General features: G+C 40.7%; 1 protein-coding gene across 1 annotated transcript; it reads right to left on the bottom strand.

Annotated features, from left to right (window-relative positions):
- Window positions 1-35,727: 35,727 nt before the first annotated feature.
- NTS (neurotensin) lies at window positions 35,728-53,576 on the bottom strand. The gene is made up of 4 exons (XM_032804638.2): window positions 53,356-53,576; window positions 49,279-49,340; window positions 38,098-38,322; window positions 35,728-36,087 (listed from the first exon to the last, which is right to left on the bottom strand). The coding sequence occupies exons 1-4, from the start codon at window positions 53,423-53,425 to the stop codon at window positions 35,947-35,949; spliced, it is 498 nt and encodes a 165-aa protein (XP_032660529.1). The 5' UTR covers window positions 53,426-53,576; the 3' UTR covers window positions 35,728-35,946.
- Between the last annotated feature and the right edge of the window lie 322 nt (window positions 53,577-53,898).

Genomic DNA, 53,898 nt, shown 5'->3' with positions numbered 1-53,898 from the left:
ACTGAATATGATTCCAACGTGTGCCCTAGTCAGCAGCAAGATAGGCTTAACGGCATTATTGTGGTCCTGCATTTAGTACTGTCCTATCCTGCCAGCAGATCGAGGCAGTGGGATTTCTCCTCTAGTTCGGCACTGCGTGAGGCCACATATGGAGTAACATTGCATCCAAGTTTTGGAGATGTAACACCTTTCTCACCTCCCAAACACACACAACTGGACGATATATGTGATTGTTGAGCAGAGTACATTGGGACGCTATAGACGATAAACAGCTGGAGAGGCTGAAATGCCAATAATGATTAGTGGGGCGGGGGAACATGAGTTAGTACAGGCGCCCCAGCTGAGAGGAGGAAACACCTGAACGTTATATTATGTGACGTTCTTCAGAACCTGAGAAGAGTTGAGCGCGGGCGTATCATGACTAGTCTAGCGGCCCTATCAACTGGCCCTAAGACCAGGGGTTCCATAAGCAAAGAGGATGGAGCTTGGCTGTTCTCAGTGGTACCAGATGACAGAACAAGAAGTAATGGTCTCAAGTTGCAGTGGGGAAGGTTTAGGTTGGATATTAGGAAACACTATTTCACTAGGAGGGTGGTGAAGCACTGGGCTGGGTTACCAAGGGAGGTGGTGGAATTTCCATCCTTAGAGGTTTTTAAGATCAGGCTTGACAAAGCCTTGGCTGGGATGATTTAGTTGGTGTTGGTCCTGCTTTGAGCAAAGAGTTAGACTAGATGATCTCCTGAGGTCTCTTCCAACCCTAATCTTCTATGATTCCCCTGCAGCCACTCTAGCCTGCTTGGAGGACCTCTCCACTGCTCCTTACCTGATATGAGTGTGGCAGAAGCCTGAGGCCTCCAGCAAGGGGCCTCTGGGCCTAGTCCACCCCATCACATTCATTTTTCAAGTATGATATTTCACAAATGTTTCAGGGCAGCCTTCTAAGGAAATGTCTTGAATTTGACATAGTTTTAAAAAACCTGAAATTCCAACTTAAGGCTAAAAAGGCCATGCCCTTCACTTTTATGGAAATTTAAATATAGTGCCATCCTATTACTGTTTGTATTACTCTAATCTCTAGAAGCCCCGACAGGGATCAGGGCCACATTGTGCTAGCTGCTGTACAAATATATAGTGAAATGAGCAAGAAAAAAAAAAGAATGGGAGAAAGAAGAGTTTAAACTTCATTGTGAAGGAACTGAGGCACAGAGATTAAGACACTTACCCAAGATAACACAGTAAGTCTGTGTCAGAGCCAGGTATTTAGGCCAGGACTCTTAGGTCCCCAGTCCAGTGCTTCCCAATTTGAGTATTGTGTTTTGTTTTTGATGACTCTTCTGGCATTTGGTAATTTTACAAATGGGTCTAATCTCATGGCCATAAATAGGGATTAGATGTCTTACATTTTAAGTAGGGCTGTCGATTAATTGCAGTTAACTCACGTGGTTAACTCAAAAAAATTAATCACGATTAAAAAATAATTGCAACTAATCACAGTTTTAATTGCACTGTGAAACAATCAAATACCAATCAAACTTTATTAAATATTTCTGGATGTTTTTTCTACCTTTTCAAATATATTGATTTCAATGACAACACATAATACAAAGTATATACTGCTCACTTTATATTATTATTGATTTCAAATTTTTGCACTGTACAAATGATAAAATAAATAGTATTTTTCATCAATTCACCTCATACAAGTACTGTAGTGCAATTTCTTTATCATGAAATGCAACTTACAAATGTAGATTTTTTTGTTACATAACTGCACTCAAAAACAAAACAATGCAAAACTTTAGCACCTACAAGTCCGCTCAGTCCTACTTCTTGTTCAGCCAATTGCTAAGACAAACAAGTCTGTTTACATTTGTAGGAGATAATGCTGCCCACTTCTTATTTACACTGCCACCAGAAAGTGAGAACAGACATTCACACGGCAGTGTCGTAGCCAGTGTTGCAAGATATTTACATGCCAGATATGCTAAACATTTCGTAGGACCTCTTCCCTGTCATGTTCAGTCCATCATTACAGATGGTTTCTTTCGCATGCTGATGAGCTCGTTAAAAAATGAATGTGTTAATTCCAATTTGTGACTGAACTCCTGTGGGAGAATTGTAATGTCTCTCGACTCTGTTTTACCTGCCAATTTTGCCATTATTTCATGTTACTGCAGTCTGGATGATGACTATGCACGTGTCATGTTTAAGAAATACACACCTCTCAGTGCTAGATTTTGACGGAAAATTCGCACAAGACAGTACACAATGCTGAGATTTCAAAGATAGCACAGCCCACGTGACCCAGAGAATTTATAGACCCTCTGAAGCTCTGCTTGTCCAAAATCTATAGACAGGGAGAGATGTGAAGCCAATGGGACTGCACTTCAAGAAATGGAGGAGAAAGCACTCCAATCAGAAAACAGAACCCAAACGCACACAATAAACCCCAGAAACAATCCACTGACGAAGCAGGTGAAGCATGCTAGCATTCACAGCAGAGAAATGAACCATGCCAGCGGTCCAACGATTCGCTATCTGGATTAATAGTCTAAGACCAGAATCCAAGGAGTCATCAGCGCATAGTTGCAGTTGGCCTCTTCTTAGAGAAGGGGACGAGAAGCAGTGAAAGGCGAGACACATGAAATCAATTTAGAATGCGCATCGCGCCATAGTATTATAGCTTTGTGAACACCGGCGAGAGGCTATCAACATGAGAGACTATATTGACTCGTCCTGTTTGAAGCTTTTCATGGCAACATTGCTGAGCAAAGAACAAGCACGCATTATCTCCTGAAAATGTAACAGAGAGTGTTGTCCTGAGTGGATACGGTTCAGATTGAAACAAAGAATAGGACTGAGTGGACTTGTAGGCTGTAAAAGTTTACATTGTTTTACTTGTTTACATAATTCGTATTTTTGTACATCAAGTTCTCAACATTTGTAATGTTCACTAATGATATGAGGAAATTGCACTACCAGTACTGTATGTGTAGAAACTGAAAAAATACTAATCTATATTGGTTTTATTAGTGCAAATTAATCTTTAATAAAAAATAATAATGATACTGGTGATAGCAAACTGCATGCCTATTTGTATCACGTATTGTAATTTGAGAAATCAAAGATATATTTGAGAATTGAAAAACAATCGCTACAACAATAGTTTAAATAAATGGTATTCTATAATTCTAATATGCAAATTAAATGCTGCCTTACTAATTCTTTAATCGCTTGGCAGCCCTGATATTTTTTAATTAGCTGTCGATACTACCAAAGTCTCTCATCTGAACATCCGGTCATCGGATAAGACTAATTTACTTACTCTGTGTGTGTATATTGGGAGCAGATGCTGCATTGGTGTTAGTCTGGCACAATAAGGTATGACACCCAGAGATACCCCAGAATGAGCAAGTTCTTAAACCCAGTTGTTCAGTCATAATTCGTAAGCAACCTAGTTCCATGGATACATGTCCCAAAGAGGCAAGTTAAGCAACTGCCTAAAACTTCCTGCCTTAGGATATATCATAACACAGCACTTTTGGCTGTAGGCTATAACATTTAACTCCTAGGATAATATGTGTGCATGGAAAACAGGAGTCTTCACACAGAAACATTCATGAGATGCCATATAGGACCATAAATTAAAGATTATAACTTGACAAACAAGAATATAATATGGCAGTGAGATTTGTTTCACACACTCATGAGATTAATTGAAGGTGTCTTCCTTCTTTAATAGAACCTGTAGCCCTCCTATAAACTCACATTGTCACAAGGCATAAATAAGAAATGTTATATGAAGATTCTCTAAATTTGCTCAATACCATGGGCGTAGGGGTGAGAAGAGAAGAAGAAACCAAAGCGACCTAGGGCTGAAAAGCGTTCTTAGTAGGTCTTGGTTATTATGTACCCCGCAGGAGTTTTTCAATAAGCCTTACATAGCGTCTGATCTACACTTATGTGATTTATCAAACGCGATTTTAGTGTCACAGCGTTAAACCGAATTTAATGCTGCACCTCGTCCTGCAGCAGCACGCGCGACCCCTTTATATCTGGCTTATGGAAAGGGCTCCCTTTAAATGTCGGTTCGTGTCAGATCTTCTCTCCCGTACGATGAGCATATGTACGGCTGCTGATTCATATGGTATTACATAATCGGATACATTGGGTACATAGTGTGGCCACAAGAAGTTGACGAGTTAGTAGAATCCCGAGGCAGAATGGAAATCTGGACGACTCAGCTGCATCAGAAACTGCTCTGGCAGGTGATAATACTGTAACTATTGGATTGCGGATCTGGGGAGGCTGTTTTACATACATAAGGTGGAGAAAAGGAGGGCCCTGCTAACGCGAACTTTATGCAATTTGACTTCGTTATTATCATGAGGTAATGCGCCCCAGCGTGGTCTCTAGAGATCGGAGCTCGAGCACAGATGGGGGCGACTGGCAGTCCCCAAATCCAAGATATAAGGAGCTCCAGCCAAGTGCGCCATAAGCGGCTGATTACTCGCGAGAGCTGACTGAGAGCGCTGCTATGAAGAAGAGACACAAGTTTACATTATTTTTCTATCAGGAGCTCCGTTACAGAAGTAATAGAAGAAGTCACAAAGCCTATTTGGAATGAATCTCCTAAGAATTATGATATTCATTTATGAGTACCATCTAGTCACAGTACTGTGATTGGATCCAGACTGATAACGGAATAGCCAGGAAGAATCTCAGACTGAGACACGTTTATTTGGAGGAGGGAGGTACTGAGGATCTCCAGCTGATCCACAGTCGCCCAGCCAGCTGCGAAAAGTATTTGCATGCTTGGCTGAGCTCAATGCCAGTAAAGGGTAAACACCATCAGTCCGAGGAGTGTCGTCTACTAGGGTATAGGGCTCTTTAGATTAACGCCTCACTTCACTACCCATTGAAAGAAAAATGGAAAATAGTATCTTACCTTTTATACAATGTGCTGGAGCCTGGTCACTCATCGACGTTACACTGCATGGCTGTCTGGTACAGACACAATGGCGAGAGCGCATCTGAGATATGCAGAACAGTTCCACACTACTTCCCTCGACCATCCCCGTGGCAGAAAAGCCTACAACAATGACTGCTACGTGTTGCTTGCATCATCAGCCTGAGAGTGAAGCTTCCTGGAGCTGGCCTCAGGGGAGCATCTCGCGCACGGGGAGTACTGATTTGTACATGATTGAAGTGGACTTTACGGTCCATGCATCCATTGGTATGGAATACAAGAAAGACTACGCTGGTTATATACATGTCTCAAACATAGCAGCTCAGCGGTGAGCCGCCAGAGAAGCCTCACATGCTACCTCCCTCTTCCCTTTCCTGTGTAAGAAAAGATTCTGTACTGCCTGGACTATTCATATGGACGAGTCTAGTCTATGATGACGTGGGTCGACCTATATCCCACCCACTGTTTAATGTCCTCCTGAAGCACTATGCACAGCAGCATCGGAGACTGCTCCACAACTCATATTTTCTTAATCTACACAAGTCATGGAGATATTCCTATTTATGCCTGACATGTCATAATATTAAGGGCATCAGACGAGACGACATGGCGCTGGACATGCGTCCGTCAACGGTAGCCCTGTGAGGGTTGGGGGAGACAAGGAAGGCAATGGTGAGTTGTGCAAGGCACACCAGATGGCATGTAGCTCATTCAATTCATTCGGGCGACCGAGGAACTACTGACAGACTTCCGGCTGTGCTCTCACGGTATGCGGGAGTGTTCTACCGCGTAAGCACTCAGGGCGAGCATACACTCTACGCAGACCTGGGAGCTTCGATATTATAGTCCCTCACAAGAGATTGACTTACGAGAGGTAGATATACTATTCCATATGTAGTCTTGCGCACTCCGGGCCCTGATCCCAGCACCAGGACACCACATATGGAGACGATATCATGCCAGAATACAGAATGACTGATAGCCATCATCTCTTTGCCAATTTACAATGGCACAGCAAGATGGTAAGCAGAACTGACTGATAACCATCTCTGCTATCGTGCAAAGACAAATGAATGCTGCCTGGTGTAGACGCTTGCAGTTACCTGTTTACTATCAGTGCTCTCTGTTGCACATTCTCAGTCAGACATATGGTGACAGTGAAAAAAGCTGAAGGGGCCTCCACAGTTGCCGTGCTATGGCGTCCATGCCAGGGCAATCCAGGGAAAAAAGGGCGCAATAATGAATTGTCTGCTGTTGCTTTTCACAGAGAAGGAAATGAGTCGACATTTATCCAGAATCACCCACGACACTGTTTTGCACCATCATGCAATTGGGGTCTCAACCCAAGATCCAATGGGCGGGGGAGACTGCGGGAACTATGGGATAGCTACGAGATAGCTACCCACAGTGCAATGCTCCAGAAATAGACGCTAGCCTCGGACCATGGACACACACCACCGAATTAATGTGCTTAGTGTGGCTGCGTGCACTCGACTTTATACAATCTGTTTTACAAAACCGGTTTATGTAAAATCAGAATAATCCCATAGTGTAGACATACGCATAGGTTCATATTTAAATACATCAAACTGAATTAAGGAGTAAATGGCTGCCCCTGCAGGCATGCAAAGCCTACCGATATTCAGCATAACAGGTATGGTTTCGCTGCATGGATGTTGCAGGATAGAGGATGCTAAGAATAGACTTTATTTAAAAGTATATAAAAGAAACAGGGATAGAGTATCCTAACCTACACTCATCTGAATGTAAAGATAAAATTTTGAGGTCCATTTGGGTTGAAACTTGGGCCATTTCCTATCTTTTTCAGATCCAATTGGGTTAATCCTTGGGCTATTTTCTAATTTTTTTCAGGAGTGATTCACCCATCCATTTTATATATTCAGAACTGAAAGGGAAATCTGAACTCTGTACAGTAGTCAATTTTGTAAAGGAGCTTCACTTTACTGTTTGCTATATATGATGAATAAGTCCTTTCATGCTTTAAAAATATGTGGCTGGAGGCCTCTGTTGTAAAGCTGGAGGGAAGCAGGAAGTTTGGAGAGGATAATGGTGCAGCAATCATTTCAGCTTCAGAAAGGCCTAGACAAAAAACATATAACCTTTAGTAAAGCAATTTAAAAAAATTTGAAAAGGTGTGGGAGGGGTGATTCAAGTGTAGCCTGGCCCACTGGGAGGCAGAGAGAGATTGGGAGATGACTTAGATCAGTGTCTGATAGACTTATGAAGACACCACAGAGAACAGAGAAAATTGGGATGAAGAATAAAGACTAATAGAATTATTCCCATTTACATGCACACCTGCACTATTTTCTGAGATAAGGGCTTAACTGTAACTTGGCCAAGGCAATACTTCAGACAAAAAAGGTGTCAAGGCTGATGGCACTTCGAGTGGAGAAGGTGGGAGCCTGCAAGGATTCTAAAAATTAATATGGGCCACTCCAGGCTTGTATTAAACTCCCAAGAGTACAGTTTCTCTCTAACCTTGGAAGGGTAGATGCTACCACCACCCAAATGCAAAAAACCCCTTTGAAACTGGAAAGGTGCACTTGAGAATTCCTTCCTGTGGGGAACCCTCAAGCCCTTTCACCACCTCCGCCCCCTCCGTGGAAGAGTTGAGCAAGAAAAACAAAGGAAATCAGCTGTTGCTACCAACTAATTTAACAACATTAAATTCGGACACCAAAAATCAATCCTGTTCTTAAAAAGGTAAATTTTATTAAAAACAAAAAGAAAGAAAATACACCTAGAATTTAGGCTTTTGCTAGATTTAAAAAACCCACTTACAAAATTTAAATATCAAGAATAACCTTCTTGAGATCCATCTTAAAGGTTACAAGCAAAACAAAAAGCATTTGGGGTTAACACAGAGGAGTCCACAAGCCTTACAAAAATAAAAGAAATAAACCTAATCACATCTTTCTAGGCATTTCTGATCTACTTACATATCTAGGTTTCCAAATAAGCAATTTCTAGGTATGATCTGATGGTTTTTCATATCCGGCTTAAGCTTCTCACAGCATAACTGCTCCCGGTTCCCCTCTTTCTCAGAGAACCACAACACACAGACAAAGGGAAGTTTTTTCCCGATTTTAAAAGTTTGAGCCTTCCCGTTGGTTCTTTTGGTCAGATGCCCACTCCCTTTCCTTTACCTGGAAACTTTTTTAACCCTTTACAGGTAAAGCAAGTAGAGAACAGCTATTCAGAGGAATTTTATAGCTAACTGGCTGTCTGGGTGTCCATAAAATGGAGCTACCCCTAGCCCATCATTTATCACAAAAATATTGTAAAATATACCTGACTATTATATTAAAAGATATGTGGGTTTTTTGTTTAGGTTTTGATGGGGCGGAGGGGTTGGTGCTAAGAGAAAGATGCTGAGGGGCAAAAGGAGATAGAGCGCTGGGTTTGGAGACTGTGGAAGAATAGGAAGTGTTATATGAGGATCTGGGGGGAAGAGCAGGGGATGCAGCCACATGAATTTCATTGTAGGATTGTGGCCTTCATGATAAATGAACTGGAAAGGGTGGACGTTAGGTTTCATTCAAATACTAATTTTAAAAATAACCAGTTTATCTAAATGTCATGAGTCTACTAAATTTAGTTGGAGACTGGTCTTGTTTTAATGTTCTGTACTTCCTGCTTTCAATGAGCCTGGAAATATGAGAAGGGCTGCCCTCGTGGTATTTTGACACTTCCAGTCGTGATTTAAAAAAGAATGCAAAAGGTAGCAGAAATTGAAACATAGTTGGGGGAGAAAACCTTCAAAGAAATTTGGTTTGGAATCCATCTGTTCTACAAATGGAAAAAAATTCTGAGTAGGATGGGCATTTAATTTTTCTCAGTCACTTCACCCATCCCTGTACAACTACATATCCTCATGAATGTTAATTTTAGATACTCGTATTTATATTTTTCCAAGTAAGAGAGCACTACTCGCTGTAGCGTGAAGTTTGCCAATCTACTGATCTCAGTGTCTTTTTTATGATGTGAAGCCTGGTGATCCCTTCAGAAGGTTGCTCTGTTTTGTAGTAACATCGTGGTCTTATCTTTGTGTAAAAGTCTAGTGAAATGTAAGGCAATCTCTCTGATGATTTGCTATGAGCATTCAGAAATTGTTTATCTTCAAGAACCAGCACATTGACTTGGTACTGTGCAGTGTTTTTAAGTGTCAAAGTTGGGCCACAGTTTATCAGAAGCCTTCCTGAAGAAGGAGAGACCTGCCATGCCTATGGGAAAGTTCATTTGTGTTAATTTCTTTGTCTGTTGCCAGCTCTGGAAAAGGTGAGCTCTCCGGGGTTCAGCCTCTTACCATGGTATTGGTGTGGCAGAACACCTGGAGGCACAAACTAACAGCTAGGTGAATGCAAAGGGCCTGTCCTGGCCCTTAGGGGGTGCCCTAGAGGAGAAAGCTGGTGACAGTATCTCTCAAATCTATTGTCTTTGCCATTTTAAATAATAATAAAAGTCCTCTATTAAGTTCAGCACATCTAACAGTAATATAACTTCTGGTCCATATTCTACACCTTATCTTATAATACTCCCTCTAGGTGAAATCCTGATGACACTGAAGTCAAGGAGAGTATAGCCTTGGAGATGGAGTCCCACTGAAAACACTGAGACAAGTGTTTTCAGTATCAATTAGAGTATTGGCAGCTAACCCTCCGACATTTCAGAATTCAAGTAAAATTGGATTTGTGCACAACCCTTATCACCCTCACCCTCTTGTAGTTAGCTTAGTGCTGGAGCCTACGAACTTATGGAGTAAATAATACTAGACAGAAAAAATTAATAGGAAAATGTACATGGTTTTAATTTTATTTGCCAGCTTTTATTTTTAGTCCCACACTTGATATTTGGGATCAGAGCACCACCTAGTGTCCACTAGTGGATTTGTTTGTAATGAGAATAACCTAAACAATTCTTCTTTTGGCTTTTTTTAACCCCTTTTCTCCCTCTCTCCTCTACCTTTTTGCAGCCAACAGTTTTGATGTTTGTGTATTGGAATATTTATGAAATTTTACATATAAATATCTATAAAGGCCAAAGAGTTTCAAATTTCTACCCACATGGGATCAAATCTTAGTATACTTATTGAAGCAAATAGTCTTATTTAAAGGAATGGAAATACATTTGTGAATGATTGCTGGATTTGTCCTAGGGAACACAGATATAGGAGCCACTCCTGCACAGATGGGCTGTGGAAACCCCACTAATCCCTCTTGAAGTCAGTGGAGCTCTGCATAGGCCCAACACTCTGCCTGAATGAGATGCAATGCATGGTTCATAGAATCATAGACTTTAAGGTCAGAAGAGACCATTATGATCATCTAGTCTGACCTCCTTCTGGAGGTATATGTGTTCACCTGCACAGAAGGAAAGGGAAACAGGTATAGGGCCTGATCTAAAGCCTATTGAAATCAATAGAAAGCACAAATGGGCTTTGGAATGGATCTATATAACAAAAACTTTACACATATTGCATCTCTTTTTTTAAAATAAGGTATCAAATAATTGCAAACCAGATACAAACACTGATAATCACCCTTCTGCAGGGTAATGAATTATTATAAGTTTAACAATACAAGATGCAGTGTTACAGCATTTAAGTATAGAATGGAGACTGAGATGAAGAGGGAGGAGGCAAAATATTCCCATAACACAAAAATATTTATTCAAGACAAGAGAAGACTGGGGGAACTCCAGAACAATCTAACAAAGCTAAATGAATAGGCAGCAGAAGGATGACATCTGAAATTCAGTGTTGACTAGTGTAAGGTAATGCACATTGGAAAGAATACCCACTGCTGTGTTCTAATGTAACTGGGAGATGTCTTTACCTTTGTATCTGGCATTGTTGAGAGTGAACTACTGCATCCATTTCTGGAGTCCAGCTTTTTAAAAAGTTGTTGAAAAATTGGAGAGGGTGCAAAAAAGAGCCACAAAAATGACTTCAGAGCTGGAAAAATGCCTTACGGTGAGAGACTTCAGGAGCTCAATCGATCTAGCTTATCAAAAAAAACCCAGAGGCATCTTGGTCATGGTTTAGAAGAACTTTCATGGGGAGAAAATACCAGGTACTAAAGGGTTCTTTAATCTAGAAGAGAAAGGCATAACAGTGGCTGGAAGTTAAAGCCAGCAAAATTCAGATTACAAGTAAAGCACATTATTTTTTAACAGGGAGGCTGATTAACAATTGGAACAAACTACCAAGGGAAGTGGTGGATTCTCCATCTCTTGAAGTCTTCAAATCAAGCCTAGGTGCCTTTCATGGAGATGCGCTTTAGTCATGCTAAAATTCTATGGACTGTGATATACAGGAAGTCAGAACTGATGAGCTAAAGTCCTTCTGCCCTTAAAATCTCTGAATCTCTGAACTGTAACCACTAAATAAATCCATAGGACTCACTCATTTGAAATACTGTGGCCTGTTCTGGTCACCATATTCAGAGATGGACAATGAAAATAATATGAGGCTTGAAAAGATGTTCGTATAAACAGAGATTGAAACAACTGGCTGTTTAGTTCAGAGAGGAAATGAATGTGGTGTCACAGTAGCTACTGAAATCTGTGACATTTGGTAACTTTGACCCAAGTTATGTGAATGGGAGCAGAAAATAAAAAGCAGTCTCTTACTAGCCCTCCTGGTAAGATGGAGGGTGTCAAGGTCTATCCCACTTTTATTACATGGTGCCGGAAGAAAATTGAATCTGTGGTAAAAAAAGATGAAATAAAACCACCCTCTTCACAATCTGGTTAAAATTTTTCTAACCAAACAGCTTCATTAGAAACTGCTGGTTTATCAAACCTGAAAGTTCTTGTGAAAGTGAGTTGTGTTTAGTGACCTTGCATTGAATCATAGGCAGGGTTCCATCAAAAAACAGTTCATCTGGCAGGTTGATGGGAAGCCCAGGCTTCTAGGGACCACGGCTCTGGGGCAACCCTGTCAGGCCAGGCTTCTAAGGTTTCCAGGCTTCCTGCCACAGACCTGGGAGCTGGCAGTCCTGGAAGCCCTGCCTCCAGCTGGGACTCCAATCCTGGCTGTTTAGCAGGTAGCCTGGAAGCGCTGAGAATCCCAGCTGCCGCCAGGGTAGGACAGACTCCCAGGTCTGTGGCTGCAGGTCACACTCTCCATGTGGACTGCCTGTGCTGGGGAGCCCAGAGCTTCCATACTTCTGGACCAGCTGGATCCTCAGGGATGCCCATTCATTGGAATGAAACCAAAGTTCAAAATATCCCACTTTCTCACAAATCAGAAATTCCAAGTTTCACCAGCTGTAGGGAACTCTGGCAGATAACAGGAGCAATTGATTGCAGCACTTGCAAATTTTCCTTATAGTAATTTGTATTGCAATAGACCCTGAGTGTGTAAAATTGTTGCCAGTGCTCTGGGTGGCCCAGATGCTTTGGAGCTCTAGCATATAGTCCAGTGGCATCATGTAGGAGACGGACCAAGACCATTCAAAAGTTTTAAGAATACTGTGAATCATGGAAGAATGTAACTTTACAAGAAGCCAGCTGCAAGCTGGGAACACTTGAGCATTAGTTAACAAAGCTATGTAATATTGCGAAGTCATGTTAATTTGAAGTGTTAACAGAGGGACTAATTAGAGACAAATTATTTGTGATATAACTGGTAAAAGTGTAGCTATTTACCTCTGATAAAAGAAAGAAGGGGTGACAATGATACTGAAAAACAACATATTTCAAACTGAGAAAAGTTAACATTTATTACATAGCACATAATTAACCTGTGGAACTCCTTGCCACGTGATAGAACTGAGACAAAGAACTGTCCACAAAGCTAACTCTGGGATTAAAAATAATACTGAGCCATCCTGCATGTTTATCCTGACAGTTATAAGTATGATAGTTAATGGCAAGAAATCCACCTATTAGTAGTCCATGTTAAAATAGTACAGTGTGCTTAGCAATTTCTGCTGAACTTTCCACATCATGTAGCCTTGTCCAACCCAGACAAAACAGAGCAGGTTAAGTGAGGGTTAAGCAGATAGACTGCACCTGGGGATGAATCAGGGCTTGAAAGGTTGATTGAAGATAGAACCCAGCGGAGAAGAAATAGGCTGAGCTGGTATAAAGCCAGGAAATTAGCAGCTGAAAGGTGCTATAAGGGAAGTAGTCTGAAGTCATTCCCTGAGAGAATGGAGGTGGGTTTGGGGATACAGCATTAGTTAGTCTGCCATCATGCCTTTGGAGGAGGGAGTTTGAGCTGGTAAAACCAGAGAGGGGGAAGGCCAAAGGATAAGAGCAGAGAAGGAGGAAGGAGCCCAGGGGAACAGCAACAGGGTCTGAGTGCAAACAGACCATAGTTGCTGCACACAGTGTCCCTGTAGTGGAACCTGGAACAGTGAGAGGGCCCTGGTTCCTCTACCAGCCACTGGGAAGTACCACAGACTGGGTAATGGAACAGAAGACTGCTTGAGACAGCTGATTCAGTGGGACTGTGCTACACTGGAAGGGGAGGACCGTACTGTGAGGTGCCAGAGGGATCAGCCATGAAGAGGGAGCATCCTGAGTCCCAGAGAGAGATACAGGGGCCCCAGTGTGAGAAGGGCATATGAGACCTGAGTGGAGCTAACTGCCAGGTCCAGCCACAAGGAGAAGCCCCAGTGGTGAGTGTACCCTGTGACATGGCCTCACAATTTCAATCCTACATTCCTTATGTGCATATAAATGGAAGTTTGGGTTAACAGAGCATGAAGGATTTGGACCGGTATGAGAGCATAGCCTGTTTTATTTATACACTTACAATATTCTAACTCTCTACAGTAAACATTAAATTTAAGTAACAAATGAAAAAATATTTCTTTGGGCTCTCCAGATTTAGAGACTGAGAATCTAACACAGAGATGGCTCTGACTTAAAAACCTAGATTGGTACTTCTAAACTTTGGGGGCCTAGAAGGGGTAGTTCAGAATCCAGAACCAAATTTCCCAACTTTGTATTTCTATAATGAATAGAATCCAGATCCAAGCATCAGCGACAGCTCCAGGCACTAGCGATACAAGCATGTGCCTGAGGCGGCAATCTTTGGGGGGGCACTCTGCTGGTCCCTGTGAGGGCGGCAGTCAGGCAGCCTTTGGCGCATGCCTGCAGGAGATCTGCCAGTCCCACGGATTCGGCGGCAATTCGGCGGTGGGTACACTGATCGGTGGACCTCCCGCAGGCAAGCTGCGAAATCTATGGGACCAGGGACTTCCCACAGGCATGCTGCCGAAGGCAGCCTGACTGCCATGCTTGGGGCGGCAAAAAAGCTAGAGCCACCCCTGCCAAGCATGCATACATTCTGGGTTCAGGTCTGAATTTTATATCTTAAACACATTTCTAGTTAAAAACATGAGAAAAAGAGTGTGTGACGAGTATTTACCCTGTATATGAGTGGGCAGTTTCTCCTTGAATCCAAGCATGGACCATACATCCCTGTTTCTGTATCAGGACAGCCTAGGCGATGCTCTAACTTGCTCAACTCTGGTAAGGTCCCTAAGGCAGTAACATAGCATAATGGAGCCCTGTCATGCTCTCACCATACTACTCCCACCACTACCAAGGCCCTTCTGTGATGCTAGCAAACCAGGTGCCAGCTGATGCCAAGGCCCCAGGGTTCACTAAATACTTACAGATGCATAACTGGAAACCAGTCTGGCTTGCCTGTATGTTAGTATTTTAGAGTTGTAAGAATATGTTTGGTGTTTAGATCTTATGAATTGCCTGTAGAATGCTGCATGTATTAGTCTGTGTTTTCTGTACCCCATGTAAAGCAATAGAAAACTTTTGTGATGTAAACCTCTAACTGTGTAATTCATCAAACAGAAGAGACGTCTTCTCCAAGGCAAATAATGGCTTCCTACAGATGATGATAGGTCCTGCCCAGTCAGAAGGCCTTTGAAACCATATGAACCATTGTGAAACATCAAAAGAACAAAGACTTTGTTAAGTGTACGCTTCATCCCCTCCAGGAAGTGACAACCTTTGCATGAAATCATCCCATCAGCTTGGGCTCCGGGGAGAAGCGGATAAAAATCCTTGACAAGGAGAAGCTAGGTTTCTTTTTTACTCAGGGCCGTCCTTAGGATTTATGGTGCCCTGGGCGGGATTATTAAACTGGTGCCCCTGTGCCTGACTTGCTTTGAGCAACACAAACATAAGCTTACAGTATTGGAAAACTTGCCACATGCATGTTATTAAAACCAGTTTAACTTAATTAAGCACACTGTACTGCTGATGGACTAGCACTAAAGAAGTAGCACTATAGAAAAAATTCTGATTTGACAGAATGATGCAAATAATATAATTTTTTAATTTGTCACCATTTTATTGGAAATTTATATGAAGCAGTATTGAAACAAGGATTTGTTTTTAATTAAAAGCAATCTTTCTGGCTTTTTTGGCTGCAAAATCAGTAATAATGTCATCGTATGACAAAGACAAAGTGATGTCTTGTTTGATTGCAAGAACAGCAAGACCGGTCAAGCGTTCCTGACTCATTGTAGAGCGGAGATAGTTTTTAATGAGCTTTAGTTTTGAGAAACTCTGTTCTCCTGATGCTATTGTTACAGGAATTGTCAGTAGAATACAAGTGGCAATGTATGCATTAGGATATATATATATCAACAAGTTTGCTGGTATGAATAAACTGTACAATGTCCATCATCGATTTTGCATGTGGCACTCAATGACAGTGTACTCAATTCTTCATACAGTTCAAGTCCATTTAAATCAAAACTCTCACTGTGCTTCAGGAGGCTCTCTAGGTTCTTGCACTTTGTCATTAGTTGCCCTTGTTTTCCTATTTCGTTGAATTTGATCCAGCTGAGTGAATGGAACCCCAGGCCGACAGTGGGTTGAGTGGCTCAGCTGAGGTCTCAGCTACCAGCCTGTTTAGCCTGCTGCCAGCCTGGGGTTCCTTGGGGGTCCCCAGAACAACAGTGGGTGCTGAGTGGGGCCGGCGGCTGGGACCTCGGCTGGCAATGAGGCAGCAGCCGGAACCTCAAAACATCAAAAATCAGCTGGCATGCCACCTTTGGCACGTGTGCCGTAGGTTGCTGACCCCTGCTCTATACCAGTGGTTCCCAAACTGGGGTTCGCGAACCCCTGGGGGTTTGCAGAACATTACAGGGGGTTCGCCAGAAAAATTTCACTAATGGTGGCCAGAGGACCCCGGGTATTGGAGACAGCAGGTCGGACCCAGTTGCAGGGTAGACACCCCGAGCCACAGGAAGAGCGGGGCTGGGCAGTTTGGGCTGGCAGCCCGAGTTCTGGTGGTCAATGCGGGAGCTGGCAGCCCAAACCCCAGCGCTCCGCACGGGGCTGGTAGCCCAAGCCCCAGGGAGAGTGGGGCCGGGCAGTTGGGGCTGGCAGCCCAAGTCCTGGCACTCCGCAAGGGAGCCAGCAGCCTGAACCCCAGTATTCTGTGCGGTGCTGGCAGCCTGAGTAACAGGAAGAGTGGGGCTGGCAGCCTGAGCCCTGCCCCCATCAGCAGGGGAGTTGGCAGCCCGAACCCCAGCCTGAGCCCCAGGAAAAGCAAGGCGGGCAGTTGAGGCATTCATCACACTGAGGAAATTAAAACTTAAATCCCTGAAAATATTCATTTTTAGGAGGGGGTTCATGACATTTCACAATTTAGTGAAAGGAGTTCGCGGGCTGTTAAAGTTTGGGAACCATTGCTCTATACACTAGTAAGGAGATGAGCATATTACAGTTGTTGGAGGGCTCTATTTAGCAGTAACAGGGCTATAGGAAAGTCAGTCAACATTTCTGTTTCTCTGATGAAAACTGGCCACTCCCTTCCCATACCAAACTTGTCACAAATAATTTCAACAACTTAGTTTCTGGTTTGGCTAAGATATTGATTTTTAAATAAAAAAATTGAAATTGAATTCAGAATTGTTAGCAAGATTTTTGGCAAACAAATTTGTTAAATGACAATCTAAATGGCAACACAGCACTGCTTTCATACTTGGCTCACCCTCCAGCCTGCTGGTCCAACAGCTGCAGTAGAGGAGGAGATAGGTGGAAAACTGCAGGACCCAAAATCCACCTCTTGGGTGCAGAGTGGCAACAGCAGTAGCAAACCCTCAGGTCTGATCACACGCCAATGGGCACACACGCCAGCCCAACGGACCATGATGAAGTTAAGCACAGCATCTGATCTCAGGGACAGGACACCCATGGAGCCACAGCAGCTCATCCTGTCCTGTGCAGCTCCGCCTGGGGAGAGACGTGCTCCCCAGCTAGGGTGACAGATCCAGATATCCTGATTTTAATAGGGCAGTCCGATATTGGGGCTTGACTTATATAGGCACCAGAGCCTATATAAGAAAAGACCCCAAAATTGGACTGTCCTTTAAAAGTGGACATCTGCTCAACCCCCTGTCCTGATTTTTTGCACATGCTATCTGGCTATCCCCAGCCCAGTTCTGTGCAACCATTCCAATCCTGGCTGCCTGCCAAGGAAGTGAGTTACTTTCACTGTCATTCCTCAGTAGGCAGCCAGGAAGGGGATGGGGGAGAGAGGGGTGCTCCATGGGGGGAGGGAGAAAGGTGGGGTGCTCTGTGGGGCAGGAAGGAGAAGAATGGATGTTATGGAGGACAACAAAGGATACTGCCAGAGCTGCTGAGCCTGCCTCACCTCATGCTGGGGGAAGGAGTCACACTCACAGGTGAGTTCCTTCCTCCACCCCTTCCCAGAGACCCCAGCAGCCAATCCCCTCCCTCAGACTGTGCTTCATTCCTCTCTCTAGGACCCAACAGCCCTGCTCTTACATGTTCCACTGCTTCCCGTCTGTCCAGGCTCCTGGCAAAGCGGTGCCCCCAGACCTAGTGGTGCCCTAGGTGGCTGCCTATTCTGCCTATGGCTAAGGACAGTGCTGTTTTTACTGCTTGGACTCTAAAGGGTAAGAATCAACAAGCATAAGCAAAACACCCCTCTGGCTGTTTTGCCTGAGTTAGCCCTAAAGGATATATGGAGTTTGCTTATTATAGAAGTTTCTATTATCTTTTGGAATCTAAAACTGTAACTCAATTGTGTGTGTTTGTTTAGTTGCTTTAACCTTGTAAATAATTCTCATTTTCTTTTCCTAGTTAATAAATCTTTAGTTAGTTAATTAGTGTTGGCTACAAGCATTGCGTTGGAGAGATCTAGAGCATAAGCAAGCTAGGGTGGGGGGAGAGGTAGTTCAGAGGTTTGAGCATTGGCAAACTAAACCCAGGGTTATGAGTTCAATCTTTGAGGAGGCCACTTAGGGAATCTGTGGCAAAAATCTGTCTGGGGATTGGCCCTGCTTTGAGCAGGGGGTTGGACTGGATGACCTCCTGAGGTCCCTTCCAACCCTGATATTCTATTATTGTTCTTTGGGGACTGGGAGTAACCTGAATATTCCTAGTATAAGGGACTCTCTATCACAGAAGGAGGCTTGCCTGGATGGTAGGATAGACCAGAGTTCCCAAGGGAACTGTCTGTGACTCCATGGGAAGGCTGTTATAGTGTTTGTGGCATTCACACTTGCTACTGGGCTGATGAAATCTATTTCCTGACAGTCTGCCTTGAGGTTGGCACCCACATTCATAAGCCACTCCAGACAGCGTGACATCTTCTTCTCCTGGTATGCTATCTACACTGGTGGGGAGGAGCAAGGTAGGGGAAGAGGGATCCTGGCACAGAAATTTGATCTGCTGGATTAATGTCAGTGGGGAGTTTCCCTCTGTCAGAGAAATTCCCCAGGGACCAGCTAAAGCTAGAGCTACCTCTTTGCATTGCCTCAGCAGCACAAAAGGAACAAAGTATAATAGAGAAGCTAACTCTCTGATGAATTCTTATAATTATAGAACTGTGTCACTCCATATTTATAATCAGAGCTGGTGAAACATTTTCCAACACAACCATTTTTTTGGTTCAATTGAACTGAAACATTCTACAGAAACAGGACCACTTCATTGTAACTTACAGCAGAAACTAGGAAGACATGCTGCCTGGTGTCTCTGCAGCCCACCTGGTGGACTGTCTGGCTCCTAGCAGCCCATCAGGAGTGTTCCCTAGCTCCCTGGTATCCCCAGGCAGCCCAATCACTGTTCTGTCAGGCTTCCTGCTAGTCATCTCCCTCTTGCCAAATTGGTGAGTGGGCTGTTAGGTGGCCTGTCTAGCCAGAGAGCCAAGTCCACCCCCTGACAAGCAGCTGGGGATCCAGGGATGCTGGGGAGTATATTTTGTTTTGAAAAGAGAATGTTTTAGTGTTTCCAAAATGAAACATTGTGGAATTTCCATTCATGAAAAATTTTGTTTCTAATATTTTGCCCCAATTTCTGAGTGTGGCGGGGGAATGTTTATGAAACCTCAATTTTTTCATCCAATAGAAACTCTATTTCTCAGTCAGCTCTACTTAAAGTATCTAGGACAAACATTTTTGACCAAAAGATAGAAAATACATACTGTTTATATGGTGTTTTCATGGATTAATCTTGTATATCTGCCTATTTGGGTACTATAAATGGGTATGTTTTCTGTATGGTACCTATGTGGACTTGTCTCCTCAATCTCTTGGATAATTATGGCAGTTATATGTAATACTTTTTTACCAGTTTACCATGATTATGGCACTATCAATCTGGTACTACAGAAACACAGATGCAGTCCTGCAGCCATGCCAGACACTAAAGCAACATAAAGTTTTTTTTATTGTTATATTACATGCAGCCCCTTGAGAGGCAGAAGCTAGGCTGACACACAAATTCTTCCCTTGACCTTGCTGCATCTACAGTGGGGATGAGGTCAACCTAACTAGGTCAGAGTGTGAAATTTTTCACAACCCGGAATGATGTGGCTAGTTCAACCTAAGTTTTAGGTGTAGACCAGGTCTAATCCTTTCAGAGAGACTGCATGATTTGATTTCTATCACACACAAAATACTAATATGATTTATAGGAGTGTGATTTGGTTTACAAGCAAAATCTTCAAAAACAACACACTCATCACCAGATGACAAATTCTCTAACAGCATCAGCACCAGTTATTCCTAGTGCCTAAGCTCCTACTTAACTTTAAACACCTCTTTAAGCCCCATTGAATTTGATTGCTTGAAGTGACTGGCTGAATAGCACTGGCATAAGTACATTGTAAAACTTACTGATGTGCTTAAGGGCTTTGCTGAAATGGAGCCTTAAAGCCTATACAACATGATCAATGCAAGTAGAGTTGTACCTTCTTACATCAGCAGTACATTTCTCTTGATTTTGAGAGGCAGCAAACTATTTCCTTGAACTTCATTTGTTGTTTCCTTTATTTCCACAAGATGATGCTATAACTCAAAAAATCATACAGATGCAGACTGATTACAGTTTTAACTTGTCCCTGCAAGGGGTGACTTAAGTTTTAAGTGTGATACAGCTGTTAGTTACAACATACTGCATATAAGAAATATACACATCTGTTTGAACTTACACATAGAAACATTCCAAAATCATGAATGTATATTGACCACCATTTTCAATCCTGGATGCCTAAAGTTAGGCACTTACATCATATTTAGGTACTGTGGCTTGATCTTGAAAGGCGCTGAGCATTCAGGCTTTGGTCCAGGAAAATGTTTAGTCATGTGCTTATCTTTGAACAAATGCAGAGTCCAACTGACTTCAGTAGGACTGCTTGTGCTGAAATGTAAGCATGTGCATAAATGCTTATGTGCTGCATTACACGGAGGCACACCCACAATAACTAACCATTTTTTAACGTTGAGGCCAAGAGCCATTTGCAAGATGTGGATTTGAATCTGGATTCAGAATCTCAGGGTGGGGGAGCGTTGTTCATCTCTGGCATTTTGATTCAGGCCCTTCTCGAGCTGCAAATAAAGGTTCCAGGTGTGGGTTGAGGGAGCACAGAATGTGTGTGCCTGCTGGTCTGATTGCATTCTTATTGTCTGGCCGATACCTCAACCCAGACTGCATGAACCCCATCCTCTCCTTAGATATGTCATGTTGCAACAAGTACAGAGTCTGCCATAGTATGTGCAATATAAATAAAACTAAGAAATAGAGAACAACACATCTGTTAGTAGATTTAGTCTGTAGCATAAAAGGCAAGGCTAGAAAGCCTTGAACTGTGTTCTATTATTAGTGATTTGCAATACATTGTAGCAGAGCTGTTGTCACTATATCTATATGCTATGTGTCTCCCATTTTTGTCTGAGCACGAAAACTCAAATCAAGTTCCTCCAGGTGAGTCTTTGGATCAACTCACTGGTATACACACACTTGTATCCTCTCCTGCCCTTTCCTTCCAGACAGTAGTATGCTGCAGGCGTTTATGCTGCAAATGAGCACCTAACTGGAAAGACTGATGTTTCAAAGCAGCACTTGCCAGTTTTTCCCCCTTTCAGAATATATTAGTAAAACTTACCTATGCTGCATTTGAATTTGTCCAAGACACTTCATATCTTTCTAGACATGAGCCTTCATTATTAAATTCACATCTGGCAGAAACGCTAAACACAAGAGAAAAAAATTAAAAATGGTGAGATGCTGTGCAAAGATAATTTCCTGTAGTTGCCTCAAAGGCGTCATTCCTCTTATGACTGAGCATTTTCCTCTTCAGGTCAATAAAAAAGACAAGTGCTGCATAATTACTCTGGAAAAAATCCACTTAGCTGAAATGAGTCTAGCGTAAATAATGGAATGTGTCCACATTAGATCACCTGCAAACTATCTGTTTCAGATTTGTGGGAATGTCATCTAGTGGTTAGCACATAGGACTAAATCAGGATTCTTAGGTTTTTTTTGAGGCTTGAGTCTGCCAAAACTGTGTATATATGACGTTGGGCAACTTACTTAACTTCTCCATTGTCCAATAGGGGATATAGATCTCTCTCCTGGAGGGTGTGAGGATTGATTAAATAATGCCAGTAAAACACTTTCAGGTTATTGGATGAAATAAATGATACAGTAATATATGGCCCTTATATTACAAATAAAAATGATGTTCTGCATAGGACTGGTTTAATTGTTTTTTGCAGAAAATGTGTTTCTGTAGAAAAATATTGTTAAGATGACAACACAATTTTGGGGGGTAATTCATTTTCAAACACTTTTTGTTTTTTTTTGGTTCAATGAAATTTCAAAATTATGGGACCTCCTCCCGCTCTCTGCCCCCCCCCCCAATCCATTGGACAACACTTTGGGACAAGTTAAAGTGTGTAAAGTTATGAATGTGCATAAATCTTTGTAGGATTGGGGACTCTATATTGAATTCTGAGGAGTAGTCTAACGTGTAGTTTTTAGTTTCACTGCTAGAGTATACTTCCAATCTTTCCTCTTATTTTTTCAAGAACAAAAGGTTCCAGTCTGACACATGTAAATACATATGTCCTTAATCTCTCTGTGGCAATGCTATTTTCACAGAATACAGTTCCTTTAGCATAAGCACCGTCTATAATCTTTTCTCCACTCCCACCAAAATATTTTTTCCATAGTTCTTTATGTAAATAATCATTGCAGCTTTCTCTAGTTACAAGGTCACAACAGGCATATAGTGTCTGGGATTTAGGATTCTTTTCTTTTGAACTCAAATAACTTTGAATGCACCGTCAATATTACTGCTGAGTTTACTCCATAAATCAGAACTTCCTTTTTGATTTTCAGAAATGTTTTCTATACCTTCAGTAACTTTCCCAACCAGGTGTTAGGAAAGAATTCCCCCTGTGGCAACTAGGAAATGTCCTTTTCAGGACCAGCCCTGGACATGTAAGAAAGGCAAATACAACTTTAAACTTCCTCCATTCTTTAATAGTTTGGCTTCACAGAGCAGGCATTCCCTTCTGGTGCACTCTGCCAAGTTGCTGACTGCTAGCAATGCTGGCTCCATGAGCTTGTCTGTATGTGCCTCTGGTTAACCTGACTTTTTCACCAGCTCTAGCTCAGTACAGAGATTCTCCCCTGTTCACTGGGGTGTAAAGACCTGTAATCTAGGGTGGGCCAAGTTTCAGCAGAAGAGGATGCATGGGAAACCCACACTCATAGGCACTAGAATTAGGGGTGCTGCTGCACACCCCCTGAACTGAAGTGGTTTCCATCATATACAGAGATTACAGTTTGGTTCAATGGCTCTCAGCAACCCATTGAATGCTTTCAGGCCACTCTCTGAAGGTTGAGATTAGGCCCTGACTGGCTCACTTGCACTTTGTATTGTGTGAATGGGGTCTTCTTCAGTTGGAAGCCTAGGGTATAGAATATCAGGGTTGGATGATCATCTAGTCCAATCCCATGCTTAAAGCAGGGCAAATCCCCAGACTGTTCATTTTTTTTTTTTTTTAGCCCCTGTTCCCTAAATGGCCCCCTCAAGGATTGAACTCACAACCCTGGGCTTAGCAAGCCAATCCTCAAACCACTGAGCTATGCCTCCCTTAAGTAATGGCTAGGGAAACATTCAGCATTACTGGTGGAGGTATAGGTGTCAACTTGACATCTGTACCACCAGGAAGGCAGGACGGACAGGTAAGAGCCTGGCATTTACTGTGCTGGGGTTTGTATATGTAAGGGAGGGGGCAGATGACAGCTTGTCATCCTCACTGTCAGAGAGGCTTTTCAGCCATTAGGCCGATAAATTCATTGTAAGGAAGATAGAAAGCTTGCTTTCTGCCAAATCTGAACCTGTTGTGGGGGACACATACATTCAATATACAACATCATACTCTGCCTTCTGGTCCTTTCTGTCTTTATCAACTATTTGTAACCCAATCCATTAGCTTAATTATATCTTCCTCTCACTGTCTCCCACCCGTGCTCCCCCTCACCCCATTGCTGCCCTCTGTCTTTCACTTCCAGCTCCCCATGTCATCCCTCTGTAGTTGGCTGTCCTCTCCTCCTCAACCTCTCTTTGCAATAGCTAGCTCTTCTCTTATGCCTACTGCTCAGACTTTGCAGGCAGGACATGACTGCAAGGCTAAAATGAAAGCTGTCAAATACTTTGCTACCCAAGTGCTTTGAATTCAGTTCAGATCCAAGTGTCAATACGTTTAAAAATTGAGCTCGCCTCCCCTGAGTTTTGGAACATGACAATTAAGCCTGAGTACTATCCAAACCAGGTCAAATTTGCAGCTAAGGTTCCATCAAGCCAAAATTACATGAGGGCTAGACCTGTTTCGTTGCTTCTGCCAATACACCAGTGTTCAAAGGGCAGAGGCTTACCACTAGTGAATTGATCAGCATACTTTGATAGTAATCAGTCACAGGCACTGACATTTTTGCCAGTAAATTGAGATTTTCATCTGAGATGATCTTGTGGTAGGTTTACCATAGATGCAACAAAAACAACGAGGAGTCCAGTGGCACCTTAAAGACAAACACATTTATTTGGGCATAAGCTTTCATGAGTAAAAACACACTTCTTCAGATGCATGGATACATCTTCAGGTACATGCATCTGAATAAGTGGGTTATCTGAAGATGTATCCATGCATCTGAAGAAGTGGGTTATCTGAAGCAGTGGGTTTTTACCCATGAAAGCTTATGTCCAAATAAATCTATTCATCTTTAAGGTTCCACCAGACTCCTCATTGTTTTTTGTGGATACAGACTAACACGTTACCCCTCTGGTAATAGATACAACAGAATATTTTACCTGTAGCATTTTTCTTTCTTTCTTTCTTTTAATAGTAGCCAGAATAGCACACCCTACTTGTATGCCTTTTTTTCTATTTCCCAGAACCTTTTCCGGTGTGTTGCACAAAACTGTACTGCTTCATTAGCTTTTACTTCTGCACATTAGCAATTCCAGTGAGCAACCTGTAATGCTTTGTTCAAACAGAATTCTCATCCACTGCAGCTGAAAACAGCTTTTCCTTGATAAAAGTGTAACCAAAATAGATGAATCAGAGCAGCTTTTTGTATCCAATAAGTGGCAGATGTATATCTACCAGAGAAGCACGGAACTGCTTAAGTGAACAGGAATCAGTTTTACAAGAACTGCACTGTGGATGTTTTAATACTCAATATATATAAATAAAGCCCTTTCCTTCCAAAGTAAATGTCACATCTCCCTCTTACATTAAGTTGTCTTTGTAAGTGGTGCATTATGTTTCTTTGCACTCTGTTGAAAGCTGCTAATAACAAGAGGCGTGAGAAATGTTTGTGTTTTTTGCCTTTACCATCTTGAGTGCTCATAAGAAATCTTGTTTATAATTTACATCCATAGAGGTCACAAAAACAGGTGTTTTTTGACCTCTGAGGTTTTAAAGTAGCTTATACTTATGCTGAATTAGAATTTTCCAGAGATTCAAACCTTCTCCACAAAGAATTTTTAAAACAAAAGTATGGGCTTGGGAAGCAGAGTTGCATACAGCTTTTCATACACAGGCTAATACCAGCAACTCTAAGGCTATTTTAATTTGGGCGTAAAAATTAATGTTTCAATATACTTGTTCAGTTATTTTTTGTAATAATAATTAATAATAATATAATAATCAAGGGCAACATGGTGCAGCATGCCTGGGATGCTGAAATTATCCAGGCTTGTATTGTCTGTCCTGTTTTTATGCCAGGCTACAGGTACTGTTTTCCAATCAGGCAAAAATACAACTGATTCTGCTCAAAGAAAATACAACCGATTCTGCTCAAAGAAAGTGTGCTCCTGCTGGGAGCAGAGAAGCAAGTTGAAGGCCTCTTAGCAGCAGGTGGTATCATTTCAGAAAAGTTTGGGCCAGGTGAGGGAGGACAAAATTGTCATCTTATAAACATCTTACTGTGATTACTGTTATATCCTGTGAAGTCTGGAGGAGGGCACAAAAGTGGAAGACAAATTGGAACATACAGACTCAGGGAAAGTCTTCAAGGAGCAAACCAATGTCTGGTATGCTGTTATGGGAATGGCAACTGCTCCTCTTGCTCATTAGCCAATGACACCCTTGCTAGGAGGGGACAGTATTTAATTAGCTGGGATTCAAACTAGGATTTTCTGGTAAGTGTGCTGAGTTTTCCCACAATGAAAATGTAATGTCATGAATATATTCATTTTAGATGAAATTTACTCCAATGCAGAGAGCTAGTATAAGGTCTGTGAACCATACAGGCCTAATTTTTATTATTTATTATATGTATTTTGGCAAAGCCTACAGGCAAAGGCCTCATTGTGCTAGGTACTGTATGAGCTCATAATACGCTCCGAAGAGAGAAAAATGGCAGTGTATGTCTGCATTGCAATCATGGAGTGTGACTGTAACGCGTGTAGACATAGATGAGGTAGATGGCTCAATCCCTGTGACTGTACTATAGACTTTAAGGCCAGAATGGACTGTCATGATCATATAGTCTGACCTCCTGCACATTGCAGGCCAAAGAACTTCACCCACCCACTCCTGTAACAGACCCCTAACCTCTGACTGAGTTAATGAAGCCTTCAAATCATCATTTTAAAAGTTCAAGTTGCAGAAAACCCACCATTTAAACTAATTTAAACCTGCAAGTCTCCCCAGAGTCTCAGCCAATCTTTCCCTGGGGAAAATTTTTTCTTGACATCCAAATATGGAGGTCAGTTAAACCTGGAGCATGTGGGCAAGACCCAGCTGCCAGACACCTGGGAAAGAATTCTGTGTAGTAACTCAGATCCATCCCCATCTAGTGTCCCATCATTGGCCATTGGAAATATTTGTTACATGTCATTGTAGGCAGTCTCCTCATACTATCCCCTGCATAAACTTATCAAGCTCAGTCTTGAAGACAGTTAGGTTTTTTGCCCCCCTTGAAGGCTGTTCAAGAACTTCACTCCTCTGATGGTTAGAAACATTCATCTAATTTCAAACCTAAACTTATTGATTACCACTTAATATCCATTTATTCTTGTGTAAATATTGGCATTTAGTTAATATAACTCCTATCCCCCCCCCCCAGTATTTATCCCTCTAATGTATTTATAAAGAGCAATCATATCTCACCTCAGCCTTCTTTTGGTTAGGCTAAACAAACTGAGCTCTTCAAATCTCCTCTCATTAGATAGGTTTTCCATTCCTTGGACCATCCTCGTAGCCCTTCTCTGCACCTGTTCCAGTTTGAATTCATCTTTATTAAACACAGGAGTCCAGAACTACACCTGGTATTTTAGATAAGATGTCACCAGTGCCGTCTATAATGGTACTACCACTCCCCTGTCTCTACTCAAAATACCTTTCCTGATGCATTCTAGGACTGCATTAGCCTTTTTCACAGCCACATCACACTGGCCATTAATACTCATCCTGAGATCAACCAATACACCCAGGTTTTTCTCCTCCTCTGTCGCTTCCAACTAATAAGTCACCGGCTTATAGCAAAAATTTTTTGTTGCTCCTAAGTGCATGACTTCGCACTATTAAATTTCTTAACATTTCTATTACTCATTTTCAAGGTCATCCAGATCATCTTGTATAATTTTCTAGTCCTCTTCCATATTGGCAATACCTCCCAACTTTGTCATCCACAAATTTTATTAGCACACTCCCACTTTTTGTACCAAGGTCATGAATGAAAAATGAGATTGCTCCCAGACCGATTCCTGAGAAATGTCACTAGTACTCTCCCTTCATCCTGACAGTTCACCTTTCAGTATGACATGTTAACTCTTTAACCAGTTCCTTAACCACCTTTCAATTCTCATATTAAGCTCCACTTCTCCAATTTAACTAATTTCCCAAGTGGAACTGTATCAAATGCCTTATTGAAATCCAGGTATATTAGATCTACTGCACTTACTTTGTCCAAACAATCAGTTATCTTCTCAAAGAAAGAGAGATCAGGTTAGTCTGGCATGATCTACCTTTTATAAAACCATGTTGCAGTTTATCCCAATTACTGTTTACCTTTATGTCCTTAACTACTTTATCTTTCAAAATTTGTTCAAAAACCTTCCATGCAAATGAGGTCAAATTAACGGGCCTGGTTTCCTGGGTCACTTTTTTTCCCCATTTCTTAAAAAATAGGTACTCTATTAGCAATTCTTCAGTTTCAGGGTACAACCCTTGAGTTTGTTTTGGTTTTGTTTATTTAAAGATATGGTTTTGTTCAAAAAAAAAAAAATTGAGGGGAAGTTCTATGGTCAGACTAGGTCTATGCCTAACTAGTCCAGGAGGTCATACCAAATCATCCCAATGATCTCTTCTGGCCTTGGAATCTATGAATTTTTGTATTATTAAACCTTAATTATGGTATTTCCTAACTTTTGAACTCTTGACTTTGCAACTTTCATAATGTTATTTGCATATAATATACACAAAGAATAAAATACAAATTCTGTCATTGAACCTCTATGGCTATTAACAGTGCTGAACAAATTATGCTGAATTCACCTTCTGCCTATCACTGTGATTTGTTGCCCAACAGTCTATAACATAGGAAGAAGCAAATAATGCACACATTACATTTTCCAGTAGGTAATAAGGTGAAAGAAAGACATATCTTATTATTTTTTTAAAAAATATGTTATTTAAAAAGCTTTTGAAGCTGCTCTTAATCTCTCTTCAGAGATTTTTGAAGGACAAAAGTGGTTTTTGATGATTCTACTGTTGGATAAGGTACAAGGTTCTTATAACAAAGTGTAGGGTCATTTGTTTTTTTCTCTCTCTCTAACTCTCTTTTTTTGGTTTTTTTGGGTTTTTTTTTGAGGGAAGAAAGATCAGCACCAATCTGTCAGTTTGCTTAATACTAGTCAATGACAATTTAAATATGCTTGCTGTGTGAATCATAAAACGTAATGTTTTGCGACCTGCCTGGCCATACACAAATCAATTATATGGATGATTCTACAGCTGTGGGTCTTAGTGGTCTGCAGAATGCAACATTTTTGAAAGCAGAAGTTATAAAACTGGGTGGCCAAGTGTGGGTGTCTGAAAATTTTTGCTGTTGTGGTCTACAGAGTGATAAAGATTAAGAACTGCTGAATTAAATAAATGAACAGATCACAGCAAAATAAAATTGTTTTATGAATTTGACTAAGAACTGTGTAGGTTTGAAATGTTTTTAACAGTTACCAGGGCTATTATTATTCGGAATGTCATGGTTATGGACAAGCTTTGTTTCAGACCTTTCTTTTGGTGGAACAGCCTGGTCCAACCACTTTTAGACAGGATATCTGGGCTACAGCCTCTTTGTTCTTACCAACCATGTTAACCCACCAGCCCCAACTGTGTTCAACATCTGCAAGCCCTTTTCCTCGAGGAGCTTGAGACTCATAAACAGCTCCATCAACATTAAGCATTATTTATTAACTCCCCCAAAGGTACATAGCAATCAGAGACAAGGCTTAAAACAAAGGCCTATAGGGCCTCACTTAATCTTTTCTTGCAAGATTTCACTGACACTCTGTGAGCTGCTTCTCACAACCCGTTCACTGCCTTCCTTTCTAGGCCCGCGTCCTTTAATAGTTTAGTATCCCCTTTGATCCTAGGCTCAGCCTGGTAAAAGTAAACCTGGTTGGAGCCAAGCAAGGGCATTTCCCAATTAAAAGCTTCTCCATTGTTCCCTGAAGCAGACTTATATCTGTCATTGTTTCATTTCCTGTTTTCTTCACCCCCTAACAGCTTCCTTTGATTTAATTCTATGTTGTCAGGCAGGATAATAAGAAACAGGTAAACTGAGGGCATGTGATATTTATAAAAATACTACACATAACTCCCTCATTCTCCACAGCTTTTAACTTTTGGACAATTGTATTCCATCATTTTGAGATATTTCCTGCAGTGATGAAGAATGGCAATTCACCAGGGAGTTGAATTTGGTGGAAAAAACCTCTCCAAGGTTGTTAGGTAAATGTTTTCTGGAATATTAAAGGCAGAATCCCCAGAAACCTGCTATCAGTGACAATTTCTGTGACAAGGGAAGAGAAAGTAATGGTGATTTATTCATCATACTATTCTGTATATTTTAGATTGCACACCAAAAATAATTGTTGGCTGCAGAATTCTAAAGAATTTGTTTGTGGTACACATGCAAAAAAGAACAAACAAGGATTGTCTTCAAAGGGTGGCACAACAGCAGCAATGTATTGGTTATCACACAAGTGTGTTGTCACTGTGACATATAGGATATACACGTAACTACCATATTTCAGAATGTTTCTTTTCAGTGTTTGATTTTAAAAAGAATAACATACAGGTGAGAGGCATAGAAACACAAAGTGATATCCATCAAAGTTCCTCCGCCCCATAGGAAAACTATTCAAATAAATTAGATTTACCCAGAAATCCTTCTCTTAACTACCTTCATCAAAAGTCCGTTATCAAAATGCCTATGATGTTTCATGAACCTGTGTCATCTTGCCATAAACTTCATCTTTCTTAGTCCTTATTCTTGCTGTACCATTGATTACCCAGTGGCAAGTCAGCCTCTTGCTCTATTACCATGTGCTAACCCTCAATATAAAAATATTTCTTTTGTACATTTTTAAAAATAATAGCTGATATTTTGTGTCAGTGATGGGAAAATTGCTAATTTCACTGTGGTTTGTGTATAGCACTTTTCATATATAGAAGTCAGGAGGTTTGGGAGGCCCTGGAGTATAACTTGTGAAAAATAGCAAATATTCTGTTTAATTGAATTCTGTACCAAAAGGATCATAGACATCTGCCCAAAGGGCCATCACAAAAGTTTGAGTATAGATGTATATAATGACTAAAAAATCCCCTGATAAACCTAAAAATATTCAAAAAATGTTTTTTTGAGAGAGACAAGGTGGGTGAGGAGGTCTTTTAGAGGTCCAACTTCTGTTGGCGAAACACACACTTTAAAGCTCCATGGAGCTGTTCTTCAGGACCTGATAAAGAAAAACTCAGTGGATCTTGGAAGTGTGTCTCTTTCACTGACATAAACTGGTCCACTTAAAAATATTACCTCACCCATCTTGTCTTTCTTCTTCTCACCATGGCTACAACATCATTGCAAACAATCTTTTATTTTGACATTTTGAAATGAAACTTTTTGATTTTTCACTTCAAAATTGCTTTTGTTTTGAAAATTCCTTTAATTTTATTTTTAAAACTTTTAAAAAGATAAATAGTGCTCAAAATCATAATGAGCATACGACTTGAAACAAATTTTAAAACAAAACAAAACAAAAAAGGTTTTCTGTGACAAAACAATTTAAAGAATTTCATTTTCAGCTCAACCTGAAACTGTTGTTGTTGGGTGTTTTTTTTTTGTTTTGTTTTTTAATTTTTGGAATAACCATCCAACTGAAAAATTATTCATATGGCTCTAAACTACAGTGCCAGATAGCCAAATCTCTCACTAATTGCTTTATTAAACGCAAATAGCTCGTCACCAAAAAAAACATTTCTAAAGGGCCAAGTGAACAGTCTGTACTAATGGCCTTCAAAATAATACTTAAGAATTAAGCCTATTTTATGAGTATGAAAGAGGAAAAAAAAGTCTGAATTAACAAAACTTTAAAATGCCTTGATTATTATTTTTACAATTTACAGATATCTCAGTTAATTTTAATCATGTTGACTGAAAATATATTGTTGGTTTTTTCAAACCAATTTTCTTTGCAGACTGAATTTTCATAATAAAATTCTGAACTCTAGAAAGCTTGGCTTGTAATATCAACTGAACTTTCATATGGGTGAATAACATGATTGTAATATATTTCCTGAATTTAGTTTCCTTTCCATTCACGTTTGGCATCTAGTTTTAAAGTGCCGACAACATTTGCCTCCATGTCTTTCCTGAGAGCAACAAAATAAGTCTAATTTTCCAAAATTATGGATATTGTTTCTATGGCTAGGGCAAGATTTTCCACACTCTGTCCTCCAAATCCCTGCCAGGTCTGTAAGAATTATTATGTTTTCTTCTCTTTTATTGAAGCTGTGTGAAGGAAATGACTGTCTTGGTCTCAGATTTTTGTTTTTCCTTATTCTCTAGTGATTAAGACAGCAGAATTCTCCAGTCATGAACTTTCAAGAGAATCTATTCTGCTTTGTTATTTCAGGTCAACAGGGAAACCATTTGGAATTACTAATGCTATATTTTAGATCTACAGAACTTGCACATTTGGATGAAAGCATGTTCCCTTCCACTTATTTCCACACCTTAATAAAAAAGAGCATCCTGACCTTCCTTTCATATACACTCCCAAATTTACAATAATATATACAAAAAATTTTTAAAGTATATAGATTTTGTCCCAGTATTTATCAGTGCTGGCCTGAAAAAAACAGATCCTAAAACTTTTTCAAATTCTGTGTGGATGTTCTGTAGTTTATTATTAGGCCCTTTCATAAAGAGGCTGGCTTCTTAGAGGGATATGGGCTCAATCTCACTGGTGATAGGATCAGCTCATCTCCCCAGATAGGAAAACCATTGGGTCATTTGACTAACTCAGGCCAAGCTTGAGAAATAAGGAAGAGGCCCAGGAGAGAAAGGAAAGGAAGCTGTGCCAGAGGCTGCAGTGAGCAGGAGACCATTAACCAGGGGAAAGGTTTGTGTGTGGAGGGCCACTTGGACACTTAGCCTGTGGAAGACTCCAGGCAAGAAGTCTGAGGAGTCACTGCTGGGAGAGCAGGTGGACAGACCAGCATGGGAGTGGTGCAGAAAAGTGCCTGAACTGTGTGTGATGACGTGTACCCCGTGTTCACCCTTTTATAAGGTTGTAATGTATTTTGTACAAAATATTCCTTGTGAGGAATCGTTTGAAAAGTCATAATCTGCTGAACACTATTGTTCTGGTAAAATGTGTGGCAACATTTTATTTATAGTCACAAGACTCTACTGCATGACTTTGGTATAACATGCTCCAAGGTTAAGAAAAGCAGCCCAAACTAGTTTTTCAGAGTCAAAGACACACTGACACTCCAGCCAGGTGCTATAGGGCTTTCATCAGTTTAAGCAGCCATTCTCCAGCAGATGGGAAGGGGTAAGCAAGAAATTTGCATTCCATCACAGGGACAGTTCAAACCTCATGTCCACAAGAGACTGTTTTTGTCACCATGAGTCAGGAAGGATGTTTCTAGTACAAGAAACAGAATTATAAAGAGGGAAGGAAAACACTGGACTTCGCTTCTCTTCCTCCCATCTCTCTGCTCATGATATCAGTGAATACCTGAAGGACACTGAACTCAGAGGGGACCTGGTCTGGATAGAGACCTAGCGTGTGAAATGTGGTGTGCAGTAAGAGAAATGCCTTTGCTTTGAATTCTGTAAGTTTATTAAGTAAGACTTTAGTTTATATTTTATATTTTTTCTTTTGTAACCAATCCTGACTTTTATGCTTCATTACTTGTAATCACTTAAAATCTACTTTTTCTTTCTGTAGTTAATAATAAACTTGTTTTACTGTTTTATCTTAACCAGTGTTTAGTCCTAACCAGGATTAGTGTGTGTGGGGAAATTCCATTTGGACAACAAGGCTGTTGCATGTCATTTTCCACTGATGAAATGACAGACTTTATGTGAGCTTGCATTATTCAGCAGTATGTTGGGCAGTACAAGACACACATTTCTGAGGGAAAGTCTGGGACTAGAGAGAGTACTGGTACTGATCTGCAATTTAATTAATGAGTGGCTAGCTAGTAGCAGTCAATACCATGTGACTGGGACCAAGTTACATTGCTGGAGACTGTGTTAACTGGCTAGGAGTGGCTGTTCTCACAGCAAAGCAGTGTAAGAGGCACCCTAGGTTGGAGAATGGGGGGCTAGAGGGAGGGGAAACTCAGCTATTCAACAGTCCAGCCTGTACTTTGGGTAATGTCACACTGTGAAAGACAGACCCACAGAGAGGAGTGGGTCAACCCAGACTGAGACTGAGGTGAAGACTTGTTTGTTTTTTTGTTTTGAGTTCTATTTGATTTATGCCATCTTATTGGCAGGACTAAATAAATTGGACTCTTGAGGAGGAAACTTGTTTTAAGTACTGCTGGACTGTGGTGTGGACAACTCAAGGTGCCCTTCAAAGCGGGAAACCGAGGCACGACTGCTGCAGTCATCTATCCATGAGAGGGCACTGGGGAGACTGTGACCCAGTTTCAGGCCTCAGCTCAGCAAAGCACATGCTTAACTATAAGTCACTAGGACTTAATATTAAGCATGTGCTCTATTGCTTTGCTGTATTGGAATTTTGATTATTTTTGAAATTAGTGCATATATCTTTGTGAGTTCACACATCACAATGGCATGCTGCAAAGTTTATATGGCTATTTAAAAACAAACAGATAAATACAATCTGTGGGTGACAATGGGAAGCGTGATTATCCTCAATGTAATCAAAGTAAAATGTACAGTATAATGTCCTCACTGTAAAAATGTTATTTTGGCCATGATTAAGGATATAATTCTGTTGTTGATGTCATGGATTCCATGACTTTAATGGACTTCTGTGACTTTTTTGGCTTCAGCCCACCACAGTGGCAGGGCTAGAGCAGTTATCAGCCCCTGCCCGGGAGCAGTAGCAGGACTGGAGCAGTGGCTGCAGTCAGCCCTGGGGCTTGAGCAATAGCCAGGCTCACAGCAGTGCCCAGAGCTGGGTCAGCCTCCACTGTAAGAGCAGGCTCTGGGGCTAGGGCAGCGGTGGTGCTAGGGCAGTGGCTGGCAGTCAGCCCTTGGTTAAGCTCACCCTCTCACCCTCATGTACTTTTTTAGTAAAACTCGCAGACAAGTCATGGGCTTCCGTGAATTTTGTTTATTTCCCGCAACCTGTATGTGGCTTTTACTAAAAATACCCGTGACAAAAGCTTAATCTTAGGATATGTCTACACTACCCACCGGATCAGCAAGCAGCAATCAATCCAGCAGGGGTCAATTTATTGTGTCTAGTCTAGACATGATTATTCGATCCCCAAGCACTCTCCCATCGACTCCTGTACTCCACTGTCAGGAGAGGTGCAGGCGGAGTCAACGGGGAGCAGCAGCAGTCAACTCACTGCGTTGAAGACACCACAGTAAGTCGATCTAAGTACGTCGACTTCAGCTACATTATTCACGTAGCTGAAGTTGCGTAACTTAGATTGATTTCTTCCCCCTCTCCCCCCAGTGTAGACCAGGCCTTAGTAATGATACACTGTGCTGGAACCAAAGCTAATCCTGCATAATCCACAGCATTGATGGATATGGTGAGTCGTGGTTCACCTGCAATCAGAACCATGATTTAGGACATTTTCATTGACTTCATTGTACTTTAGACCATCTCTTAGAGAGTAAAACTAAGTCCTTCCATTGAGCATGCATAAAGTATGGAGAGAACATAAGTTGTTTAATTGATTGCATAAATGAAATATATGTTGCTTTCTTGCCTCAGTCATAATATGAATTTCTCTGAAGTAGATATGACCTTCTGGCTTTCTTCAACTAGCAGACATTGGTGAAAATATTTTCTCGCTAATACTAATGATATAATTTATTATTATTATTTATTAAATCATGGTCCTTCACTGATCCATGAAGAATCAACAAGTTAAAGCCACCAGAATAAGGAAGGTCACTGAAAATATATTTGAATTTGCCACTTAATAGCCAATGCACAATGTTTCCTTGCTTATTTAGACTTAAACCTTGATAATTGCCAGTGGTCGGAAAACGTTGTGGCAATTCTGATCACCATATTACACAATAGTAGGCCAGCATAGATTGGTTTTGAGGTGTTTGAGATGTTTTATGATATTTACTGGTGTTTATAGACTATTGATTTACTTTTTGGTGTAGGAAGGCGTGTTTTATAACACACACATGAAAAAACCTTATATTGTAGCAAATATTTTGAAATCTCAGATTTGTACAATACATCATGCTTAGAAACTAGATTTATTTGTAAATGTTTTGGTCCAATTAATCTCAAGTAGGAAAAATCACATTCAAGAAACAACAATTGCAAAAAAGACACAGTTATGTTATAATCTTGATGATTTTTCATAGTATATTTTTCACACAAATGATTTTAGATTTAAATAAGAACCATAAAGCACAGTTACTCAAACTAAATATACATTGCTGTCTTTGCTGCATCAGTAATATGAACTTCTCTTGAGTATGTACGGTCTTCTGGCTTTGTTAACATGTAGTTGCCGTTTCAAGATATAAGGAGTTTTTCTCTTCATTATATCTTGGTTTGAATCCTCTTGACTGAAAACATCCTGCTGAAGCATCTGTAAGACATGAGAAGGGACACTGTGGAATCTATGTATTTCTTTGGATTAAAGATAAAGAAAAATATTAATCTCTTGATATTTTTGTAAATCTATGTTCTCTTAATATACTCACTAGAAAAAAAAAGATAACGGACTTTAGTCATGTCAAGGAATTAATTATAAAGCAATACCTATCTACTCTCTAATCAGAGATGATGAGTAAATTTCAAAATTTTCGGGGTGAAATCCTTGTTCCATTGAAGTAAATGTGACTGTTGGCATTGACTCGAGTGAGGCTAAGATTTCACCCTGGGAGCTTTCATTTAATATGGATGAAGCTTTCAGAATTTAAAGTTCTTATATTAACTTCTTTGGTCTAAAATTTAGGCTGGAAATCTCATGAGATTTCAACTACTTGCTAGTTTTAACCTTTCTAGCAATATTAGTAGGCAAAATGAGAAAGTATAAAATTTAAAAAACCAGAAATGTACAAATATCAACAAAAGGGCAGTTGTAAATGTCAGAATGTTCAAGAACAATTGTGCTTTGAGTTTTGCATGACGGGTCAAGTCATTTCTTAATTATCTGAAATGATTTAATACATTCTTATTTTTGCACCTTTTAATCATCAAACACAATCCAACTGGCTGACAGAGAGTTATTCAATTAAAACCTTTGTAGCACTCCAAATTTAATTGTTTGAGGTAGGGCTTAAATTCTCAGAGTATTTCCTGGAGCCCTGGGGCTTGGGACTTCATTCTTGTGGGAGGCATCAGGGTTGGGGCTTCATGCGTCGGGGCTCCCGTGGGATTGAAAATATTTACTGAAGCTCTACTCCATATGGCTATAGCTGAATTTAAGCCCTGCTTTGGGACACTAAAATCTATTGATCACTTAGTAAATGGGTCCTGATCTAAAATCCATTGGAATTAATGAAAAGACTCCAAGTGATTTCAATGGACTTTGGAACAGAGCTTGGATGAATAGTATCACAGAAAGTTGTGTCATGGTCTGTGGAGCCCTTTCTCAAGTTTCCTCAATCCCTTCTTCCCTCATTTTCCTCTCCTCTTTTAAACTTGTCTGATATTTCTTTGCACTCCTTTACCGCACATCTAAGGTGCACACAACCATATTTTCTCTATCTATGGCCTCTCTGAGGCTGGGGAGCCCCAGTTTCTGCTACATGTACCTGCATCTCCAGGGTGAGACACCTCAGTATCATAGTGAAGCATGCCAGTTCTACCGCAGCTACTCTTCAGTGCTAAATGTACTGCTGTTACAGTTCTGTGTAAGTGCTACTGCAGCTCATGCAGATGATTCTGGTGCACAGGCTTGAAAATGCACTGCTGTGGTCCAGCAGATCCAATGGGCTAAATTCTCAGCTGTGCTGAGCATAATTTTGCACAGCTGAGGAGAGTGTGCATACTGCAGAGAGAGCAAAATGGCTCTAAACCACCTTTTCTGCCTCCTGGGCCTCTGGGCAATGCTCATGGGGAAACACCCTGCTTCATGGTATTCCCCAGGGCAACCATAGTGGCTTTGCATTCACGCTGTACTGACATAAGTAGTGCAAATGGCCAACTGCAAAGTGGGCCCAATGATCGTATGCACATACATAAGGCCATCTCCTGCTTTCAGTCACACCTCTGTAAACAGAGTTTAATTTTCTGTTCTGTCAAGAAGCTCATTTTCATATCTCTGCTTAGTTTTGGGGGAATGGCTACAAAGTGTGGAGAAATTATATAGTTAATATTTTACATTGATGTATTCCAAAGCACCCTGCAGCTCTTCAGAAATGATATATGTACAAGAGTGTTTAAGGAAACCACTTAGAGATGGAAAGCACCAGAGAGATAGATAACCAGCATCCAACAATGCAAGAAGGGGATATTTTGGCCAAATATACTGAAACTTTGAAGGGTGCATACAGAGCAGGCAGGATGTAGGTTCTTAAGTCTATCTTGATATAGAAATACAGCATCAAAGCAGAGTCCTTCAAGTGACATGCATTAGTGATGTGTTGCTTACCTCCCAGTGCTGAAAGGCTCTGCTGTGACAGACTTTTTGGAGCTGGTATATTGTCAGCATCACTTCCAAGCTGGAGCCATCTAGAACAGCAGGAAACTGTCCTCTCGGAAGGAGGTCATCTTCCTCAGACTCCGCTGTTTCCTCTGCTTGGTTGTTTATGTTGTTTATAACACTGCACACATTGAGCAGGATCATCTTCCAGTAAGGAAGTTTCGCTCTGTAAGGCTGAAGGATACAAAACACATGCTATGTGAAATGCTGTCTTCTCTTTAGCAAGAGCTGTGTGATCCTGTAAAGCATTTCAATGGGGACAATATATTTTGTTTTGTGTGTTTTGAGGTTTTGTTTGTTTTTGTCTAACCAAAATTAAGGCAACAATTATAGTGTGAGGTAATTAAGACAACTCATTTATTAAACATGCGCAGGGTCTGATCCTCTTTGTGTAGTTGTACAGTGTCAAAGGAAACTGCCATCAGCTCAGAATGATAGTATTTCACACCACTCTGCACAGGTATAAATGATTTTACATGGCTCCAGGGAGTGAAGAATCAGGCTTGTTGGTTGAAGTCCTGGTGCAGGGAGCTCAGCCTAACTAATAAGCCTGTTGATGAGGATGGATACTGAGTCACACGGGGATCCTCCTCCCCAAACTGTAGGCCAGTAAGAGGTACTTTTCTGCTCTTTTGCTCCTCTTGCAGGGAGTGTGCTCTCTCTGGACACAGGTGTGTGATGCAGCGGACACCTGAAGTTCATGAACCCTAAGGCCTTGCCTGCTGTGACCCTTTTAACAATCTTGCGTAGGGAGCTGGCATGGAGAACTAATCTTCAGAGTAGAGTGGATTACAGAGTACCAAAATGAAATTACAGATTAAGCTGATGTATAAATACAAAAAAAAGATTATTAAGCAAATAAAGATGAGCTACTCAATATCTGGTTCTTCATGGGAAGTAGGGTGAGTTTATAAAAAAAAAAGAAGGGAAATAATGAAGAAATGGTGGATTCAAAGTATTCTTGCATTAGGCTGAGTGTTATTTGCCTAAACACCTGACACCCATGCAGCTAGTAGGTGTTGATCCTATTCAGAATGGGTTGAGTGGGTTCTGCTGACTCACTGAGGCAGATGACTTAAGTGACCTTTATAAACAGGAAGGTTAGAGTGGTTCTCATGTGAGTGAGGATCTAGAGTGTGGGTTGAATAGTCCCAGACAGAATCCTAAAACCTACCAGGACTCAGGAGCAGATCTGAGTTGACTTTTATATCTTCTTATTGAAAAATTCCAACCACAGGAGGGAGGCCACTTCAAACTTTGTATAGGGTATGGAATTTATTTGTAAGGAAAGTTGGAAAAGATGACAGCCCACTTTATTCTGCAGTCTGAACATATTCCCATACAACTCAATTACATTACAAAACTGGGACATAAAAGATTAATGCTACTGGACCATCTATACATACCCATGCCTCTTATTATCATTATTAAAAGATAGACATGAATACCAATGGCCGTGTAGACCCCTTATGAAGAGGGAAAATGCTAAATTCTGTGGTAAATATATTCAGAGATAAATATCCAAAACAGAGAGACAAGTCATGCGGGAGTAGATATCCAACAGGGGCTGGTTGTAGGGGAAAGTACTGGTAGGCAAACAGAGGTGGGTAGCAATTGGGAGGTAGGTATGTGAGGTAGAAAGGAGGGATCGAGCAGAAAGGAGGAGAGTTCAAGATGATTGGATTTGTGGAGAATGTTGGAGATCAGGAAACTTAGAAGGAAGTGGAGTCTGTTGTTGTGAGTAGAAAGAAGAATCCACACTGGGGGAAAGAATGGGGGCTTATCACAGGAAAGGGAGAGATGCGGATCTGAAGATATCTATGGTATTATATGCTTATCTTCAGTTTCTCAGTGCAATTTGTTGAATAAATTTGGGTTGCTAATAGATATTGGAGCATTTTTCTGTAAGACTGGGTGAACTGCAACAAGAGTTCAGTGATGTAAGTGTAACCCTTCTGCCCCTCTGAGTTGGCAGCAACAAGGGCCGGGTTCAGTATCCAGGGGTTCCGTTTCAATAACACCATGCATAACCGGTTCGAGCCCCCACCCAGTGACCTGGGACACTTACATACCACACCTCCTGGGCGCCTCTAGGAGGCAATACTTCCCCACTCGCAAGCACGGTAGTCTGAGGTGTAGCGATCTTTTTAATAATAGGAAGGAATCAATGCGGCATCCCATTGGAGAAACACCACAAAACAGGAGTTATAGACACAAACCATAAACCACCCCAAAAGTACATTTGGGCATGTCCTTTTCCGCCTTAGGGTCTTAAGTCCAATCACTCCAAAGTCCAACAACCCAAATCTCTGGTCAATGCCACCCAGAATTCCAAGAGTCTATCTTGTAGAGGTCCCCTCCCCCCAGCCCTGGGTGAAAGGGGCACCTTACGTGGTCCATGGCCAACGTGCCTGCCCTCTCCGTGGGTTCTGCTTCCGCCTTCTCCACGGAACTGCTCTGCCTTACCAGGATGCTCCACTCTGCTCCTCAGGCCATCCTCACAAACTTGCTCTGTCCTACCAGCTGCCTCGTGAGCTGCTTCCAGTTGTCCCTAAAACTGCTTGGCTCTGTCTGCTCTGTGGGCTGCTCACCAGTTTCCACATGCTACTCCACTCTGCCAGCGCTCCGCTCCCTCACCAAGCTGTCCGCTGGGTCTTGCTCCAGCCATCCCACAAACTGCTCCACTCGCCCAGCTGCTCTGTTCTGTAGCTTCAGGCTCCCCCCACTAGTTAGCACAGCACTCAGTGCTCCCCGCTCAAGTATTTCAGCTCTTTTGTGATTTCAGCCACATAGTAGGGGACCCCAAGTGCTAGTTGCACCATTAGCCCAAAGGAGTCATTCAGTAAGCACTTGTATCTAGAGTCTTAAGGGAAAAAAATCAACTCTGACATTCCACAGTGGAGAAGAGGAAGAGGGTACAACTGGTGTACTTACTGGCCCCACAGGAGCCTGTACCACAGCACAATACCTGTCCCCAACCTCTCTTCTTTCAGCTGGGTTTTGGAAACCCATGTCCCTTGTCTAGGCAAAAATACCACCCAACTGAGGTTGAGTCATTTCTGTCACAAATCAGCCCCACAGTCGGCAGTCTGGGATGGGGTAGGTGTGCCTATGCAAATATTTGAGATTTCACATTCCGGACATTCTTTCCACACTTCCCATAATTCACCACCAGATGTCAGGGTACAGCTCATCCTGACTCTGCTTACATCAGAATTTACTCATGTGGGAAGATTTCCTTCTGGTCAAGCTGAATCTCCAGTCAGTAGAGAATCTGTTGCACTTAAGTGTCCTGGGTGCTCCATTAACTTAAACTATTTATTTCCAGTCAACACCTTTCCTCTATTTTCCTATTAGTTAGAGCTGAGTGAAAGAAGGTAAGTCTGTTTTCATGAAAGATTTTGATATTTTGATATTTGATTTAATTCCAATTCAGAACAAACTCCCAACGTTTCAAAAGGGAGCTTTGACTTTTGGAGGCAGTCTTTTTTTGGGGGGGGGGGGGGGGCTGTGCCCCTGAAGCCCTCAGATCCCTTGGCTGCTGAGGAGTGCTGATCTTGGGAGCCAGGACCTATGAGGTTTCTAGGCTCACAGCTGTCCATCTGCCTACCAGGTGGGCTGCCAAGGATTATGAGCTTGGAATGCCAGATTGATAAGGAGACTCAAGCCCTAGAGTCAGGGTTTCCATGGCTTCCAGGATCTCAGCTCCTTACAAGCCTGCCAGCTGATACTTCCGTTGGAACTTTACCAACAGCTGTCTGTGTCTATGACATGTTTCAATTTCAACAAAACACCGAAATCTATTGTTGGAATTTTTCTACCAACTTTAAATTTTGGTTTGGAAAAACTCAAGCGAGGATGCCACCTCACCTTGACTTCACTCACTGCTTCCCTTCTCCATCATATTTTCCACATTCTGCCTTCCCCATCTATTTTTCCCTTCTTGAAAATTTTGATTTTTCTCCAGCATAGAAAGCAATTTCCTTTAAGCAGAAACTAGGCACATGAAAATTCCAGGCACAAGGAAAGCATAGGCTGAGCAGTACCTTCTTGCTCACTGAGCTTATAGCTCCCAAATGATCCATGCTGTGCATCAAATCATAGAAAGACAGGCTGGAAGGGACCTCAGGAGGTCATATAGTCAAACCGTCCTGTACTGAAGAAGATATAAGTATACCTTGATCATTTTAGATGGATAACTGTCTAATCTGTTCTTTAAAACCTCCAATGATGGGGATTCCACAACCTTATTGATAAATTATTCCAGTACTTAACTATCTTTACGGTTAGGTTTTTTTCCCCTAATATCTAACCTCAATCTTCCTTGTTGCAAATTAATGTCAGGCTTACATTTTTTTTAGTGAATTAAAGTGCATTTGTTTGTATGTTTCCAGGAACAAATATTAATGTAGCAAAATAATATAGCTGTTTCAACAATACAGACATTCATTTTATTTAGTGATAGCATGGTTGGAATGGGGGAAGGATATGTACGCCATGTAATTTTCAGTCCACTAGAGAATCCCATAACCTTGTGATTCTTTGAGTCATCTTACTAATAGAGATGAATATTCTATGTTGAATTTGTGTGGCATTCACTGTTAGCCATATTTGTGTGTGTGTTTGTGTTTGTTTGTTTGTTAGTTAGTTATGAGGAGAGAGGGAGAGAAATGGCATAAAGACAGGCCAAGGGTGCAACAGAAATTTGAATCAATGTCAGCATTTTTTTAAGAAATTCCCTTTGGACCATAGTCTTCCCTCAAATACAGGTGTGTTATTAAGTGGGCATAATTTAGCCATTTGTTAGACAAGCCTTTCTTTCTCAGCAACGCTGGGTTCACTGTTCAGAAATGTGTATGTTGTTTTGTAGGTGAAATGGAAACACATCTTAAATCCTGCTCAGCAGCTTGAAATGTTGTGTTTTATTTTGTTTACTCATCTAGTCTTCCACTCAGGTGATATAATTAGAGCTTTGAAATATTTTGAAGGATCCGACAGCTTCATAACAAAATTAACCTCTTCATGGAATGTCTGACTTAATTAGCAGGAGGTGGATTTAAAAAGTAAATAAAATGTCCATTTCAATTTCAAAACTCTCTTTGGTTTACTTTAAATTATTTGTGGCATAAAAAAAGTACTGATTTTTTTCATACAAAAGATGAGGCTTTCCATGTATGCTTTCCTGCATGTTAAATGCCTTTACACAAAGAATGATGTTTTCAGTATGTGGATGAAAATTCTGTGGCTTCCTGTGTAGAGCTTCAGTATCCTTTCAGTCTACAGTTGTTACTTTATCCCAGCTTTAGACATTCCAGAGAACGTTTTTTGGAGACACGGGTGGCATATGCAAGTAGCAACCCCCAGCTGAGTCAAGTTTAGTACAGTTCCCCTTTGGCTTGACAGTTATTGGATTTTGTAGCATTGTTTGTGAGACACACCTAAGATAGATTGCTACAGTGGACCTGATTCCCATTTATGCACACTTACGTCAATGTAACTCCTTTAACTTCAGTGTAATTACTTCTGATTTGCACCAATGTCAGATCAGAATGAGGCCTTATGTCTTTAAGTACAACTGACTAGGTTAATTGTCTGGCAAGACTGCATATATGAGGGCTATTTATAGCTTATGGGAGGGAGTATGGACTCCTGATTACAGTACCAGACTGGGATTTAGTGGACCTAGGTTCTATTCTTGGTTCTGCCACTGACTTGTTGGATGATCTTGGGCAACTCGCATCACCTTCTCCTAGCACTAGGTAAGAGCTAGGTATTGTTATTATATAACTTTCTGCTGCATAGAGAGCTCTCCCCATTAAGAAAATAGAACAGGATTGTTACTCCAATGTAAGAGCAGGTACCGAATGACTATATCTTGATTTATATATTGTGTGAACTCTCTAGTAATATGGTAAAGCATAGCCTTACACTCATGGAGCCCAAGAGTCCTGGTTCACTTTCAATGTGTGGCATATTTTCTGCACTGTTCTAGACTGTCAGTCACACAGGTAACTACAAATGCTCAAGCTATGGTTTGGAAAACAGCCATGAAGGAGATCAAAGCACCAAGTCTCAAAGAATAGAGCTAATTTACTGAAGGTTAGTTGAAAAAAGAGTCTGGTAGTAATTTGATAAAACAATGGAGGTTGTTTGTAATATGAATCTGGCTTTGAGATTTACTGATGCTGAAGAATTCATGCAGGGAATTTGATATATGTGTTTGCATTGATGAAGCTTCTTATGAAATGGAATATTGAAAGTTGTTGGGCTCAGAAATGTAATGGGCCTTTTCTCTTTCCTTTGAGATATTTCTGAAAATTTGTGTCCCAGTTGTTAACTGAGCTGGCCAACACTGGCAGTTTCTGGTTCATGATAAATTTTGGATATTTTTAAAAAAAAAATTCTGATCCAAAATGAAACCAGATTTTTTAAAAAAATCCCACAAACCAGAAAATCAAAAACAAACAAACAAACCAAAAAAATATTAATATTTAATTTACATGATGTTTCCAAAATGAAATTTGCTCCCTGGGACCTTGGCAGTGACTAATTGAAATGGACATTCTTGTTAGTTTCACAACTGCTATTCAGGTGGCAGCCATGAAACTGTCAAGCATGTCCATTTTAGTTAGCAACTGCCAGGGCTCCCAGGGTCTGCAGTTCTGAGGCCGACCCACTATACAGACTGCCCCACCACAAGGAACTCAGAGCTTCCAACCTCCTGGGCCAGCTGGCCTCAGGACTGCCCACTCACAAGTCGGGTAGCACAGGGATCCTGCTGGTTTGGAGAGTTTGGAAGCCCCAAGGTACTGGACCCAGGGAAGTCTGCATAGTAGGGCTGCTGTGGACCCTGGAAGCCTGTCCCAGGACTTCCAGGCACTGCAGCAGGGAACCTGAAAGTCTTGAGAGCCCCCAGGTTTTCCAGGTTCCCTCCAGCAGAGCCAGAAGCCTAGAGGTGGATCTCCTAGGGCTGCCAGGTTCCTGACAGCCTTGGCATGGTGCAGCTGTCTTTTGACAGAAACCTACCTGACAGACAGAGTTTCATCAGAACCCTGCCTGGGATGCTACAAATTTGTCAAACCCAAACCTCTTTTGCAGCACATTTCAGGTTCAACAAATCAGCATTTTTTCCAACAAAACTCTGTTACATCACAAAATTTCCAACTAGGTTGAATTGTTTACCGAAAAGGAACACTGGGGTAGCCTTTATTGTGTCTGGAACTTCTGTGAGTGCAGAGGTACTAAAGAGGAATCTGTGTTCCAATGAAGGGATTTGTTGCATATCAACTTGTTTATCTCTGATTTTGGTTAAATAGTACCTCCGGAGGCCTTGTTGATGTAGTAATAATTTATATTGCACTGTGTGCATAGTATTAGCTTCTGGAACATGGATAAATCTTGAATGTTACAAATTTTATACAAATAAATTCATTTCAGCTCTTGCTTCCTATATCCTCTAATTCATCCTCAGCTAAACGGACTTTTAGAACCTCAAAATAATGAATAAAGTCAGATGATTTTGTGCCAGAGATAGCTAAAACAGTGAGGAAACTCGTTATAGAATTCTGGAGGTATACTAAAATGCTTGCTAGTCAACTAATATTTGGAGGGTGCTGCTCTGCAATGGGCTTTGTTTCATGACAGAGTACTTTCCTCCTCCAGGTAGTATGATTTTACTGCATAGATTTTTCCTCCTTCTTCCATAGTGGAGGATGAAATAATCAAGCATATTCTGCAAATGGATATTCACGTGAATTCAATGGAATATCAGGGCATACCTGTTATATCAGCAGTGCAAGACATGTCAGATCTATAGGAAATACTTATCTATTCAGGTTCTCATATGCTAGCTTCACTGTAGTATTTGAGTGCCTCCCAAATACTTACAAATAGAAATAACAATCTTCCTTTCTCTGTTGCTAAGCAGACAGCCTGAATTTTGTACCAACTAGAGCTTTTCCAAGGTACACTGCTGTCCTTGCATATATAAGTTGCAGTTACTCAGGTTGGAGGTCATGAATGCATGGATAACTGTGGCCAGGGCTGTGTCTGGTAGGAGGGAGCTATGTCTTCTGGCCAGACACAGATGGTATAGATGGTAGTGAGCAGATTTTACAACTACAAATGCTGAGTATTGCTTATCTATCATACTATAGCAATAAGGTGTTGAAAAGGACCTAGAATGCTGACAAGTTTAATAGTCTGAGAGCAGGTCCCTCAATAGTGGGGAATATTATAGAGGAGGCATGTTTTTCAAAGTGACTTCACTTCACCTCAGTCTTCTTTGGAGTCTGTTTTGTCAAGTTATACTTCATCCAGGTGACAGTTTTAGCAAGGCACTGAGAAAGCTGCGAGTCAGTGCTGTTTATTCTGTGTAAAGCAGATGAAGACCAATATTATGTCTGCATACTGATGACACGTCAGGCTATGTTGTCTTCCTAGATCTCCAACAGGCAAAGTAAATATTGAGTAAAACTGGAGAGAAACATGAGCCTTGTGGAATTCCATAGGTGAGAACTCTGGAGGTGGAGAAACTGTTGTAGAGAAAAGACCTAAACCATTTCAGGGAACTTCCATTTGCCCCAGGAACTTCTGTATCCCATGAGGGATGTGACACAAGTATTTGGTGATCAATAGAATCAAATGTTGCAGACTGGTCCAGCAGGAGCAGTTATGAGTATGGATGTGCTTCCCTTTTTTATGACCAGGAAGAGGCCATCCACCAGCCTGCCATGCCCTGGCTAGAAGCTTGACTAAGAGAGACCCAACCCACAGATGGTATTGAAGACTGGCTTTTGCTTGCTTAGAAAAGGGAGGAATAGACCCTGGGCAGTAGTTTGTGAAGTCAATAGCATCTAGTGCAGACTACTGCATGTTCTATGATGGGTTGTAGATTACCCTCATCAAAGAAGAGTCCTTTATTCTCTTACTATCCAGGAGGGCTAGGGCTTAGAATCACAGATAATTAGAAGTATATTCTTGAGCTGTGAATCAGTTTTAAAAATTTGAGCACTAGGACATACTACACCATCAGAATGCCCTTGTTGAAAATATATTATGGACGTACCAGGAATGCCAGGCAGTATTAATGTGATTGATAAACTCCTTTGCTACACTAACATGCATCCAACGAAGTGTGTATTCACCCACGAAAGCACACGCTTTAATACATCTGTTAGTCTATAAGGTGCCACAGGACTCTTTGCTGCTTTTACAGATCCAGACTAACACAGCTACCCCTTTGATATTTGCTACACTTGTACATCCAGACTTTGCAAAACAGGTTTGCTTTTTTCTCCAAGATGTGAGGTCCAACAAGATGATTAGAGATTGCTTGGCTAGACTGGCAACTCCATATTAGAGATGATTAGTGAAAAATAACAGTAGTTATTCTCTGTTGGAATTAGATATGAGGTGGCAGACAACAGGTTTCAGTTCAAGAAGGTCTGATCAACTACTACATCTTCCATCCCAAAATGTGCCACACATTCTTTTACTCACTTAAAACAGTCACTAGAAATTAGGTTTTAATCTGATTAATGATGCAAACCCACACAAAGTGCATAATAAATGAATTTACTATCCCTCTAATTGATGTAGTAGTGAAGACTCCCTTGCTGGACTGGTGGTATTTCACACAAACTGCAAGGGACTTTTGGGGGGCTTCACTATACCTTACTCGGGTGTCAAGAGAACATGCACAATATGTCAAGAAGCCTGAGATTCACAATTATGTCACCACAAGTTAAGCTAGGGATGTTCCTATCACAGGTCCCCTTGTTAAGACAGGCATAGCTATTATTAGGTCACTTAAACTGCGTTTATGGATTTTACGGCATTCTGGATAGAGGGCGGCCTAAACAGCAAGTTGCCTCACCCAACATTATACATACCAAAAATCAGCTATGATTCAATTTGGCACATTCTTAATCAGCCATTACACAACTGTTTTAGTGTTTGTTGTGTGTCAGAGATGGGGGAGAGCAACAAGTGGTGAAATCTTGGTTCTATTGACATCAGTAGTAAAACTCCCACTGACTTCATTGGAGCTAGGACTTCACCAAGAGTGTATTAGACCTTTGGGACTCAGAGGAAGAATCCTTCTGACAGAATCCCACTCCTAAACTGGTCCGAGGAAAAGAATCCTCATTAATCTTTTCCCTACTTGACCAGCAGGAGTCAAGAAGCAGGTTTGTGTGACATCTGGGCCTTGTTACCTTGCTAAGTGAGAATACAGAAATCTAGGAATTACCATACTGGATCAAACTGGATATCCATCTAGTCCATTCTCCTGTTTCCATTGACACCTGGTATCAGTGATATCAGAAAGGAAGGGGGTGAGAAACCCTGAGATGAACAAATGTGGAATAACCAGGCAACAGGGAAATTTTCCATTAAAATGCAAAATGTTTTGACCACTCTTGTGAGAAGAGATAAAACGTCCTATTTTAAAATAAATTAATAAATCATTTATCAGGGAAGACTGAAACATGCATATATTTCCCACTTAATTAAAGTTTTTGACTGATGCCTGTCAAATGTGTATGTTCTGTTTTTGATACTTCACCTATGTGAAGCTGAGATCATTGAACCCTGCGTATTTAGAAAATAAATCTATGGCTGATTCTTTGGCCACTCAGGAAGGAAGCTATTTACTGGATATTTTTGTGACTATTTTTTCTGATGTTCTTTACAATCATTACAATGACTAGCTTATTCCTAAACCAAAAAACATCTGTTGGTAATAGCTTTTGTCTTCTGAAAATATTAATTTTATACATATGTAGAAAATATACAATAGCATCTCATTTAGGCATTAATTCAAGATCAATTCAGACATAATCCTATTGGAAACACATTTTCTTCTGATAAATTTACATGAAATACAACCTGAATAATTTAATGAAAGTACCAACATTACAAGTGAGAGACACTTTTAAGTTTTCTATGTCACATCAACACCTTTAAACTTCCTTTGAACTAGAAGAAAATTTTGCACCAAAGTAACGCCTTGCACTGAACTTTTATGTCTAGACTGTTATTACTTTGTGCAAAGACTTCCATGCTTGTAATGAGAATTCATGTGCTCCCTACAAGTCAGCTAAAGGGTGAAAAGAAAAAAAGAATTACCTTTGATGTATACATATTGGTCAATAAATCTGCTTCTAACGCTTTCATTTCCTCTTCTGAATCTGGGAATAAATCAGAAACACATGTGTACTATTTCATCACAAATCAGAGTCATTTGATTTCAGAATGTAGGATTTAGGTATATCTCATAAAGAGCTCTTAAACTTAAATAACGGATAAAGGGCTAGTGGAGAATTTTCCTCTCTTAAAATATGATCCAGAAAGACTGACTGCAAGGGTCTTTTAGTATAAGAAAAGCCTAGGTTAATGATGCATCTTATAAACAGTCACTCAACATCATTCTAGGGCCTGATCCAAAGTCACTGACTTCAATGGAAAGATTCCCATTGACTTCAATGGGCTCTGAATCAGGCTCATAACCTATAGCCATTTCAGTAAAACAAAAATGTTGCCAAATCTCCTCATCCAACATCAATATGATTTTTTTTATCATCTGAACAAGCTTGTCTGTCACCTTTGCAAACTTTTAGACCCTGACATTGTAAGTCTTTATCTTAGAAGGGACATTTCTTTATAATAGAGACAAAGTTTTAAGTAAAGTTTTTTAAAAATATGCATTAATAGTAGTTATATTTACTAGGCAAGACTCTCATTTTAGTTATACCAATACAAATTCTGCTGACATCAGTGATTTCAGTCGGATCAGAATTTGACCTATTGATTTTTAACTCTGTGTGTCAGTGTGTGCGTGCGACAGAGAGAGAGATTTAATGTAGTGGAATAATTTCTTTCTCCTAATTTAGTTGACCCTACATAGTGCAATATATTAGCAAGTCTTATGACTTATCTGATGGGGAAACATTATTTTAGAAGGATGAAGCACAATCAGAAAAAATTCTATTCTGCTGTGCACTGGATTGTGTGACAGAGATCTACTTTGCAAATATAGTAATCGTATCTCCAAGAGTATGGTAAATGTTTGGAGATCATTAAATACCTCTGCTGAAACAAATTTTATTTTAATTGTTTTGTAGCTCCCTAAAAGCAACAGTCATTCAAAACCAATCCATAAATTTATTTACTTAAACATAAAAAAAAACTAAAATGACACTTATCTGAGGCTCTAGGCACCCTAACCAACATAATATACTGTAAATATCAGCTGTGTTAACATGAGCAGTGTTTTTGTTGTTATTCATGTGTTCTATAGGATGGAATATGTTGCCCATTTCCATCCAGATTTGAGATCTACTGATGAAAAGTGCTATAGAATAGGGGTTTTTTTGTTTGTTTGTTTTTTAATTTAATTCAATTATTTATTTAGTTAGTTTGTTGCTACTGCTACCTTGGCAGTCATAGGAATTTAAGAAATAAGACTAGGAGGGCCCCCGTGGATCATCCAATCCAGTCCCCAGCTACTGCAGGCAAGCCTAGGATATATTCCCATACATCAAATAATCAAGCTTCATTTTAAAACTAATTAGGCTGTTTGTTCCCACTACTCCTACTGGGAGACTGTTCCAGCACCTCACGCCTCTGGTTAGAAACCTTCTTTTACCCATTATTCTTGTGATACCATTGTCCATTAGCTTAAATAGCTCTTCTCCCTCCCTGGTGTTTTCACCTGATGTATTTATAGAGGGTAATCGTATCCCTGTCTTTGTTTTGCTAAGCTAAACAAGACAAACTTTTTTAGCCTCCTTTTGAAAGATAGGTTCTTCATTCCCCCTGATAACAGTAGTAGCCCTTCTCTGTACCAGTAATCAACACAATATCTTAGTACCTACCAAAAGTCCTGTTACTAGGACTCTACCCTAGTTTACGCTACAAAATATAGACTTAAAATAGAGCATAGAAAATGGCCAAGATCGGTGGAATGCTGCACAGAATATGTAGGTGCTAAGAAATGTTTTGAATGAAGAGAGCAAGGGAGCTTGGTGTACCTAATTTGGGAGCCTATTCCAGGTGAAAGCGGTGGCAAGGAGAGAAGCGTGGATTCAAGAACCAGTGAAAAAGACAATAGGAGGAGGCAAAAGAGGCATGGGCAGACAGCATAGGGACTGGGAAGTGGTGCAGGACAAGCTGAGGGCAAGGATGCAATGGGGACAGAGTTAGGGAAAGCTCTGAATACAAAGTTTTTTTGTATCACACTATATTATATAAGGGGTAAATGTACACACCTTAACTGGATTTAAATTCTGCACTTTGTTCATATATTTATATTTTACAAGATACATTTTCCTCTCAGTACAAACCATATTTTCAAAAGAAAATTAGAATACATGTTCTGTGTCTTAGCTAAAAACAGTGCAATGCTTTCCACATTGAGCTAATCTATCTGTCCCAGGTCAACATTTTCATATTTTTAAGCAAACTAAATCATTTTAATTATGGTATGTTCCACTTTCTTCATTATAGACCCAATCTAATGTCTATTGAATTCAATGGGAGACTTTCCATTGAGTTTACTGGGCACTGGATCAGGTGCTACCGCAGGTGCTAGGATCTGATCCTGCATCACTGATGTTAACAATCACCTTTTTTTTTGTAATGCTTTTTAAGATCTATAGATGAAAAGTGCTACATAAAAACCAAGAATTATCATTATTGTCACTGCTTTGCTATTCTGTGAACCAGAGGAACTGATCCTGCTGCAAACAAGTTTACAGCAAAATTCCTCTCTCTTTAAACAGGAGCAGGATCAGATCCAAAGATCTATTGTATGTCAGGTTTTGCTTACACTTCGCACACTGTCAAATGCTAATACCTAGTTTACTAGTTATTCTCTTCAATACATTTTTGTTAGTATTCCTTTAAGATCTTGTTAGGAGATAAGAGTTTATCATCTAGAACAATGCTAATGTGCTACCAATATAAAAGTTTACAGGTGACAAATTTTAATATAATGGACAGAGCACAGTGCTCCTGAATACACTGTGAAATAGAATTCTGAAAGTTGAAATGTGAGGGTTATAATTTCTTTGTGTATTATTTTTTACTTTACTAGCATTTCATAGAATCATAGGAACGTAGGGCCTCAAAGTTATCTAATCTATTTCCCCCCTCCATGCTGAAGCAGGCAAGTAAGTACACCTAGACTCTACCTGACACCATGAATATAGTATCATAAAAAATCATGTTAATAAAATATTAAGCTATTTTGTAATTTAGCAAGTCTGTATTTTGAAATCTACTCTGCTCCATATGTATGATTGAGTGACTGTGTGGTTATAAAAGCCATTACATTTTTGTGTATAAACTTAGTTATGTCATTTTCCCAAAGGAAACTATAAACTAAACAAGTGTTACAGATCATCTGTTATACTCTGGCTATTTAAAGCAATTACACTTGGAGTAGAAAGTCACTTGAGTTTATCCTCCTATGGTGTGATTTGGTTTTGCATTGATGTAAATCTGAAGATTTCTGTCCCCTTCAGATAATTCAGTAAAGATTATTTTAACACCACAGCTTCAGTTTTTGTATCTGCATCATTGATGGATATGAAATATGTATTTTAAGTACACATATAGCCATTTTGGTTAGGATTTGTCAAGGCTTCATATGAGCTGTAGAAAAGATATTGCCTAGGATATTTGAGAGAACAACACAACATTCCATAGATCACAAATACTTTCAACATTTGTGACAAAGTGAATGGTCACATCCCATTATGTTTCTGAAGGACTATTCTATAACATTTAAAAAAATCGAATATTGATGCTGTGTGAAAGAGCAGGTGAATGTGAAGGGAGGAACTCATGGCAATGACAGAAAAACTGTCATTCAACACTTATCAGGGTTGGCTTGTGTGCGTACATATATAAACCTTAGTCTAGCCTTAACTCACTTTGTTTCTTTTGATCTCATCCGAGGGGCTAGTATACATGTTAGCTCTTATCACCTGAAAATGACTAGCCAGATGTAAAGACTTTTTAAAAACAAAAAAAAAACAAAAAAAAAACTTCCACGCCTCCTGGGTTTAAATGCCTATCAGACCAGGAACAATCTAATAACTAACCCGAGGCAGGTTTGGGGACAGGAGCAGAGACACCTCCCTCCTTCCCCCAATTCACAGCTTAGGAAGGAATCCCAAGAAGTTGCAAAGCAGAGCTTACCTGAGCACAGACTCCAAGAGGTGAAAGCCAGCAGGATCATGCACACCAGTTGAATTCTCATTCTTGCCATCTTCAGCCCTCTAGAAAGTAAAGTCCATAAATACAAGAAGAAGAGATGAGAGAGACAGACACAGACAGAAAGAGAGAAAAAGTACAGCTGCTTCTTTCCCTCACTGCCTTGAGCGGACTTGTGAGTGTCTGAACCATAAGGAGAGCCCTGGACCATTCCCTAAGTATATAAGCAGTGGGATGATGTCACAAAAGTAGAGTGATTGTCTCTTAATGAATTACCCTCCCTTCTCCTCCCCCTTCTCCTCCTCCACAGCCCCCGCCCCCAGCTACTCAGTTCTGAGTGAAACTGACGCGATTCACTCCTTGACGCACACAGATATCAGTTCAGAAACGTTTCTGCATACGGAGCAACCCCTGTTCGGCTCACCTGTTCTCTGTCATACACACAACAACCCGAAAGATAGGGCAGTTCTTAGTTCTTTTGGGGGAATAATGTGTGTCACAGTGTGTGTGTGTGTGTGTGTGTGCGCG

The sequence above is a fragment of the Chelonoidis abingdonii genome, chromosome 1, assembly GCF_003597395.2.
Source record: "Chelonoidis abingdonii isolate Lonesome George chromosome 1, CheloAbing_2.0, whole genome shotgun sequence".
NCBI lineage: Eukaryota > Metazoa > Chordata > Testudines > Testudinidae > Chelonoidis > Chelonoidis abingdonii.
This window is presented reverse-complemented; position numbering and strand designations above follow the sequence as displayed.

Coding starts and splice junctions, on each gene's coding strand:
- NTS (XM_032804638.2), bottom strand. CDS start 53,425: ATGGCAAGAATGAGAATTCAACTGGTGTGCATGATCCTGCTGGCTTTC. Junction 49,341..53,355: donor CTCTTGGAGTCTGTGCTCAG/GTAAGCTCTGCT, acceptor ATTTATTCCCAG/ATTCAGAAGAGGAAATGAAA. Junction 36,088..38,097: donor GAGCCTTTCAGCACTGGGAG/GTAAGCAACACA, acceptor CATGTCTTACAG/ATGCTTCAGCAGGATGTTTT.